General features: G+C 34.2%; 7 protein-coding genes and 1 long non-coding RNA gene across 9 annotated transcripts; 2 read left to right on the top strand and 6 right to left on the bottom strand.

Annotated features, from left to right (window-relative positions):
- The first annotated feature begins 954 nt into the window (after window positions 1-954).
- Window positions 955-3,996, top strand: LOC118344718. Its single transcript, XM_035685943.1, has one exon. The coding sequence runs from the start codon at window positions 1,305-1,307 to the stop codon at window positions 3,708-3,710; it is 2,406 nt and encodes an 801-aa protein (XP_035541836.1). The 5' UTR covers window positions 955-1,304; the 3' UTR covers window positions 3,711-3,996.
- A 752-nt stretch (window positions 3,997-4,748) lies between these two features.
- On the bottom strand, window positions 4,749-5,694 carry LOC108990395 (inactive protein RESTRICTED TEV MOVEMENT 2). Its single transcript, XM_018964344.2, has 2 exons — window positions 5,529-5,694; window positions 4,749-5,227 (listed from the first exon to the last, which is right to left on the bottom strand). Exons 1-2 carry the CDS (start codon window positions 5,683-5,685, stop codon window positions 4,875-4,877), a joined length of 510 nt encoding a protein of 169 aa, XP_018819889.1. The 5' UTR covers window positions 5,686-5,694; the 3' UTR covers window positions 4,749-4,874.
- A 3,533-nt stretch (window positions 5,695-9,227) lies between these two features.
- Window positions 9,228-10,734, bottom strand: LOC118343681. Its single transcript, XM_018964347.2, has 2 exons — window positions 10,509-10,734; window positions 9,228-9,663 (listed from the first exon to the last, which is right to left on the bottom strand). The coding sequence occupies exons 1-2, from the start codon at window positions 10,663-10,665 to the stop codon at window positions 9,332-9,334; spliced, it is 489 nt and encodes a 162-aa protein (XP_018819892.1). The 5' UTR covers window positions 10,666-10,734; the 3' UTR covers window positions 9,228-9,331.
- A 4,552-nt stretch (window positions 10,735-15,286) lies between these two features.
- On the bottom strand, window positions 15,287-16,976 carry LOC108990373. Of its 2 annotated transcripts, none has more exons than XR_001995963.2 (4): window positions 16,675-16,976; window positions 16,439-16,510; window positions 16,266-16,327; window positions 15,287-15,655 (listed from the first exon to the last, which is right to left on the bottom strand). It is a non-coding gene; the product is annotated as an uncharacterized LOC108990373 (long non-coding RNA). The 2 variants fall into 2 exon arrangements; XR_001995964.2 differs by having other exon boundaries at window positions 15,287-15,652.
- Window positions 16,977-20,817: 3,841 nt separating this feature from the next.
- On the top strand, window positions 20,818-24,015 carry LOC108990396 (low-temperature-induced cysteine proteinase-like). Its single transcript, XM_018964348.2, has 5 exons — window positions 20,818-21,480; window positions 22,333-22,568; window positions 22,673-22,813; window positions 23,002-23,454; window positions 23,592-24,015. The coding sequence occupies exons 1-5, from the start codon at window positions 20,991-20,993 to the stop codon at window positions 23,685-23,687; spliced, it is 1,416 nt and encodes a 471-aa protein (XP_018819893.1). The 5' UTR covers window positions 20,818-20,990; the 3' UTR covers window positions 23,688-24,015.
- A 2,767-nt stretch (window positions 24,016-26,782) lies between these two features.
- Window positions 26,783-28,796, bottom strand: LOC108990337. Its single transcript, XM_018964277.2, has 7 exons — window positions 28,574-28,796; window positions 28,366-28,419; window positions 28,151-28,282; window positions 27,954-28,062; window positions 27,792-27,833; window positions 27,638-27,694; window positions 26,783-27,563 (listed from the first exon to the last, which is right to left on the bottom strand). The coding sequence occupies exons 1-7, from the start codon at window positions 28,714-28,716 to the stop codon at window positions 26,961-26,963; spliced, it is 1,140 nt and encodes a 379-aa protein (XP_018819822.1). The 5' UTR covers window positions 28,717-28,796; the 3' UTR covers window positions 26,783-26,960.
- Window positions 28,797-33,968: 5,172 nt separating this feature from the next.
- Window positions 33,969-39,187, bottom strand: LOC108990348 (mannose-P-dolichol utilization defect 1 protein homolog 2-like). The gene is made up of 9 exons (XM_018964290.2): window positions 39,155-39,187; window positions 38,059-38,313; window positions 37,313-37,466; window positions 36,504-36,576; window positions 36,337-36,403; window positions 36,068-36,127; window positions 35,084-35,144; window positions 34,953-34,994; window positions 33,969-34,374 (listed from the first exon to the last, which is right to left on the bottom strand). The coding sequence occupies exons 1-9, from the start codon at window positions 39,185-39,187 to the stop codon at window positions 34,271-34,273; spliced, it is 849 nt and encodes a 282-aa protein (XP_018819835.1). The 3' UTR covers window positions 33,969-34,270.
- Window positions 39,188-44,971: 5,784 nt separating this feature from the next.
- On the bottom strand, window positions 44,972-47,037 carry LOC108990386 (F-box protein At1g47056-like). The gene has a single exon (XM_018964334.2). It carries the CDS (start codon window positions 46,826-46,828, stop codon window positions 45,236-45,238), a length of 1,593 nt encoding a protein of 530 aa, XP_018819879.1. The 5' UTR covers window positions 46,829-47,037; the 3' UTR covers window positions 44,972-45,235.
- Between the last annotated feature and the right edge of the window lie 13,911 nt (window positions 47,038-60,948).

Below are 60,948 nucleotides of genomic sequence, written 5' to 3'. Positions count from 1 at the left end.
CTCTAATCTTTTTCGTTAAATAAAACAGAAGGAAAGGACAGTAAAGATATAAAACTAAGGGTAGTGCTACAGCCCCCGCTGGGGGCTCCCGCTGGGAGCTCCCGCTGGGGCTGTAGTATTATTTAAATAATTTTTATATAGATTTTTTAATATTTTAAAAAAATAAAATAAAATAAAAATATTATTAAGAAAATATTTTTTTAATCCAAAAGTAAAAAATATATATTAAAAAATACTTTCTTAATCATGTAGTAAAATAAAAAATTGTAAAAAAATATTCTTTTATAATTTTTTATTTTACTTCATGATTAAGAAAATATTTTTTAATAATATTATATTTTTTTAAAAAAAATTTAAAATAGTCATATTACAGCCCCCGTTGGGGGCTCCCGTTGAGCTTAACATGTACTTTTTTATGTGTAAATTTTTAATTTATTTTTTATATAGATTTTTTTACACTTATAAATATTTTTAAAAAATAAAATAAATTTAAAATATCATTAAAAAACACTTCCTTAATAAGAAAGTTAAAAAAAAATCATTAAAAAACATTTCCTTAATCAGAAAGTAAAAAAAAAAAAATCATTAAAAAACACTTCCTTAATCAGAAAGTAAAAAAAAAAAATTATTAAAAAACACTTCCTTAATCAGAAAGTAAAAAACAAATCATTAAAAAACACTTCCTTAATCAGAAAGTAAAAAGAAAAATACTTTCTTAATCAAAAAATAAAATACAAATCATTAAATATTAATTTTTATTCTACTTCATAATTAAGAAAATATTTTTAAATAATATTATAATTTTTATTTTATTTTTTAAAATATTTAAAATTATTAAAAATATCTATATAAAAATAAATTTAAAAAATATATATAAAAAAATGCTACATGCCCCAGCGGAGCTCCCAGCGGGGCATGTAGCATTTTCCTAAAACTAATGACTTGACTTCTTGGTGTGCGTGTTAGCTGGCTTTATGTAACCAGGGTTAGTCTACTGCTCCGGTCTCCCCAACTTCGCGACGACCCCAAGTCTTCTCTTCACTGTCCGTCTACCTCCTACTTTGCTTCTCCATTTTTCAGTCCCAACACACACAGATTCACCAACTAGACCGACACGCTCTGATCTAGCTTCTGCTTGTCCATCTTTGTCGCTTGGCGTAAGTTCTTCGATAGAGGTTCCGAGGCGCTGAGGCAGAGTAGTAAATGGGCGAGCTTGCATTGTTTTCGTTATGTTACTAAGGGAGACTTTTGGTCAAGAAGCCATAGTCGAAGCCAAAGATTAGAAGTAAACAAAGTGACCAAAAATGTGGAGATCAGTGGTGGAGGTCATTCCGGATAGGCTCAAGAAGACATGGGAGAGGCAGAATATCAGGGGAGTTGTTCTTTTAAGCCTTTTACTGCAAACCATTTTGATTTTGGGTGCTCCGTTTAGAAAACGAACAGGAAAAAAGTGGGTCATCCTGCTCATCTGGTTATCTTACTTGTTTGCCGACTGGGCTGCCAGCTTTGCTGTCGGACTCATCTCCAACAGTCAAAACTCCAAGCCTGGTGAGAACAGTGACCTTCTTGCATTTTGGGCACCGTTCTTGCTGTTACATCTTGGTGGCCCGGACACCATAACTGCTTTTGCCCTTGAGGATAATGAGCTCTGGCTTAGGCACTTCCTTAGCCTAGTATTTCAGGTTGTCGCCACGGTTTATGTCTTCCTGCAAACACTTCCCGACAACAACCTATGGCTCGCGACTCTCCTCATGTTCTTCGCAGGCATAATCAAGTATGCTGAACGGACCCGTTCTCTGTATCTTGCAAGCTTGGGTAGGTTCCGAGAATCTATGCTTAAGGAACCAGATCCTGGGCCCAACTACGCGAAGCTCATGGAGGAATACTCTTCAAAGAAAGACGCCGGACTTCCTACAGAGATAGACTTGACAGCAGAGCCTGATAAAGAATCAAAGGTTGCCTTTTTTACTGTGAAAGAGGACAGGCTAAATGATTTTGAAGTTGTGGAATATGCTTACCATTTCTTCAAAATCTTTAAGGGACTCATTGTTGATCTCATCTTTAGCTTCCGTGAGCGCAATGAGAGCCGAGCATTTTTCCAGGCTAGAACTTCAGAAGATGCGCTTAGAGTGATAGAGGTTGAACTCAACTTCATCTATGAAGTTCTTTATACGAAGGTGGTTGTGGTGCATGATGTAAAAGGATACTTCTTCCGTGTTCTATCCTCTACTTCAATTTGGGTGGCCCTAGGGCTCTTTATTTCATTAGACAAGCCTCGCCTCAGGAAGTTTGATATTGGAGTTACCTACACACTGTTGATCGGTGCCTTGTGCTTGGAGTTACTGGCTCTATACATGCTTATTTTCTCGGATTGGACTATAGCTTCTCTCAAGAAGACCAGGAATTTTCCAATTGTTGGGACCATCTTCAAAATATATCTCAAAATTAAGAGTTCAAGGTGGGCTGAATGCAAGGAAGGTTCTGATACTATATTTTCAAAGCTGGCCACACCAATTATACTTCGTAGGTGGTCTGAATCCGTGTCAGGATTCAACTTGATAACATATTGCCTCAAGGAACGTCCAAAAACGTTCCATGAAGTCAAAGTTGAGTCCTGGTTTGGCATTACTAAGTGGATTGGTTATTTGAAAATTATATGGGAATATTGCTGGAAAAAAGTCGTTGATCATTTAGGTGCTAAGGATTTTCTCGATGAGTTGAAATATGTTGCGAGCAAGCCCTTCAAAAAAAACCTATGGCAATTTATCTTTTCGGAGCTGCTCCAGAAATCTAAAGATGCAGATGATGCAGAAAGTACAAGGAGAATATGTTCAGCTAGAGGTGCTTATGTTCTTGAAGAATATGGAAAGGTGGACATAGATAAAAAATTAATAGCAGAGTACATTGAAAACGTTAATTTTGATGAGAGCCTTCTGCTTTGGCATATTGCTACTGAACTTTGCTATGAAAAAGAAGTAAACAAAGGTGATCATCCAGCAAAACAAGGAGGCATAATTCATTCAGTGAGAAGATGGATCCATTGGCTTTGGCACAATGCTAAAGAAATCTCATGTTGTGTGAAAAAAGTAGGTGATGATGCAGCAAAAGGAAGCAAAACTGATGGTTCAGTGAAAATGGATGGCAATGCTAATGATTCAGCAGGAACAGCAACCAGTACTGCTGATGATTTAACAACAGCTGATGATCATCGTGAATTCAGCAAGCTCCTTTCAGATTATATGCTATATCTTCTAGTGATGCAACCTACTATGATGTCTGCTGTGGCAGGTATTGGGGAAATAAGATTTCGTGATACATGTGCTGAGGCAGAAAAATTCTTTAGCAGAAGGGGACTAAGACCAACCCAGGAATATAGTGCTTGTGAAAACCTCCTCGATGTGAATACAGATGTTAAACCTATTCATGTGAAGGGTGATAGAAGCAAATCTGTTCTGTTTGATGCATGTATGCTGTCCAAAGAACTGCAAAAATTGGGGGAAAAGGAGAAATGGGTGATAATGAGTAAAGTTTGGGTGGAAATGTTGTCATATGCATCAAGTCATTGCAGACCATTCACGCATGCTCAGCAAGTTAGTAAAGGTGGACAGCTTATTACCCTAGTTTGGTTACTGATGGCTCATTTTGGGCTTGGAGAACAGTTCCAAATCAATGAGGGTCATGCTAGGGCAAAGTTGATTGTGGGTAAGTAGTTCAATCCATGTTGTATCGATCTTGTCTTTACTTCGTTGTGCTTTTTCATTTTTATATCTTGAAAAGTGTTACAGGGGATGATGGGGTATGTTTTATGGGAGAGAAGTGTTATATCTATGCATAGAACTTATAAATTGATGTGGCTTGATCTAAAATATTAGATCTATTTTAAAATAAAAAGAACTTTACAATCTGATGTGTGGTGGCAAGTCATCTTAGTTTGTAAGATCACTTTCCTTAAATCTCTGTATAGACTAAGCATTTCTCTTTTAGTAACTTTTGATTTGTAAACACGAAGTTCTCGCCTTTACAGATTTTTTCATCATGCATTTTGCCGCTACACTAGGTCTCTAGTAAGGCGACATTTTCATTTCTAGCGGCGATTACAAGTACATGTTCATTTTGCCTTTAGAATTTCATTCCCAACTTGCTCTTAAAATTGGGGAACTTTTTTTGTTTTTGATAAGGGGGTCGGGGTTCAAAACCAGATTTTCCATTTGGAGAACCGGCTATATGCCATCAAGCACTTGGCCAAATTGGGAAACTTTTTGTTTGGAACTAAAAAAAAATGTATATTTTATTCTCTTAGTGGTAAAAAATAAATGTCTCTTTATGCATTTTTTTTATAAGAATTCTTCTACTTACAAGTTGGTGTAAGCTGGTGTGTATGACACAACGTTCCAAAGTGTTTATATAGCAATATTTGATCTCCAAGATTTAAAATTTAATTTTTTTTAATAAATTAATGCATTTCATGTCAATAAGGTGGAAAGTAACCCATTGGTTCAGTCAATCTCTTTGTAAATGCATAGGCATGAGTTGGTCACCCTAGAACTTCTATGTTGGTGGATTGGCTATGTCTTATAGATTTCTTTCTTTTTTTGTGCATTATTTAGTTTCAAACTACGATTTTGTTTTTGTTTTTTTTCCCTAATTTCACAAGTATGTCTCTTATTTAATAGGTATGTATCGACACGACGACGCGTGTTTCGTTTATCTATTTCGTGAGTCGGATAAACATAATTACAATATAAGAACTAAAATGATCGAAGTTGAAGATAAATTTATCAAATTTATTAAACAAGATGAATTATTTTGTTATTTGTACATTCAATATGATAAAATATTCGGTTGAGCATTGAAATGGCTATATCAGCCAAACCTTAAACACGTTGGCGAGAAGAAGAGATGGATGCAAGATAAGCAACAGCCATTCCAAGAAAAACTGCTAATGCTGCTATTGTCACCAACTTCTTCATGCTCATTTCCATCTTCCAAAGGAAACCCTCTTGGCCAAGCTGTTCCAATGCCTGCCTCAACAAAGGAACTTTCTTAGGCATTGTCAAGGAAAGAACACCACCAGAAAACTTTGCTTTTATCTTGTCTGTCTGATAACCCTTGGAAATATCGACTTCTTTAGAAAATCTTCTCCATGTATTCTCATCCTGTTCGGTTTCTCCGGTGAGTTTCAAGGTTTTCCCATGAACTGAAGCCTTCAGTTCTTTCCTTTTGAATCCTACAAAGTATCCCATGAGAGAAAAATCTTTATTTATTTTGGAAATCAGAAATTAAACAGTACCTTACAAAAGAAATACTTGGAATTTTAATTTTTTTTATCACAAAAACAACCTTTTTAAGATGAAAGATCTCGTCCCAAAAAATACTAATGTAAATTTTTTTTAAAAAAATCTAGGGTTTAAAGAATTTATAGATTTGATCCAATAATGCAAAACTAACTTTAAAAAACAATATGTTATTAGATAGCTGTATAAAAATCATGCAATAGTTATGTCTATATAATTCTTTACAAAATATACCTTGGAGATGGACTTCAAGAATGTCTCCTAAATCTTGTTTGATCTTCCCGTCTCTTGAATTATCTCGTTTGATCTTCTCGTTTCTTCGCCACTTGCAATAAGGTTCAAAATCAATGTAACAACGATTTAGGTTGCTACCTCTGTCGTTGTTGGCCATGGGATGCTGCATTTGAGACTTTTATTGAAGTTTTCACCCAATGACTAGTGTGTATATATATATGATCTTTCTTTTGAGAAGAGCATCCAAAAGGTTTGGTCTAGGCGGTCTGGTTTGCTTTTTTTAAGGTAAGAGAATCGATCTTTTTCTTGAGTTATTTGTTGTGCTTATTCTTTGAGGTCTTTTGGCAAACTCTGTTTTTTTTTTTTTTTTTAAACAGGATGTGAATACAGGTTAAACATATCCATGTGAAGGATGATAGAAAGCAAATCTGTACTGTTTGACGATGTATGCTGTCCAAAGAGCTGCAAAAATCGGAGAAAAAGGAGAAATGGGTGATAATGAGTAAAGTGTGAGTGAAAATGTTGTCATATCCATCGGCAAGTTAGTAAAGGTTCACCCAAGTTTGGTTACTGAATTTTCAAGGGAGAGGAGAGACGGTCATGTCATATATCTATGCAGAGATAACGTAAAAATGAATTTATAAATGAATATATAAAATATTAAATTTATTTTAAAATAAAAAAATCTTTATAATATGTTATTTTATATCAAGACATATGGCCTCTTTATTTTTAAAAATAAGATAAAGTAAGTTGAGATAAAAATTAAAAGTTAAATAAAATATTATTAAATTTATATATTTTTAATATTATTTTTATTTTAAAATTAAAAAATTAAATAAAATTTAATTTTATATGAGAATTTAAAAAAATTATAATAATAAAATAAGATAATATGAGAATAATTATGAAAACAAACTAAACTTTAACATTTATCTTTTAGTAAGTAATGATGATACAATTAAGAATAAAAAATAATATTTTTTGTACCGTTTAGGTAGTTTATATGGGGAGTTATTATTCGTGAGAAAAAATAAAAGATTGTAATAGTTATGCGAAAATTACTGTTTCTGTTATCTTCTTGAGGATTTGAAACTAGTGTATATGCTTTTAAGGCCACGTCACAGTGGTTTATAGAGATAAGATGAGTTGATATTAAAATTAAAAAGTTAAATAAAATATTGTTAGAATATATTTTTTAATATTATTTTTATTTTAGAATTTAAAAAATTTAATTGTGTATTTTATTTTATATTGAAAGTTGAGAAAGTTGTAATGATTAAATAAGATGCGATGAGATGAGATGTTTTTTTAAAACAAACAAAACCCTTTTGTAGTCTGATTTGTAAACATGGAATTTTTGCCTTAACAGATATTTTCATAATTTTTAATTTTGTGGCTACAATAGGTTTCTAGTAAGGCGACATTCTCATTTCTAGCGGCGATACAAGTACATGTTCTGATGTTCATTTTGCTTTTGGAATTTCATTCCCAACTTGCTCTTAAACCGTTTTTTCGGATTTTGCTTAATTAATAAAATTTTGGGGTAAAATATACAAACTACCGCTTAATTTGCAATCCTCCTAAACTACAATTACTCCTCAATCAATCAAAAGATTATAATGTATCCCTCCATAAAAATGTCATAAACTCCTAACCGTTCACTCAAGTGATAAAAGCATTGGTCTTGGTAGTATGCTCGCTTCAAAATCTAAGGTTCGAATCTCACTAGGTGCAAACAATCTCTAGGGATCATCGGATTAAGAGATTTTTCTCTTAAATTACTCGATGTGCACTCACGAGAAACTCCTTATCGAAAGTTTGTGCAACCTCAAGATTAGTCAAGATATTGTTTCAAGACTCCCAATGCCAACAAAAAAAATGCCATAAATGCCTTTTGATAAAAATTAAAAATATTAAAAATGGTGAGTTTTTTGTTTGAAACTTAAAAACATAAAAATGTATATTTTATCTTATCAGGGTTAACAAAAAAATAAATGTCTTTTTAAGGGGAAAGGGGATATTGCAATTTCTTAATAGTTTGAGGGGGTGATTGCCATAATTGATAATTTGAAGTGTAAACAAAAAAATCTCCAACTTTCCAAATTGCTGGTGTATATGACATCTTTCCAAATTGCTTATATAGTAATATTTGATCTGCAAAATTTAAAAATTTAAATTTCTCTTGCAAGTTAAATTATCATGTTATTGATTTAAGAAAAATGATATTTGTAATTGTGAAATGCGCAAGTGTCACACAATCCTTTTGAAAAAAGTGAGTAAAAATATGCCTCACATGAAAAGAAATTAATTTTTTAATAGTAAATCTCACTCTTTTTCAAAATAATTACACGACGCTTGCACACTTCACAACTGTATATAGCATTACTCATGATTTAAGAGGTTTATCCTTGACATTGATTTGTGAATAGAGTTTTTTACTTTGTTAGAATACATCAATTTGCAAATAGAGTAAAAAACAGTTGTGGAGGAAGATTGCGTCTCCTTTGGATTTGTCGATCGCCATGGGCACCCTATAGATTTGCAGGTTGGTCGCTCCCTTTGCAAATGTATAGGCTTCAGTTGACCACCCTAAGACCTCAGATGAGATGAATTGAAATTAAAGTTAAAAGTTGAGTAAAATATTATTAGTGTTAACGTCGTGTTTTGCACACATTTGAGTCAAGTTTCGATAACTCAAATCTTCAGAAATGGACTTGCAAAAGATGTTAAAGAGTGAAACTAGGAGATGGTGGCCTTGGGACGCAGAGCCTCCGATGCCAAAGTTAGTAAGCATTCTTGAAAGTTTGTAAATAAGTAAAGGAGTCTAAAGATTAGAGAGAGATATTCTTGTACCTGGGATCTGCTATTTATACTGTAAGCCTTGGGGGATAAATCATGTTTGCCCCTATGGAGTTTGCATCCTTCGTACTGTTCCCTATGTCAAAGTCATTTGATGCGGCGTGGTTTTACGACGGCTTCATTAATGTGACGTGTAACCTGGGTAGTGGTTCTATTAATACGGCGTGATTCTCCGATCTCTTTCTCCCAGACCGTATCCTTGGTGGTCCTTTTATGTCTTTCATATCAGAAGATCAAGAGTTCTCTGCACTTTATGCCTATTATGCGAGTGAATACTTGAGAGCTGGACACTAATCGATGGGCCTTCAGATCGACGAGTCACATTTCCTGTAGCACCATCCCTCCTACAGGTTACGTCTAGATGACAGGCCTTCCCATGGGCCACGTCGAAGACTGTTTGTCATGGGCTCGGCCTTTAGTCTTAATTCATTTATCTATCATTCACAGGCTCACTGGGCTTAGTAGGAGGAAAATCTCCTTACAATTAGAATATATATTTTTAATATTATTTTTGTTTTGAGATTTGAAAATGTTGTAATGATTAGATGAAATGAGTTAAGATGAGTTGTAAAAAAAAAACGAGACCTAAAACTCTGACAATGGTGGATTGGCCACACCTTATAAATCTCTTGTTTAATTTGTGGAATTTTAAGTTTCAAACTCCTTTTTAATTTTTATCCAATTTTATAAGTATATTTCTTATTTAATACATATGTGTCGACATCTATTATTGCCAATGCAGCATTTTTATAATGGCATGCATGACACATATTGAAGTAAATTTAAAATTAGAGGACAAGAACCAACCAATTCAAATATAAAACCACATGGAACAAATTTAGCAAATTTATTAAACAAGATGATGAATTATTATGATTATTATTATTATTTCAATGTGATATTCCCAGCTTGAGCATTGAAATGGCTCAATCAACCAAGCCTTAACAAGAAAGATACCCAACAGTCATCCCAAGAAAGACTGCTGCTGTGATTTTCACCAACTTCTCCTGCATTTCCATTTCCATCGTGCAAAGGAAACCCTCTGGGCCAAGCTGTTTCAATGCCTGCCTCCACAAAGGAACTTTCTTAAGCATTGTCAAGGAAAGAACACCAAGATTAAAACTTAATTTTATGTTGTCTGTCTGATAATCCTTGGAAATATCGATTTCTTTAGAAAATCTTCTGATCAATGTATACTCATCCGGTTCCATTTCTCCGGTGAGTTTCAAGGTATTCCCATCAATGTAAGCCTTCAGTTGTTCCCTTTTGAATCCTACAAAGTATCACATGAGAGAGAAAATCTTTATAAATTAAACACCTTACAAAAGTAATGATCCACATCCACATGAATGCATGCAATAGATGTAGTTTATTTTTACTTGCAACATTACTCTACCCCTACCTTGTAGTAATCATTGAGCTGACTTCAATTATTTACTAAGGAAAATGCTATCTATACTTATTTATATAACCATATGTGCTGATGTGCTAATTACTGAATATAGTGAAAATTTTAAAATTTGAAATTTGAAATTCAAATTAAAACAAAAATATGGATAAAATAAGACTATCATTCAATACGTATAATATTATGCGTGCATGTATCACTACTCCTTTACCAATGATTCATCTAGATGAGACATCTTGTCCAAAAAAAATGTTGTGTTGTAGTAGTATATAAGGTCTATAGTGTAAGGTAGGGTAATAATGTAATAGTTTATAACATTTTACTTCTAAATTTATATGGTAACTTCAAAAGATTTAAAAAGGATCTTAAAAAAAATCAAAGATTTCGACAACATTTGGAAATTGGTATCCAGTCCAAAGCGTGCTTTTGCGCTTGCTCGCCAAAGCATGAATCGATCTAGATGTAACATCAACTACAACAGTTGAGGCACGATAAGCAAATTCTCCCGACATTGGATCAAGATACTAAACTTCAAAGACTTGGTTCTATTAAATACTAATATAAATTTGAAAATATCAAGGGTTTAAAGAATTTATAGATTTGATCCAATACAAAACTAACTTCAAAAAATAATATGTTATTAGATAGCTCATGTATAAAAATCTTGCAATAGACTATAGTTGTGTTTGTATCATTCTTTACAAATATACCTTGGAGATGGATCTCAAGAATGTCTCCTAACTCTCGTTTGATCTTCCCGTCTTTTGAGTTTTCTTGTTTGATCTTCTCGCCTCTTCGCCATTTGCAATAAGGCTCAAAATCAATGTAACCGCTGTTTAGGTCGCTACATCCATCATTGTTTGCCATGAGATGTTGCCTTCTCTTTTCTTCAAGACTTTTAGTGCATAAATTTATGGAAGTCTTTACTCAATGAATAGTGTGTGTGTGTATATATATATATATAGACGAGCATCCAAAAGGTTTGGTCTAGGAGGTCTTGTTTGCCTTTTTTTAAGGTAAAAGAATCGATCTTTTTCTTGGCTCATTTCCTTGAGCTTTTTGCTGTGCTTATTCTTTAAGGTCTTTAGGCACTCTCTCTATCTTTTACTGTGGATGATCTCTTGCTTTGGCAATGGAATTTGTTCACGAATTTCTTGTTATATAAGGGCACAACAACTAAGCGATTGGCACGTGGAAAACAACAGAGGTTTCCTAATCAGAAGAGGAATACAAAGGAATCTGGTATTTCCTTCAAAATCTAAAAATAAACAAAAAATAAACACCTCCATATATCTTTCCACCATAAATCATCAGAGCTTCTCTCGGATCACATTCTCCCTTGTAATTTGCAGGATACCTAAAATAATCAGATGATAATCGTCCTGCATGTTGGGTGTTAACTCAGCCCCACATAGTATGGGCCCATGGGCATGTGACTTTAGAAGGAGGACAGAGGCCGAGCACAAAGGCAAGGAATTGGGGCAAGGAATCTAGGGTCATTCGCCAGGGTGGGAGGTCTATGACTATCATTATCCTAAGAAGGGAGCTAGGGCAAGGCACCTATATCAAATACAGCTGCGTTTGAATGTTAAATTGAGTTAAGTTGAGATGATAAAATATTGTTAAAATATTATTTTTTAATATTATTATTATTTTAAGATTTAAAAAAATTGAATTGTTTATTATATTTTGTATTGAAATTTTAAAAAGTTATAATGATGAGTTGGGATTGATTTAGAAACCAAACGAAGCTTATTGGAGGGAACTTTGTTTTGCCAAAATATAGTCGTCTAGCCAATACCCACACGATACCATACCAGGTATTGGTTCTTGCGTCGACCTGACTTAGATATTGGAGGCATCTCTAATTATGATTACTCGACTTTTTTGATAATAACCTTCTTTTACTTTTTGAGTATTTTTTATAAAATTAAATTATATGATTACATTACTTAATTAAATTTATTTATTTTTTAAATTATGCAAGAAGTTCATCTTCTAAGATTTTTTATCCAAATTCAAATAGTAAAGAGGAAAAAAATAATTGAATAATAAATAAATAAAAAATAAAGTGTAAGGATATCATTATCCTTTTAAGTAGCAATCAAAATGGCACGGGAGTGCATGCATATCATCATAAAGGTAAAGAGAAATTGTGAAATCAATCATATATCATGAGTTTTATTATTTGTAAATATGTTTTGTTAACATACTTGTCATAAGACTATTTATAATTATAAAAAAGTTAGTTATTAATATATATTTTTATCATTGTGAGACCCAGTACTTCAATGTCATATCGGAGGTGTAGCGCCCCATGTTCTAAGGCGCCGTTTTTGTTAGCTCACGATATTATGATTACAAGTTATTCCATTTTCTAATTTGAGGAGGTGTAGATATATCACATACCATATATGAATTGCTCTCACCAAATTGAATAAAAAAATAAAAAATATCTCAATTTAATTAGCTAGTCATTTGTTTTCACAACCATTCTCATTTCATCTAATCATTACAACTTTCTTAAATTTTCACACAAAACAGAATAAATAATACAACTTTTTTAAATATCAAAATAAGAATAATATTAAAAATATATATTTTAACAATATTTTATTCAACTTTTATTTCAACTCAACTCATCTCATCTGTCAAAATAGACGAGGCTTTTGGTCTCGCACGTGGAGAATATCTCTTTCCCTTACATTTTTTTTTCTTTTTTTCATTTTACGTGTTTTTACATTCTATGTTGAGTGAATTTTCACGAGAATTGAGTGATTTCTTTTTCCCACAAGGAGGCAAAAGAAAATAAAAGGGAAAAAAATAGAGAGGGAGGGACAAGGGAGAAGAAGGATTCGATTTTGAGGACTGGGATGAGGGGCGTCAATCTGAGGAGAAGAGGGATTCAATTCAGAGGGCTGGGGTGAGAGGCGTCAGTCTGAGGAGAAAAATCATGACGTGGGCAATGAATCGGGTTCAGGTATGTGGTGTGCATTTGCAGATCGGAGGTTGAGTAGATTTTTTGTTCTTTAAAACTATCTATAGTTCTTGCTAAATTGGAGACAGATGACTAATAACTCTAGGGCACCCCTTAAAAAGTAGTGTAGGGGACCCTTATCCAAGAAAAAAAAAAGAAAAAACTGTGTAATATTTTACTATGAATTTTAAAATTGAATTTTTTATATGAAGTTGCTTTTTTATTTTTTTTTATTATCGAGTGATGGATAAATGGCCTAAGATAACCTCGTTACCACCAACACCAACCATATCATGTTGACATTGATCTCAGCATTTCCAGCTAAAATATATTGTTTGTGTCGAATATAAAGAAATTTACGAATTTGAGAGTCTCAAATATGATAGAGATGGACACATGAAAAAAATTATGCACTATTTATTGTTGTCTCTATAAATATTATGAGACATGAAATTAACAATAAATGTTATAGAGTCCACTTTATGTATTAGGGTACGTTTGGGTGTTGAAAAGTGTTGAGAAGTATTGAGAATGTTTGTGAATAGTTATAAGTAGAGATTGGAGTGAGTTTGTGGGTCCCATTGAGAATATTTTGAGTTGTTTGGATGTGTGAAGTATGTTGAGTTGTTGACTTTTGAGTAAGTAGTTAAAAAATATGTGGGTCCCATAAATATTATAGTGATTTGATTTTTAATAATAAATATTATAATGATTTTATTATAGTAATTTTTTAATATTAATAAATATTGTAGTGATTTTATTTTACTTTTATATATAATAATGATAAATATTATAATGATTTTATTTTTAATTTATATATAATAATGATAAATATTATAATGATTTTATTTTTAATTTATATATAATAGTGATAAATATTATAATGATTTTATTTATATATATATAATAGTGATAAATATTATAGTAATGTTATTTTTTATTTATATATTATAGTGATTCTATTTTTAATTTATATATAATAGTGATAAATATTATAGTATTTTATTTTTTATTTATATATAATAGTGATTTTATTTTTATTTATATATTTTAGTGTTTTTATTTTTTATTTATATATAATAGAGATAAATATTATAATGATTTTATTTTTTATTTATATATTATAGTGATTTTATTTTTTATTTATATATTATAATGATTTTATTTTTTATTTATATTTAATAGTGATAAATATTATAGTAATTTTATTTTTTATTTATATATAACAGTGATATATATTTTTTATTTATATATTATAGTTATTTTATTATAGTGATTTTATTTTTTATTTATATATTATAATGATTTTATTTTTTATTTATATTTAATAGTGATAAATATTATAGTGATTTTATTTTTTATTTATATATTATAGTGATTTTATTTTTATTTATATATTATAATGATTTTATTTTTTATTTATATTTAATAGTGATAAATATTATAGTGATTTTATTTTTTATTTATATATTATAGTGATTTTATTTTTTATTTATATATTATAGAGATTTTATTTTTTATTTATATATAATAGTGATAAATATTTTTTATTTATATATTATAGTGATTTTTTATTATTTATATATTATAATGATTTTTTTATTTATATTTAATAGTGATAAATATTATAGTGATTTTATTTTTATTTATATATAATAGTGTATTTTTTATTTATATATTATAGTGATTTTATTTTTTATTTATATATTATAGTGATTTTTTATTATTTATATATTATAATGATATATTATAGTGATTTTATTTTTTATTTATATATTATAGTGATTTTATTTTTTATTTATATATTATAGTGATTTTATTTTTTATTCATATATTATAATGATTTTATTTTTTATTTATATTTAATAGTTATAAATATTATAGTGATTTTATTTTTTATTTATATATTATAGTGATTTTGTTTTTTATTTATATATTATAGTAATTTTACTTTTTATTTATATATTATAGCGATTTTATTTTTTATTTATATATAATAGTGATAAATATTTTTTATTTATATATTATAGTCATTTTATTTTTTATTTATATATTATAGTGATTTTATTTTATTTATATTTAATAGTGATAAAAATTATAGTGATTTTATTTTTTATTTATATGTAATAGTGATAAGTATTATAGAATATTTGTGAATAGTTATGAGTAGAGATTGAAGTGCGTTTGTGGGTCCCATTGAGAGTATTTTAAGTTGTTTGGCATGTGAAGTGTTTTCAAAAGTACGAGAATACTTGGAAAGTGTTGAGGAACTTTTGGTACCCAAACATAGCCTTAATCTCTTCTACGTGGAACTTGATACGAAATAAGAAATGTTTTAGTTACAAAAGGATTATATAAAAATAATCACACAAATTAATATAGTTTAATGTAGTTCGTCAGATTATAAAATTATTTTTATTGTAAAGTAGATCTAACAGATCAAATAAAATCACGTCAATTTGTAAGATTACTTTTAAATAATTTGTTTATAAATGTAGCAATACTCATACGAAATTTATAAATGAGTTCCAATAAAATAATTGTCCAGAAAAGAAACTCTGCAAGTGGGACAACAAATGAATGAATGAAAAAAAAAAAAAGCAAGTGGAAAGTAGAGATAAGGAGGGACCATGCATCTTTCCCACAAGTTGTCATGAAAACTGGAAGAAAAACGATTCGGAATCGTCAAAGTTCATAAAGAAATGGAGATCGATGAGCACTTTATGTTCCATACCATGTGACCCAGCTTTAATTTTTTCCAGTTACAGATATGACGCATTGGAGGGTGAGGAATGGAATCAAAGCCTTTGGAAGCTTGTGTATTATTTTGCATATCAGAGGTCACTCTCTGCAATCTTTGGATTTCTTAGAAATCTTCTGCTGAAATAAAATAATTACAACTTTAATCATTACAATTTTATTAAATTTTTATACAAAATAAAATAAACAATTCAACTTTTTCAAATCTTAAAACAAAAATAATATTAAAAAAATATATTATAAGAATATTTTATTTAAATTTTAACTTTAATCTCAATTCATCTCATATCGAAAACAAACTAGGTCTAAGTTATGGGCTGTCTGAGATTGTCTCGCATCTGCTGAATCTTTCCTTGATTTTACTGCTGTTGTTATGTGTTTATGTCCAGCTTAGACGTTTTACTTACAAATTGTTAGATCTTGGCTATTTCTTAAGCCAATCATTAGACTTGAAAAATCATCTACTTATCATATTTGGATGGAGATGAGTAGGACTGTTCATTTGAGCCAAATTTTTTTCCCGTCTAGAATCCGGAAAACCGAATTCCGGTTTCGAGAACCCAAGTTGCAAAATCCAAGTACACCAGGTCCGCGTACCGGGTTGTAAACCCGGAACCTTTTTTTTTTTTTAATTTTTTAAGTTTGAATGTTAACATATCAAACATACTATCAATCTCAAAAACTTGAAAGTAGAAAGACTTCTGGAATTGAAAAACTATATCTAACACACCAGCCAGAAACCCAAGAATCGGTACAGGTTCCAAAATGTTCTTGGTGCTTCCGAGTCTTTGCCTGAAACATCACAACCATAAATATGATAATCATAGTGCAGTTTCCTACTGTTTCTACTCCTTACAAAAGTATAAACAAATAATCTAAATATATTAAAGATGAGATACGCACCTGGTATACTTGCGCCAAAGAAAGGGTCTCTCTCATAAGGTAAAGTGCCCATAACAGCTTCCTTCTTTTAACCTACGTCAAAGCGGTGGTATCAAAAGCACTACAGCATTGAATCTATTCATGAGAACTGAACAACGCAACCATGAAATTGCGTGTAGAGAATACATATTGCAAGATTCAACGCAGAAGCATACAACTCTCTGTACATGCATGGTAAGATTTAGAAAAACCCAAACCTAATCATTTTCAGAGACGGAAAGATAAACTGTTGCTCTTCTGGCAATTAAACCATGTCCCACCCGCTTGAACACAATCCAGAGAGGCTCTTCCTGGATAATAGCATGCCGCAAAGCGATAAAAAAATCAAAACATTCAAACTGAAAAAATAAAAAGGTTCTGAATTTACAACCCGAATTCACCCGAGTTCCGTCTCGGATTTAAAATCCAAATTCTGGTTTGGATATACTAGGATTTCCGGAACCCGATGAACAGTCCTAGAGATGAACGAAGGGCCGTGAATGGAAGAGATTCTTATAAAAGGGTGATTATTAAGGCTGAGTTTGGAGTTCTCTACTTTTAGAATGAGTTAAAAACGCAAGGTTCGAGTCATTTTCAGTAGAGTTCAAATGTTAACTCAGTGTGGGCCCCACACATGTGCTACTTTCTTCCATTACATTGATGCAATTCCTGCATTGATGGTTGGGCCCCACCTGAAAGCTGACACTGTATTGAGATTTTGGACTACAAGTGAGTATCCATACAGGTTTGAAGATGAGATGAGAATTTTATGTTTTGTTTTAAAATTTAAAATATTATATTTTAATATTATTATTTTTTTAGAATTTGAAAAAATTAAATTGTTTATTATATTTTGTATAAAGATTTAAAAAATATATAATAATAAGATAAAATAAAATAAAAATTTTATATTTTATTTTAGTTACCAAACCTGCCCTAGAGCTATAAACTCTTTTTAGAAAGCTCCCAGATCAAAGTACCTACACGTCTGATCTGCTTTACCAAAAACATCCACAATTAAATTTTTTTTTTTTTACAGTTTGGTAATTACATGTTTGAACTTTAAAGTATTTTAAATATGTTACACTTGTTTGCTAATTATATAAAAATTATTTTTAGATGTAAAAGATATTGACCATTAAAGTTTTATTTTATAAAAAAAAAATAGAAAAATTAGGCCATATTTCTTTTGAGAAATTTTTTTGAAATTTTGTTTTGATTTGAAGTAAATTTTAAATTTCAAACCAAACATATTCAAACGGTTAAAGATAATGTGAAATTAATTTAATTTTAATTTGATTACATAATTATCAAATTAACTGATTTGATTTTCGTAATTTTCAAATCAAGACATTTGATTTTTAAAAATATTTATCTTATCCTATCTCTATATAATTTCTTTATAAATGGTTATCAATGTTTTGTATCAAGGCAATTAAGAATAGCAACGATGTAATCGTCAAAATCTATCTCCCTCATTCTCAAATATTTTAAATGAGTGATGCTAAAACGGGCTCCCCTTTTTTTTGCCCGATTGGGTGTTTTAATTTTTTTTAGTTTTTTTTCTACGTAGTGATTAAGAAAATATTATTTAATAATATTATGAATTTTTTTTAAATATTTAAAAGTGTTAAAAAATTATGTGAAAAAAGATTTTTATAGATTTTTTGTTCTTTTTTCACATTATTTTTTTAACACTTTTAAATATTTAAAAAAAATTCAAAATAATATTTTCTTAATCACTAAGTAAAAAAAAAAACTAAAAAAAATTTAAAAAACCCAATAGGACAAAAAATAATAATTTTTCATTTATTATTATATTAAAAATTCTCAAAATCTAAAACTGAAGTTAGAGTTTGAATTAAAGAAAAAAAGAACAAAATTGGAATTTATGTTTCAACTAGTGTTTGACTTTAAAACACTCCCACTTTGATAATATTTAAAAAATTATTACTTATCTTTATTAAAAAAGAAATAATATTTATAGTTATTTTTTTTTAAAAAAATTATATAAAATTAATTTTATAGTAATAAATTATATTTTTTTTTAAAATAAACACACGACAATAGTCCAACATCTGATCTAGTATTACTCTTCCTAAAAAAAAAAAAAAACAAAGGCACAAGAAAATGATCGCGCTCGAATATGAGTAATCCTTTATCGACAAATCTTATATAAATACTTTATAAAAGAAAAGTAAGTTTTATTAATAAATAATAATTTTTTTATGTTTTATTTAAATAGAATCTATCTTTTTACACTAACTTATATAAAATTGATCTATTTAAATCATGAAAGCAACGGCACCAAGCAAAGGATACATTATGATTACGTGGCAGTCCTCAGTCCAATCTCTAATGGTGGGTGAAATCATTACTTGTTCCGCCACGCGTTCTACTAAGGGTGTGACCTCGTTTTCAATGCAACATTTTCCTTCCCCCAAGTCCGTGGGTTGCTTTCTTGCTTCCGGTCTGGCGGCTGCTCTAAAGTCTAAATTACATTTCTTTTTAAATCAAAATAATTTTAGATATAAAATTGATATTTAGTTTTTTCCAGCACTGCCTTTTATTATTATTTTTTTTTATTAATGCTGTATGGAAATACAATATCAGGCTTAATATATGTATTGAGATTCTATTTTATCAGTTTTATTTTTATTTTTATTTAAAATTTAAATTATTTACTATTTTAATAATGAATATGTCAGTAGATATAATTATGTGCATAAGATTGTAAATATAGATAATATTTTCCTTTTCAATTTACTATAATTCCAATAAATTGGAATCCTGAGTTCATATTCAAAAATCTTACATTGAAATTTTATTTTTTAATTTCTTAGCAGAATTCTAAAATCTAGTAAAAAAAAAAGATTATATACTTAAAAAAAAATCGGCATTTATGACTATATATATAAATGAATAATATTAAATGCTCAATTGATAAATAAACTAGAAAAATTCAAGACCGGTAGGATGAGGTTGTTATTTTTACATCCATCAATAAAAGTTGGCTACGTAGGAGGTGCAAGAATTAAACATCTACACCTGCACGCAGACTTTCTCTTCCCCCTCCCTCTCTCCCACGCATTTCTCTTCATTCCCTTCCCCTTCCCTCGCCCACATATCACCAAAATTCTATATTCAAATTGATGACCATGTGATGTACCGAGCATAAGCAAAAATAAAATTTTCTAAATGATCCAAATATTATATTTGCCATGAAATGAAATATGAAGTCTAATGGTTGCAGAAGTTTGAGTAATGAGAGTTGGAGACCAAAAAAGCAAGTTAATTGACATTTTTGTATGCAAAAAAGAAATCCCTTCCACATTTTCTCAACAGCTAAACAAATTTCTTCCATATTTTTGCAGAAGCCAAAAAAATTCTCTCCTACATTTTCGCAACACCATACACGTACAACAAATGGATGAAAAAGAAAGAACAATAATACATCGGCGATGACAACAGATCTCTCGAATACCTTGTAGAGAGCGTATTTTATAACCCAATATTAAAGAGAAAGAGAGAGAGAGAGATGGGGGATAGACCAGGAGAGCAAAACGTGGGTGGGGAAGGGAGAGGGAGAGAGAAAGAGATCATCTGTGTGAAGGTGCAAAATGCATTTTACTGAAACATCTATGTGGCAGCTCCTGATTGGAGGGTGTAAAAGAAAACTACACACCCTACCGGAGCTTCACCCTAAATAAACTATACTTTACTCTACTTATCTATTTTATATTGACTCTAAAATCTATTTAAAAAAAGAATTCTAAAAGACTTGATCCAATCAAGTCTTAAATTACAAATCTTGCATGGATTTTTTTTTTTTTTTTTGTTTAAAGAACTCGCCATGAAAAGTATGAAAAACTCCCTTTTTTTTAATGTGATTTACTTATTTACAAAAGATATACGTTAGACTTGTATATTTGAGATTTGTCTCTAACATTTCTTATACATTATTTATACTCCTTAAACATAAAATATTCTAATTTTTTAAAAATATAATAATAGTTATTTTTTAAATCATATTTTTTTAAAAATTGAAATTGAAATTGGAATTTATTTATTTTCTTATTTTCGTATACAATAATAGTTTGTAGCCGGCACCCTCGGATTCTTTCTTTTTGGAAAATCAAAACTAGAAAATAAGAACTTGATAATATTTTTAAATTTTATTATAATTTTATTCTATTCTGGTTTCTTAAGGTTATCATTTTAATTTATTTTTTGAAATAAATATTAATTTAAAATTTTCTGAAAATTAATATGACAACATTAAATAAATGCTGCTTAGTTGTAAATTGTCAGGTGCTCATCTCAATTTAATTTGTTTTTTTCTTCCATTTCAATATAGAAATATATATTCCTAAAATAAATAAATAAGCCCACCATTCCCTCTCTAGAAATATATTAAACAGAACGGCTATTCTTTTCCATTATAAAGCTCAGCATTCCCTCTCTACGTCTCACACACGAACTCCGATTCCCTTTTCTACCGTTCACACCGTAAAGAGTGGAAGAAAGAAAAATCATGGGTTTCTGTAGATCACCTTCAACCATGGCGATCTTCCTCTTAATGATGATGATATTCACGCTGTCGACTGCCTTGGACATGTCGATCATCGCATACGACAAGAATCACGGCGTCGGGTCGAATCCGAGGACCGACGGCGAAGTGATGACGATATATGAGGCGTGGCTCGCGAAGCACGGCAAGGCTTACAACGCCGTCGGGGAGAAGGAGAAGAGGTTCGAGATCTTCAAGGACAATCTCCGGTTCATCGACGAGCACAACGCTGCAGAGAAGAACCGGACCTACAAGCTCGGCTTGAACCGGTTTGCCGATCTGACTAACGAGGAGTACCGGGCAACGTACTTGGGAGCGAAGTCCGGTTCTGAGAGGAGGCTTTCGAGGCCGAGGAGTGACCGATATGAGCCTCGTGTCGGCGATAAGTTGCCACAGTCCGTTGATTGGAGGAAAGATGGTGCCGTTGTTGGCGTCAAAGACCAAGGGAGTTGTGGTGAGTTTCTTAGAGTATTAATTAATTCTAATTAATATATATATATAGTTGTTATATCAGTTTTTCCTCAAATCAATAATTTTTATACATTTGGGCCGGAATGCTTGGTTCAATCACCAGATTCGTCCTCACAGCTAGGGATCTTTTTTTCACTCATCCATGGGTAGGATCTTTGACTTTACACGAGTTGAATTTGAATTAACACAAGAATTCAACACGCAGTGAAAACATTGAAAATGAGAAATCTATATTCACTTAAAAAGAACTTAACTTTGACTTGCGGATTTTTGGGGATTATCGCTACATTAGCTTATTTTACAGAATTAAATTTGTTATTTATTTTTATTTCATTTGCTGTCTAGGTCAAAAAATTTTAATACAAAGAAATACTAAATAAGATTGTTGTGTTAAACTAATACGGCGTGTGTGATTATTAAAACCGGTTGGATTACAGTTCTATACTTTTTTCATTAGCCTAACTACTGCTTTTTAAGCCAAGGTTGTAATGAGAGATTGTTCGGCTGGCTTTATTTTCCCTCCAATCTTCGATTATGGTTGATATTAATGTTAAATCATCAGTTGTTCGAAAAGCTTATACCTATAAGAAATTAGGAGTGAATTATTTTATTAATATTTTATGACTTTGGAAAGTAATTTGACATTATAATTGCACCAATTCTTTGATAGACTTCAGGCAATAGGGATTTTTCTAGGTACAAATCAAGCCTAAAAGCTTTTCTTGTATTAATTATAATATTGTTTTTATCCTGGATACTTCAGCTCACAGAGTTTGCATTGCTTTCAACTGATTTGTGATATGATGTGTTGTTGTTTAATCAATATGAAATGTAGGGAGTTGCTGGGCATTCTCCACGATTGCTGCTGTGGAAGGGATAAACCAGATAGTGACAGGGGATCTAATCTCACTATCAGAGCAGGAATTGGTGGACTGTGATACAACTGATAATCAAGGATGCAATGGGGGTCTAATGGACTCTGCTTTTGAGTTCATCATCAACAATGGTGGCATTGACACTGAAGAAGATTATCCTTATTATGCTGCTGATGGAAGATGCGACACTTACCGGGTCAGTGGCAATTATCTAGGGAAACAACAAACTAAGAAAGCTGAAAAAGGAAGGAAAAAATGGTTACATATATATTTTTTTAACTCATCTTTTGTAACGTGCAGAAAAATGCCAAGGTTGTTACAATTGACGATTATGAAGATGTTCCTGCAAACAACGAGAAAGCACTACAAAAGGCAGTTGCTAATCAGCCTGTGAGTGTTGCCATCGAAGCAGGGGGCAGGGAGTTTCAGCTTTATGAGTCGGTAAGATTATACCACTGTATGATAAAGATTTATCGGGCTTGGAAAGGGTCAAAAGGAGACAAACTTTGCTGGCAAAGATCTTATTTTAATGGCTTGGATATTCGCTATTCTGATCTTCTAACTTTGCTTTTGAGGCGGAAATTAGACCAAACTTTAACTAAATAACTTGTTTTGCTGCATTTGTTCAGGGTGTCTTCACGGGAAAATGTGGGACGGCACTGGACCATGGAGTTACTGCTGTTGGGTATGGCACAGAAAATGGTGTTAATTACTGGATTGTGAAAAATTCATGGGGTGCAAACTGGGGAGAGGCAGGTTATATCAAGATGGAGCGCAATCTGGTGGGCACAGCAAGTGGCAAATGTGGTATTGCAATGATGGCCTCTTACCCTATCAAGAAAGGTCAAAATCCCCCCAACCCTGGCCCATCTCCACCATCACCAATAAAGCCCCCGACTGTCTGTAACAGCTATTTCTCCTGTCCTGAGAGCAACACCTGCTGCTGTGTTTACGAGTATGCAAACTATTGTTTGGCATGGGGATGCTGCCCACTCGAGGGTGCCACCTGCTGCGATGACCATTACAGTTGCTGCCCGCATGACTATCCCATCTGTAACATCAATGCAGGGACCTGCTTGATGGTAAGAGCAACTCTACTTTGTTTTTATCTTGTTTTTTATTTTTCAGTATCTGATGCTAGTTTTCACTGGGCACCTTTACCCTCTAATTAAAATTCTCATCCTCTCCTTTTGCTCACGAATGTTCCTGCCTGCAACAGAGCAAGGACAACCCATTGGGAGTGAAGGCACTGAGGCGCACTCCTGCTAAACCTCATTGGGCCTTTGGAAGTGATGGAAAGAGGAGCAGTGTTTAAGCGGATGTTCAACCTGGAACTGTGTCAAGTTAAGGATGATGAAAGAATCATACACAGTACTTTTGATATTCTTAATTTATCCTTCTTGGTACCCAATTGTCCATCATTAAGATACCAATAGATGGATTGTCTATTTAAGATTATTTAGATACATATTATGTGTATATAGGGCTCTATTTGTTTCTGCTTGATTGAACAACCAACAGACAGATTGTTATCAGTCTTCATTCGCCTCTGTAAATTTAATTTGTCATTCAGCCATGGCTTTAATGAATTGCTTCAATGTTCCAACGCTGCTTGCAGTTTGTTTGTTTACTAGTTTCATCCATTTCTTTTTTGGTATAAGTTATAACATAGATTCTAATGCTTGATGATCTGAAGTCAGAAGAAGAGCCTTGTCATGGAAACCGGCAATGTCGTTAAAACATTTGGTACTACATTATTTCAATGCTTCAATTCTCATTTTTTTCACACAAGTTTTAAGTGTTTTTCCAGTAGTATTGGTGATTTTATATGATATTCCAGTAATGGCTGTAGTTAGAACCATGATTATAAAGTGGTCGTCTAGACAGTGGTCTTCTAAAGTCTTAACCAATCCTTAAGTTTTTGCGAAAGAATATTTTCAGTGACCCATTGATTTCCATTGCTAGGGTTATGCATTACTTTATTGGATATTTATTCAATATACAAAGAAGATTATCCTTATCATTGGATAGAGGTATGATGAGGGCGCTTCATTTTAAGGAGAAGATCAGGAGAGGAGAAACTGGCAACAAGTGGTGTGCGAAATTACGTGCACCTAATGAAAATGCGTGGCTCACACGCCGACGACGAGTAAAACTGGAAGAAATCGGTGGGTGGTGGTGGTGGTGGAACATGGTGCGGGAAGTTTTTTTTTTTTGGCATATGAAGGACTAATTTCTATTATTCCCTTGAATGTGTTCCAAACAAGATAAAAATGTTGCGAGTGTTTGTTGCTAAAGTGCTTGTTGCTTTTCACAAAGTGGAGATACTTTCATCTGATTCCCCTTTGTTTAAAGCAAAGGAATGCTAATGCTTTCCATCATGTTTCAAGTATTTCTTGGCGACAATTCATCCATTGATATCCCCACATGCTGAAAATTGAAAGAGGATTGCTATAACCATAAAAAGATTACACAAAAGTAATTTTACAAACTAACGTGATTTTATGTGATGTATTAAATCTACTTTACAATAATAATAAAAAACTTCTCAATATGAAAAATCACACAAAGACACGTCAATTTGTGTGATTACTTTTATGTAATATATTTATTGCTAAAGTATTTCTCAAACTGAAATGCTATCATCTTTAATCAAATTGGAAATAGTGTCCGAAAGTCGTAACAGCACTTCTATGTTGAGGATGAAATGAAATTGGTAAAAGTTATGACACATAATGTCTTTTGGACCTGTGAGAGGATCCATAAGAAGATGAGGTTTTGTACCATGCCTGGTCTCTTGGACATGAATAAGAGGATCATCGTTTGTTTGGATTGGTAACCCAAGGTTTTCGGGGTTGTTCTTCACTGTATTTGACTGCGGCGGATCGAGGATTGTTGGGACTTCAGTCCTGAATATATATTTTGTATCATGTGTGCTCTAATATGCTGTTTTTCATCCTAAATTTCATATTCAAGAACGAATATACTATCTCGTTCCATCGATAAAACTTAATCACCATTGATTTAACCTCGCAACTACATCCACTAAGGCCCCTAAAAGGGGTCCCCATTGTATTATCTACCAAACCCTCCAGAACAAATATCAGGACCTTCAGCAGAACTGATCTTAGCCTTGGAGGGAGGGTAGGGTTGGATATTTCAATATATTTATGGTTGATAGAAACACATCAACCACCAGAAGTTGACCTACAAACAGAACATAGTGGTCCACTTAGAAAAGAGTTGCCCTTTTCATGTATTCTTCCTGTATGACTGATAATGCTGGGTCTGTTCACCTAAACATGGGATTAGGAAAGAAAATAAAACATAATGAGTACACTTGTACCCATGTTTTGTATATATTCTATAGTTTTGTAAGTACCCAAAAATATAATTGAGAAAAATGATCATGAACCATGATACATACATGGGGGCTAATTTCACAGGGTGTACACGAGTTCTTCCACATCATGAACAGTGGATATGTAGTATGTACATTTCATTGTCTTATTCCATGATATCTCGGATTTGTCATTTTAAAAAATAAGAGTCGATCTAATAGTTGATGGATTCTGATACAGTACATTGAAATGAAAATAGGATGAGAGTATGTAGTATATGATATAAATACATCGAGATGGCTCTTAAGTCATATGTACATGACCCGCCCAATGCACAAGAATAATTCGAGTAAAATAGTTAAGAAACGAGGAAACCAAATCTATAAATAACGATGAGTCAATAGCTATAATTAGATAAATCTTTTTCCTTATTAGAAAAGTAATAGTAAAATGATAGTAGAGTTAACTGCAGGAAAATTAAAGAGACAATAATGGTAGATTAATAAAGTAAAATAAAAATAAAATAAAATGATAAGGAGGCCCAATAGAAGAATACATTGCAAAGATGATGTTCCAATATTACACAGGTAACAGATTCTTCCAAAACAAATGGAGCCACATGGATGTTGCATAACAAGAACAAGAGACTTAAAACACCACTCCAAAAGGGAATTAAAGAAAATATCAAACAGTGGAGGTTGGGGACCATGGAGTGTGTCGGGTGCGTTAGGTACTAAATGTCGCATACAACATCTTCATCTAAATTCAATTATATGTCTGTCTGCTTTTCTCTCTCTCATTTGTTTTCCAGGGACCAGAAGGGACAGACCATGGGAGTTGTCCACACCCCACCATCGATCATGCCCAAATTGCCACTCAACTTGATCCATCAAATTAGGAGATGGCATTGTCATTAGGATTGTGAAGCAATCATGATAACGAAGGCATGGGGTTTAAGCAGAATCCATGCAATGTAATTATCATTAAGTATGCATGATATTGTTTTCATTACACCAATCATGATGATTGCATTCTTTTGTCCCCTTTTTGCAGCAAATAAGACTGGATGTAATGAAAAGATGAGTTATTGCATTGCAGAACTGTTTATGCTAAGTACTTTGAAAGAAAGCTCGATCTATGAAATAATATGGGGCAAAGTGGTGATCTACCAACGAGCCTACAAAATCAGCTTTGCAGTGCCCAAACCATCTTTTTTCATGACAATAAATGCAACTTGTCCATGCTAATTAATTGGGATTTAAAGGTACTTTCTCCTTCCCTTGATGTCTAAATCCCAACTCCACTGCTAATCCATTTCCTTGCTCTGAGTTATGGTTCATGGAAATGGGTACTTTTTCTTCTTGACCACCATCCATATGACAGGAAGACTCCAGTTTTATGTTTGGTATCTGAATTCCATCATTCGTGTTGTTGATGTCGTTGAGCAGAGCTGTTTCTGGAGCTTCAATAGCGTTGAAAGATGGAACTGAAGGTAGCTTTGCTAGCAATGCTCCGAGGCTGCAAGACATGGTAGGAGAAAGAGGTGGAATTGACCAAATGTTGGGTGCTCCTGCAACGCCATTTTGTGGAGTGTTCCAGCCCAAGTTGATCGATTTTAGGGGAGAATAGTCAGGTTTTTCGTCGAACAGTCTCTTCACTCCTGTTAATTGGCGTTTGTCGTACAAGGAAAGAGTTGTTTCATGGTTTTCTATCATTGGGGCATTGGGTTTGAGGACGTATGGATGTTGGATAGGAAGGTATGGTCTTTGGATGGCGAAGACACCTGGAATGCTTTGGAGATAGCCGAAGTTCCTCTGTATGCTGATCACCAGATTGAGATCTTCCACAACCTGAAGAGATATTAGCAATTTGATATCGATCTTGGGAAAGAATTAAGAGAGAAATTATCAGCTTAGATACATACCTTATCAAACGAGCCCAGTTGAACTATGCCTTCTCTGACAGAAATGATGGCAATTGTCTGTCAAAAAATAAGATGATTTCATGAAGCTAAATGGGTTTAAACCGAGAGTAGTTCAAATGAGAATTTCTATTCATGGTCTTGTGAAGATACAAACCTGAATGCCTGAATTGAACTGAAACTCCCATGCTCTAGGTTGCTGGAAAGAGGAAGAATAATTCAAGAGAATCACAAGAAAGTCAGGTTTGAAAAAACAAGAAGGAGTAGAATTTACATTTGAACTGATATTGGTGCAGAAAATTATATATGATTGCCTTACAGGCTCAATGGTTACATTCCAGGAGGAGATAAAACTTGGATCACCATCACTTGGAGCATCTCTAAACACCCATCTGTGACTATTATCTGCTGCAACTTTCCCTATTAATCTGCAGAACAGAAACCATGCAGCTTAGTACTCATCAATTTTCTCAGTTACCAATTTTCCTTGTCCCTTAATAATGAGCTTTCACTCACCCCTCTCCAAAATTGTACACTTCATGAGACATTTTGAAGAAGACATCTGCCCCAAACCTCCCCTTTATGTAACCACTTCCATTTCTCTCACATTCAAAGAAATCACAAAACCCATCTTCCCACACAAGAATCCTGAAACCAAGAAGAAGAAAAAGCCACTTAGAAACCAGATTTGAGACATGGGTCTTCTGCAACTAACTCTAGTTGTATCTTACCAATTCCTTTTGTTTCCTTTGGAGCGATCAAGAGCACTACCTCCATATTCCAACCTACAAGAAATGAAGAAACCAATGTGATCTAGGACATTAAAAATTGCATGCCTTTGCAACATGAACTAAGCTAATCAAACTTCTAAGATAATCATGCATATATATATATATATATATGGGCTTTTAGTTATGGTTCTGTAATCAGTTTTCTCACTTCGGTGGGGGGAAATTCCGAGGCAATATCCTCCAGAAAACGGCGTACACCCATTTTGAGGAACTGGAAGAATCTGAACATGAACATAGACTCCGAAGCGTGTGCTGCAAGAGACAGTTGAGCGTAGGAAGTCCAGTCTCCATTGTCGCAAACACAAACACTGATCAGAGACAGACAGGGAAGCGAAAGAAACAAGATACTACAATTGTATCTATGTAGTCTTGGTTCCCATCGCAATTAAACGATAAAGTGAAACGACAGAACTCCCAAGGGCACGCGCACTAAACGAGAGAGAGATATACACGCTCCCGGGTTCAAGATTTCCACGAATTTTTATAATAAAAAAAATAAAAAATAAAAATAGTAAATTATCATTATTTTTGTGAAATGGTAAAAATAATTTTATAATTTAAGAGATCACGATAATAAGACACGTTAATTTATAAGATTATTTTTATATAATTACTTTATAGTCTTAGTATTTCTCTTATTCATACATATATATATATACTAGTAAGATGTTACGTGCCTGAGGCACGTATGCGCAGTTCAAAGTACTAATATATTTTATTAAAATAAAAATAAAGTACATATATCTTATTATTTTATTACTAATATATATCTTAAAAGCTATTGAAAGATAGGTTATTTGTAAATTATTATAATTCTTTCCTATTATAATGAATACGAAAAGATAAATCTACATAAATCTGTTTTCCTATTATAACGTATTTTCAAATTGGAAATTGAATCCATGATTATTATTATAATAAATCTGCTTTATTAGCATATTTAAATATATTAATAGTGGAATAGAAATCAACAGAAATCATAAAAGTAGCCATAAATTGAATGTAAATGAAAATACAATTATATCCCTGTGTTCTGTAATTATTACAAACGGATAGAAAGTTAATGAAAATCAGCATATTCCGTTAAAACAAGAAATTTCTGTTAAAATAAAAAAATTCCGTTTCATGGGCTCTTTATATATATAGAGATATATATATATATATATTAATCATCCTGACAAATGTACGTGCGTAGATTAAGGATCAGATACAATATATATATATATATATATATATATATATATAGTACGTACTTGGATTCTGATACTAGTGGAGATCGACTGGCCTTATAATTGTCGATACATACAGCAGCAAACGTCAGTAGCACCACATTTTCTGTCCATGAAGTTGCACCAGTAGTGGTCCTGAAAGATTTATTAATCTATAAATTCACCTTATAAGTTAGAGTTATTTTATAATAAAAATAATTTCATAATATGAGGTATTAGTGTATAAAATTATGTTAATTTATAAATTAATTATTTTTATAAAATATTTTTATGATTAAAATATTTGTGTTTTAATTTATTGTGCATATATATATATATAGCAGCAAACGTGAGTAGGATGCATGCACATTAACGTTTTGTTATCCTGCATGGAGTTGCAGTGGTCCTAAAAGATTGATTAATCGGTCCATCTCTTCTCAGTTCTCACTCTAAAATTGCACCAAACCCTGTCTCCATTGTCCTTAGCGCTTGTAATGCCAGGGCCCCCACCCCCCCCAAGAAGCAGCTCGCTCATATGTTTGTCTCATCCTGAAACGTTGCTATTTGTTGAAAACATCAAGTCTTTAGCAGACACATCAGCTGAAAGCTGATGCCTAAAACTCTAACGTTGCTCATGTATATATACTTTGGTTCATGGAAACCAACTAAGAGTTACTGCATGCTTTGGTCATCAAATGAATTGGAGTAATAAAGGCTGTCATGTACCATTACTTGATGGTGACGATTCCCTAGCCACTAGGGTTTTTGTCCCATCTCAGCATGCATGAATAGAGGAGAGAGAGAGAGAGAGAGAGAGAGAGAGAGAGAGAGAGAGAGAGAGTTTTAACTTTTTCCCTATATCCATTTTGTTCGCCAATTTTACATCGGTTCTTCTACCTAGCTAGCTCTTTCAAGAGTTTTAATTAAGTGTACGTTGATATGGAGCGTTGGAATATTGGAGGAGTGACTGATCTCCCCCTCCCCCACGGCCCATCGTTCCAGCTTCTCGTAGTTTTCGATCCCCATGCACCCTCGTTTCTCTTCCTCCATTTTAGTTCATTTTTCTTTGAGTTCACGAATATTTACCCTTTTTGTTATATATTGATTTGGCACTTCCCAATTACAGCCCATCGGCCATGCACCATGCTCCCCAAATTCATAATATTCCTCCCTGCCACAAGCTGCATGCAGCTCCGGCCACACCCTACTATTTTTGTAAAGGTTTGGCCTATTATTGTACATATGCATAAGGTTAACACACCATTAATGTAGAATTGCATGGGTCTCACGCGCCACTTATCCCAATAGATCAACTTATTTAGAATTAGGTCTATGAATTTCTTCACTTTTATCTCACTCAGTGATGGCAATCCAAAGTACTCGAGATGCATATATAGTTGATATGGATTACAATTTCAATATCACCTTATAATTAATTACATGGTTTATGCCTCGATCTCTTGCGACAGATTGCCTCATAAACTAGCCAACTCTTTGTCAGCACTTTATAAAACCCACTTTTGATTAATATAATATGTGAATACATGGAGAAAGGTATTTGATCATAATTTGCATGCCAACGCAGCAACAGCACTAATCGATCTCAATGTAGTGAGTTCTATCGGTTGGGCAAGGAGATCATTACAAGAAAAACATGTATTTGTGGTCATTTATTTCGACGAAAAGACTATTTGTGATCAAAACAGACTCATTTTAACTGTAAATAATCATTTCGCTAAAATTTACTAGCTGCATAAATGAGCAATTTTCTTGTAATGTCAGAGAGTGTTGCTATATAATTAAGAGCTACAAAAAGATTTTACAAAAATAAACTTACAAACCGATGTGACTTGCATAATGTGTTACGTACGTCAGATTGTAAAGCTACTTTTATTATAAAATAGATTTAATGTATCACATGAAATCACGCTAATTAATTTATAAATTTATTTTTATGAAATCTTTTTGTAATTGCAGTACTTCTATATAATTAATTAGCTAGGTTGTTTTGTAGGTTTGTTATTTAGTTTAATTCAGTCCTTTTGGTTAAAACATAAGGAGTCCAAGTCGTGGCAGCTGTTTTTCTTGCCTTCGGCCAATTCTATGGCCGAATCTGGCCTACCAAGTCATTTAGATTCTTTTTTCTTTTCCTTTTTTAATATCTTTGCAAACTCTTACATTGGTCGGGAGAACACACTCTCTATATATAATTCCGACGTAACAAGATTGCCCATTTTTTATAGAGTAGTATTATATATATTTATAATTTTACTTACAGCTATAAGATTTATTTTGTTAGGTTTTTTTTTTTAATACAAATTTTTGAATTTCAAATTTCATGATTCTCAGCATATCAATAATTGACATATAGAGAATTAAGTTTTTTATAAAAAGAAATTAAGTATATTTAGCATATATGTTGCGTGAAAGAGCAAAGACAAATTGTCTTTTAAATCACTAAAATACTTTTAGGCTAGCCTAAGCCTCCTACATCCCTTAGGATTACATCTTTTGCCTTTACCTTAGGTCTTTGTCCACCGATTAATATTATCATAAATGTGGAAGCTGCGGTCTTGAAATTGGTCAAAAAATCCCTACCTAGATTTTACATCTATAGTACTGCAACACTTAATGAAATATATTATTATAGCCCATACCCTAATTAAGTAATCATGGTACACATGGATTTTGGCTATGTACAGGTTCAACCAACTAATCCTATCCTTTCTTTATATATTTTTATGAGTAATGTTAGATATCAATCTACAAATTTCGCACGAGTCTTGTAAAAAAAAAAAAAAAAAAAGAGCTTGTCTAGTAAAAATATTATTATTTAGAATATGTACAAATTATTACTGTGTTAATATATAGATATAGTGGGAAAAAATATCTTATATTTTAGAAAAAATATCACTTTGCACTCTATTAAGAATTTTAAACTTCACAACTTAAATAAATATTAAAATTGGTGCATTGTAGCTTATTAAGATTGTGTTAAGTCACTTAATTTTCTTTTATTTCAACGGTTATAATTCAATTGAAACGCAAAGTGTCAGTTTTTTATAGTTTAAGAATGCAATGTGCAAATAAATCTTAATAATATGGTGCGTAGAATATAAAAGAAAAATTATATTTATCATCCTCATACTTTTTTATTTTTATTTTTTTTGTTTTTTATGTGAGTTTAAGTTATATCCCACTTTTGTTTTAAGAAAAAAAAAAATTATATATATATATATATATATGAGATTATACATATATATAATCTCATGTGAGATTTAGTATTCTAATATATATATATATATAATTTTCTCTCAAATTTAAGGCTAAATTTGTTGAGTCTTATAGAATGCCCAAAGATAATTCTTCTTAATTATCTTGAGAGGGAGGGGGGAACCAAGGGGGAGAGGATTTTCAAAATTATGGGTCATTATGGGTGTTTTCTATCATTTATAATCATTCATCTTCCAAGTTCTTTCGACCCCTTCTAAGAGTGTTATCATGCAATGCCTAAGCAAACAAGCGATGGTAAGGCACCTAAGCAAATGGGACATTGGATCTACTTTTTGGCTGGAAAACACACAACATGTATCAAAGCATTAAATTTTTAATTGGAAAAATAATATATACTCCACTCCAATCTCACTCCTATCCTACTGCATTAATGTGATATTGCCTTCAACCTTTTAATTTTTTTAAAAAAGTGCAATGTGATTCCTCATATGATAAGGATAAGAGTAGGTGGTGTATGAAATCTCACATTGCTTGAGAAAGAGAAGTTCTTACTCTTTACAAGGTTCCAATGAGGCTCCATTTGTAATGCTTCAATGGAACCATTTGTAATGCCCCAATGGAAGGCCCCAAACCACATGACCTATACTTCAAAATGACTAGTCAATGATACAATGGGAGCCTCATTGGAACCTTATAAAGAACAAGAACTTCTCCTTCCTAAGGAATGTAAAATCTCATACACCACCTACTCTTATCCTTATTATATGGGATATCACAATCTACCCCTTTAAATTCCCGACATCCTCGTCGGGCTAGAAAACCATCTTATATTGCAATATATTGGGGCCTTCCATTGGGACATTACATGCAGTATATTGCATAACTCTTTAATTAAGCTGCAAAGGGTATGGAGGCGAAGATGTTTAATTTCATTAGCATTATTTCCCCTTTTTATTTGTTGGTTTTCCAGAGTGCTTCCCACCAGAAGGCTCTACCCTTAGCAGCTGATCCTGATAAGTATGCGTGCAGCAGCACTGAGAAAAAGGAAATTTGGGCTAAGGGAACAAGACGTGATGTACAAGTACCTTAAGAGGAAAAACATTGCTCTTGATGTAGTAGTAAACCTTTCCAAAAAGGGAATCCTGATGAGGGTTTACAATAAGCTATCGAATGTTTATTCCTCAAATAGAACTGTAGTTTCTTCATTTGCTTATGCATTCATGTATCCTCTAATAAGAAACTGTCCCACTTGGAACATTCCCTGAACCCTTGAATTAAGCTACGACTGTAAAGAAAGATGAGACACACCTAAAGAACTTTAAAACTTGTGTGTTGATCGCTTGGCGGAAGCACCTGTTGAGGCTTTTGTTATGGTGGGAAAGCTACCCATGACGTGTCAGGTTCTACTTTATTTTCTTCTCTGCCTTGGTACGAGGCTTTCGGTACATAATCATCTGAATCAGGATGGTAACACTGGTAGTAATACTAATTACAGCACCCAAAAGAACTGCGAAAGAATTAAGGATAGCAATAGGTAGAAATTATGCACCAAATACATGCAAGCTGGCACCAACAGCTTAAATGATACAAAGAAACCATGGAGTGTACATAGTGTTCATATTTGAACAAGAAACGTCTCCTTGCTCGAAAATTCATACCAATTGTTTCCTTTCGGCATCTTTCAAGAAACCAAGGATGCTAAAAGACAATTCTTTCTTGCAGAAAATTGCATTTTAATAGAGCAGCAGAAAAATAACAAAAACTTAAGAGGGACCTCATTTGAGAGAGATAATATGCGGAAATGTGCAACAAGTCATTAGACTAACTTATTGAAATGCTAAAACCAAAAGGTGCAGAAAACTAAAATTCTTTTTCTTGTTTATAACACTTTCAAGTTTATTAAATCCTTTCAGTAAAATTGACATTCTACGTACATGACGCCTCAAATGAACCACAAAACTCAAATTTGAAAAGAAGTGAATTCAAACTTGAAAAACCTTCTACTTTCTGGAACAACACAGAAAGGAACACAAATTACTAATTGTGTGGGAAGGAGGAGTAATCAAGAATATAAAACAAGGATACCACTTCTTGGTGTTCTTTCCTGGATGCTTGTAAAAACTCTCACTACAAAACAAAAAATTAAGTTTCATAACATCACTACATGCATCTATCAGAAGCTAACAGGTCTAGTTCAATTAAAGCTATAGACTTACCCATGGAACCAGCAAAATTCATTAAACATGTTAAGAAACTGAGCTCCCCTGTGCTTTTGTTCTGCTCAGAGAATGGTTGTTCACCAAAATATGAATAAAGAGGCAAAACATACTTGTAAATACTCAAAAGGTTGCATTAGTATGCTCGCAAACAGAATCAAAAGAAATCTCAGCATTGCCTCTTTGGAAAGTGATCGAATCATTCTTAAATTGACTAACCTACACTCAGATAAGCCCATTTTATTTAATCTCTCTTCACTTAGACACAAACTGCCTTTCTCTGGATAAGTAATAGGTGAAATGGTGATTTATGGTAAAAAAGTTTAAGATTTACCTACACAGCCACTTCATTTATGTGCATCGAGTAAAAACTTGCTTACCAACCACAAGATAAACAAATATTCAAACGAAGTATACACAGCAGACAAAAGACTGCATTAGTTTGCTGGCAAAGTGATCGAATCATCCTTAATCTATTTTATTTAATCTCTCCACTCAGATACAAACTTCATTTTTCAGGACAAGTAGTGTATGGTGATATATGGGCAAAGATTTTAAGATTTAGATACACAGCTACTTCATCTATGTGGATGGAGTAAAGCTTAGCCTCCACAACCACAACAAGATTAACTAATATTCAAACCCAAGTATACATAACAGCCTCTTATGATGGTATCTGTTTTATTATCAGTAGACAACATTAACAGGGCATTTAACAGCATATAGGTAATTTCTGGTTTTGGAGATACTGTAAAGCACAGTTCACATGTAAGACATATTGGTATATTTATTAAGAACTAAAGAAGGAATGGAAAATTGGGTTCTAGAACAGAGTGGCCCTGTATTTTCGACAAGTATTTAGCACCAGAATTTATAGAATCCTTTCAATATGAAAGTAAGAAATGAAAATAAATCATATTAGAGCTCAACTACCAATAACATCCAATTGAACAGCATAATAGGGGCCCTCATTAGTTCACTTACAGAAAAGTTCTTCCATATTTGTGGGATCTTGGCGAAGAAAAAAATTGCAAGCTGAAATGCCTGCAACAACAGGTCATTCCCAAATTAGAAAAATTCATACATACCGTGAGAAAAAAAGTTCTAAAAAGGACTAAAATTTGAAATATATATGTACTCGCAAATACGTATCCCTATAAAGGTGATGACAAAAAATGCTATGATAAAAAATAAGTGAGAAACTCCAATAATATATGTTCAAATGCTGACAGTAAAGTAAAGATGCTACTCACATAGAGGACCTCAAAGAGAACAGGATCAATTTGACCAGCTAGAATAGTTGGTGCTACAGCACAATATCTAGAAAACCATCATTAAGGAAGAGGTTGAACATATTTTCACTCTCACAAAATGAAAATTTGAGACAAATTAAATACTTTACAGCAAGCAAGAAGGATACAGTAATGCCCTGACCCATGTTTTAGTACCCAAAGGTTGAGAATAATAGTAAATCGTGGCAATTAATATTATAGCTGCAAAAGATAGGAAGTTTGTTAGATCTTTTAATAATGAGACATCAGCTTTTGATATTGCGAAGTTATCTCATCCCAGAGGCAATACCTCGTCCAGGGCGTCCAATAGAGCCAGCCAACAGATAATGATCAGGGTTCAACAGATGCTTAATTTAAGATGTAGGAAAACAAACCTTACAAACTGATCTTATCTCTCATGGACTATTTATTCTAATGCATTCACTCCAACCATGAGACAAAAGGACTAGCATAAATCATTTTGGTGAGAAAACATAAGACAAGATATAGAATCAAACTACAAGCCATGAATAAGAATAATACTCTTTAGCATCAAACATGGAGCAACACTTGGATCTAATAAATAAAAATATTTCAGGTTACTTAATTTTATGTCAATTGTTCTCCGAGTCAAAAATTTAGCTCCGATTTATAATTTACAATATATGCAACTCATCCTTATTCTCGAACATGATTTTCCATCTCTCCCCCCACCCCCACAAGGCCCCACGCAGGACCGTTCTTTTTCCAAATAACAGGCAACAAAACCGCTGTAGTGATTTAACCAACACAGACCAATTATATACACCGGTACAGAACATATACATTTCTACACTCGATCAGGAGGCAAGCACAGTTCATTACAAATCCAAGTACGAATTTTTTATTTTGTTTTGCACACCCACGTCACTAGAAAGCTTTACATTGACAAAAAAAATATAAGAATCCGAGAACAGACCTTGAATTAAAATAAATGTCAACTCCCCATAAGCTGAAAAGGGAAGTCCTTTGTGAAGACAATATGCCAAAGAAATGGTGTAGCCGACTACGTCAAGCTCAAAGGCCACAACACTAAGGCCTCTGACACTTCTATGTTTCAAAATTTTTATTATCTGCAGATTCAGTACAAAGCACCATATGACTGATGGTGTCCAATCAACCAAAAGCAATAATATAATGAGCTGCAAAGGGATTGAATCAAGTTACTGGGCTGCATGTAAGGGGATAACAAAATTCATAAAATAATGATGTAGTTCACACATTCTCTTTCAAAATCCAAGGATTCTTATTCCATAACTCAAGAAGAGATTAAAATCAATAGCTTTTGAAAGAGATATATACTTTCCACAGATGGTGTCTGAATATAAAAATGAATATCAATGTTTTCAGTCGAATATTCTCGAATCCATGTCACGTATGGAAGAAAGAAAAAGGAAACCCATAAGTTATAGCTCTGGAATCCATCGACAGTTCTACTGAGTGTAACAATCACAAAACGGGCCCCCAAATATCCAGTCTTTTCAAAAAGCGCCATGCAACATCTCATGCACCCACTTACAAAAAAAGAGGGCAGCTAGTAACTCACCCAGAGTTCAACCCAAAACTCCTATGTCAACACATTTAACTCTGCAACGATAAGTAGCTCGAAGAAACAAGCACGATCAAAGGACATGATTTGAAAAAACAAAATAAAAGGGAACGTACCTGGGGGAGCTTGACGATGGTGGAAGTGGCAACAATGCAATAGCCGAGGAGCTTGGAAATGAGAGGCAGCAAGCAGTCTTTGTCTGGGACTTTAACGTGGCGGAGAGATCCCACAGCACAGCTGAAATCCATCCCAAGAGATTCTAGTATCCCTCTCTCTCTCAGCTTCTGCCAAGGAATTAAAGACCTCGAGGAAAAGAAAGAGACTACCTTTAAGAGCTGAGCTGATCTCTCTCTTATACTCAGCTTGTCCGGCTCGGTTTAGAAGAAAGAAGTGTCTCGTCTGTCTCGTGTAGACGTTATAATTTTTTAAAATTTTTATATAAAATATAATAAATAATTTAATTTTTTAAAATTTTAAAATTTTAAAATAATAATAATATTAAAAAATAATATTTTATTCAACTTTTAATTTTTATCTAAATTTATTTCATCCCAATTTACTATTCAAACCACACCATAATATGAACGTCCAGTTTCATTTTACATTAATCTTTTTTTTTTTTTTAAATGTGCGAACTTCACTTTAATATTATAAATATTATTTCTTTTATTTATTTATTTATTTAAATAGTTGGGGATAGTAGAGGCTTAGCTTCAAGGAGCCCCTAAAAAAGATTGTTGTACGTATATTTTAGAGAAATTCTAGTCTGATTCATACATTTATGTTTTGATTTATACATTTATGAGGGTGCCGTCCCTAAGGCTAGGACTCAACTAGTCCCACCAATAAGATCAATTAGTTTTTTTAAAAAAAAAAAATTAAAGCAAAAGGAAAGGAAAATGAATAAGTTGGTATTTTTCTCTTCATCGTTCATTAATTAATCAAAGTTTATATAGCACATAGGATTATCTTCAAGTAATGGGTCTTTTTCATTTGAAATGGAGAGTGCCCATTAAAAAAAGAAAAAAAAAACTAATAAACATTTTGATTATTGCACATCACGTCGACAAGTGAACTAAGAGAAATGATATTTGCATTTTTTAAATATGTAAGTTTCGCATATTTTTTTTAAAAAAAAGTAGATAAATCTAAAATTCATATGGAAAAAAATGATTTTCTAATTATGGACCTTACTTTTTTTCAAATGAATACGCGAAACTTGGACACCCTAAGACTATCTACCATTACTTAATAACTAAAGAATAAGGTGTAGCTATATCAATTGAAATTGGGAATTAAGAATTTAAGACTAATTAGTAAACAGTCCAAGAATAAGAACATCTTATGGTTAAATGACATGTTACAAAATAGTATATACTTGGTCAATTTTAATACCATAACATCCTATAATTCTATAATATTAGAGTGGGGCTACTATGCCGTCCCACTCTTATCGTTGGACGTACCGTTTAGTGATTTTTTTTTTCATATTTTTTTAATATATTTAAATATTTTTAAAAAAAATACATCAATACACTTAAAATTAATTTCTTAATCACTTCTTTAAAAAATAAAAATTTTGACCAACGATCAAATAGAACGGTCAAAATGGAAAAGCAAACTAGTTTTATTCATAAGATTATCATATCATTCACAACCTCTGGAAAAGATGCCCACAAAGTGTGACGGTAACAACGCATACTAATCTAGATTGTAGAGTCGTCCACCGTATGTGGTCCAATTCTATCCAACCAATTACAAAACTTGCAGCCCATAACATTTAGCAACATGCCTAGGCCGTCCTACCTTCGTTTTTCTTGTTTCTTAAGAGGCAATGCATCTTCTCAAGCCCCCAAACCAACCATATTGGCCTAGAAACAAGTGGTGCAAGCATCTAGGCACCAGGGAAGGTTTGTCAATTTGTTCTGTCCTTTACCAACAAGTTAAGCATCTCCCAACAAGAAAGTCTTGACCATGTGGTTTTGATATTCTTTATTGACAATAATCTGATTTTTTATGTATCTAAACTGTTCTGTTATCCGGAAACCTTTGTAAATCGAGCATATCAACTTTGCTTAGTTTGGGTACTGAGATGATCTTGATTTGATTTGTAAATATTAGTATTTTGTAGGTCCTATTGAAATATGTTTGAATGCATGAAGTTGAAAAATGTGTTTGAATGTATGAAGTTGGTTGGGATATGTTTAACTTTTTATGTGAAATTAAAAAAATAATAAATCTCATCAATAATTAGTTTGAGATAAATTGAGATGAGTTTAACACTCAAATATAACCTTATTTTTTCTGTCTCAAGTAGATTCCAAGAGTTGTTACAAAACCAAATCATCAAAAGCAACGAATTTTGGATGTTGCAATTTCTCCAAACGAATTAATTATACACGCACAAAAACTAGAAACATTTAGGCCACATTTGGTACAGAAAATATATCCCTGAAGAGAATAACTTCTAATCGGTACATCTATTTAAGGGCTGAAATCAGCCACCAATGTACACCTGCCACGTAGCCCATTCATTAAACCCAGCATGTGTCCTCACCACACCCAAACCAGATCTCTCTCCCACCCTCGTCTCTCTTTCACCAAAGCCAAATCCCTCACCTCCCCTCACCCTCGTCTCTATCTATCTTCGAATAATAAAAAAATATTCAGATAAAAGAGTTGAAAGAAAATTCTCGTCCAGGCAGTTATACTCCCAATACTCGAACTTCATCAATCGTTTGTTTTGTCTTTGTCTGGCTATGGACCTTTTCTGCAAGTTCTCACCCACCAACCTCATATTTGGAAATGGAATAGTCTTGCAGTTGGTGGTCGGCACGTGGAGCCTTTGCTCTACTTCGGGTTGTCTAAAATAGGGACCCTTTTGTGGTTTGCAGAAGGGGGCATGAGGAGAACGTGAGACGGTGTTGCTGCCAAGGTTGATGGTGGCTCACGGAGAAACAGAAAATGAGCATGGATGGTGCGCCAACGTTTTTCGCAACAACACAAAGACGTGGGCACGACGTCATACATGGGCATGGAAATCGATGCTTGGTATCTTTCCGTCGGATGCTCTATTTTGAAAAACCAAAAACAGGGTTGGCCGAGGTACCTTTGGTTGCGCTCAGTGAGGCTTGCATGGTGGTTCCTCGTGGCGTGGTTTTGGAGGTTGGTGGAGGAGACTTTAGCAGTAATGGTGCATGGAGGTTGGTGGTAGCCGCGGAAGAGGCTCACGATTTATTCAAGGAGGTTGGTGGTTGCTCTGTTTTGAAAAACCAAAAACAGGGTTGGCCGAGGTTCCTTTGGTTGCGCACAGTGAGGCTTGCATGGTGGTTCCTCGTGGCGTGGTTTTGGAGGTTGGTGGAGGAGACTTTAGCAGTAATGGTGCAAGGAGGTTGGTGGTTGCCGCGGAAGAGGCTCACGATTTGTTCAAGATGGTGCAAGGCAAAACCATGCATGGAGATGGTGGTCTCGCGAAGTTGTGTTTCTACATGCAGGTGCCTAGTCTGAGTTGTTCGTAGTGCATCAACGTGTAGGTTGTGGGTGGCATCGGACTACGTGGTGGCTGTGGCTACTGCATCGAACTGGTTGGCGTCGGAATGGGTGGCTGCGCGGGCTGGCTGGTGGTGGCGATTGGTGGAGAAATGCTGGTGGTTAAGCCACAGCAGGTGGGGAAGGCCAATGTTGCGTTGGGCTGCTGGTATCCTACCTCCTGGAGTGAAAAATGAAAATATGTTTAGGGTATTTTGGAAAAAAATCTGGTGGAGGGTCCTCATAGTGATTTTTACTAAATTTCTGATGTGGCAGTCCCCTATTGGATGCTGGTTTCATCCTCAAAACAGACAATACCTCTCCAAAGCAGAACTGATCCCTGAAATAGAATGGAAGAGATATTTCACAATTTGATTGGGGCTTTGTGACAAAAATAGCCATTCCATGATGAACAGCCCTTAAAAAATGAGGGAAAATAACAATTCCAGAGATATTGGTATGTAAATTCTTGGTGAAGAAACCTCTATTTTTAAAAATTGATCTTCAAGACCTCAACCATTTTGAATTATCAGCTTCCCCACGAAACCCATGGGAGTGGTCTAATGACTCCTGATTGTGGCCATGGACATGGCCTATAGGGATGGTACAATTACCCTCGGAACGGGTTTCCAGGTGTGGAACCACCGCCGTGACTATGTGTGGTGCCCTTTGTTAAGGGATAAAATGAGTATTCCTAATGAGAATGGGGAGGAATAAAGAATCTCCATTCTGCATAGATAGATCAAATCATGGCCATGTTTGAAAGGGTGTGTTCTGTGCACTCCAAAAAATAAAAATATATTGAAATGCCTATGTCCAAACTTACGAGGAAATTCTACGCTAGGAAGAAATGTTATGGGACATAATATTGTAGATCTTACCACATAAAATGATAAATATAGATAACATGCATCCAACTAATTCCCTAGAGGTATATCTTACAAAGAAAACATATCTTAAAGCTGCAAATCAAGCCTTAAAATAACAACAGTTACCTTTTCTCACCAGTCATCACATTCAATAATTCAAGGCCATTGTAACTTGTTTTGGCTTCCTGATAATTTAGTCTGCAATAGTCTCGGAAGTAGCACAAGCCCCACTATTGGTTACCATTCCTATATATAACTTCACATTACTTATATATATATATATATATATATATATATATATAATATATGGACATGCCTGAAAGAAGGGGTGTGTTTGTGGAGAGGGAGTACCAAAGGCAAAATTAAGGCATAACCTTGCCTATGAGATATAAGCTTAGCCAAATCTGAATGCCCCGGAAACATCACTATTGTTGGCATCAGCATCAATATCACTGCTGCAATCAAGAACAACCATGTAAGTAACTCTTAAGTTGCATTTATGGGTCACTACTCCACATATGTTAGCTGTGCAAACATAATACTAAGACCAAAATTTTTATCAGTTACTGATACATTATGTCATATTCCAATGTATTATCTGCACGAGAAAAGGCCAGCAGCACCAATGACAACTTTTTTGGTTTTTTGATAAGTGAAATAATAAAACATATTTAATCAATTTTTATTCCAATATACTTAGACACCCAAAAATATAGATTAGAACGGTAACATACTGGCAAAGATTACATGTTGAGTACACAAGGACCAAACATACACACACAAAGTTTATTATACCTTTATATTTGTCTTCTTTTTTGGATGAAATAAGCACCATGAGCAGGCCAATGAATCCTGTCATTATAAACTGGGGAACTCCCATCAAATGCACCCTAGATTGACAATGCAGCCTTAAAGAAGTTGACACTAGAGGTCATGCCCTAGCATCCATGATGACTGAAACCATTTTACTCCAAGACTACCAATAATCAGCTGGCTCACTGCTCCTCCCTTAGCAAACTTCTTATAACAATGCAATCATGGACACCTGTTGGGCAACACCGTTACACCATAACAAGTGTGTAGGCTACCAGGTATTTTCGTACTTACATCAGCAAAAAAGCAATTCTCTTGCGTCATATGCCAGAAGTATCATGAGCTTCACGCCAAACCTGTTAGTGAGAAAGATCAAGCCCCCCCAGCAAGGGTCCTCACCCTCAAGAAATAATTGTCTGAAATATGTAAGTATTAGAGAGAGAGAGAGAGAGAGAGAGAGAGGGGGGGGAGTAGATATTAACCGTATAGTACACAACTAATAACATTAAATACCACTTTCTGAAGATTTTCCTAACCATCAGACAATAACCATAGAAACAGAAACAGTTTAGAGCTTGAATTTAGGCTAATCAACCTAGAATGTTCAATAAAAGGCCAAACTGATCGCTACTAAAGACGGAAAAAGCGGTAAAGGTTGATTTCCCATATCCAAGTAGACGCATAGAGTCACCAGAAGTTATCAATATCTTAGAGGATGCGCATGCATGCGAGCTTGAGAGAGGGATTTTCCCAATTCATGAAACCATGAGAAAAAGTTAGGGTTCCCTTCACTTCACTAGACAAATGTTGCTACTGAAAACAGATAAGTTCAAGGATAGGAGGTTGGTGAATCAATATTTTGCAGATCAAAATGCAAGACCAACACTAACGCAGTATGAATTTGCCCTGCCGGGTTGATATATTGTCATTAAAGACAATTATCTAATTCAGTTTACAAGGATCTCCATTAGTAACCTCATCCAACCCTATCTACTGCACCGGTTACATTTCCTTAGGCAGCATCTAAATATCATTGCTTTTCACCAAAGGATGACAGAAAATTTAATTTGCAAAACCAGAAACCACAATTAATCTCCAGACCCAAGCAGAACATATATCAAATACAACACAATAATCCAGTAACTAAGTAGTCGTCACAGAATATGAATAACTTGTAAACCTATTCCAGCATCCCAAGGATGCAGAACAAGGATTGCAGACCAGAGATATAACCCCGTTTGATACAAGGAAGGAGTATTAGCTGCAGTGAAGAAAAATTGATGTGCGATTGGAATCAAATATGCAGTATTTACTTGCATTCCCTTAAATGTGGAAATTATTGCGCTTTCATCATTCCCCCCCTGAATATTTATTTTTAACTAAAATAAGAAATCAAAACCTCACAACCTTTTAAGTCATAATCTCATTCCCACCTCAGCCTAAGGTCACTCATGAAATCCTCAGATACCAACATAAGAACTTAATAGTTAACATATCTAATGCCTTTCCAATCATATGCATCAAGTGAACTAGCGAATAGCAAAGGCTTTAGACAATTTCCTGTAAGAAAAATTTTAGAAATAAGCCCCACACCCTGCAAACCATTTAAAAACATATGATTTTACTTTTTTACCCTCATTTTTCAGATTGAATTCATATTTCATATTGAATTGAATAATGAAATATAAGGATAAAAAAATAAAATCATATATTTTTAAATAGTGTGTAGGGGTGTGGGGCTTCTTGTAGCATAACTCTTCTTGTAATTAAAACCAACAAAAGAAAAGCAACACTTGATTATCAAAATATGTGCCGTGTCTGTGAACAGAAATGACGGGGGGTTTCAATCATTCAATAAAACAGAGTCAAAGAGTGAGTTACCAAATGAGCAGAAATGGTATGAGTGTGAAATTACAACTTGCAACAACAAAGATTCAAGTCTAAAGGCAATGAACAGCATACGGAATCAAATTAAATACATTTAGAAAAAAGAGGCAGAACTGGATAATACAACACAAAGCAATGTAAACGAAGCAAGAGCAAGCATGCTATTTGAGTTGGAACTTCTGCTGGAAATGCTTATCTAACTACCCCGGGAACTGCTGTTACCACTTGACCACCTCTTCAAAATGCTAACCATCCCTAGTTTCGACTTCCACGAACTTGATCGAGCAGTACTGCTCGATGGAACAGCCGCCTCCATCTGGTTATGCACAGGAGGAGGATGGGGAATTTCAACAACGTTTTCTTGTGCTCCACCGTCACTCGCACTCGCATCCTGATGCTCGGCCGCACCATTATCTAAATTCACCGCAAGTGGTTCTCTAGTTGCCCTCAACCATTCCGCGCCCTCGGGTGTTACTCCTCTACACTTCTTAAGCTTCACTTTCACCAAATTCGGGCAACCGCCCGCAAGAGCTTCCAAACCTTGATCCGAAACGGGGCAACTTTTTATACAGAGCTTCTTTAATGCTAGGCATTTCGCACCAATGCAAGAAATCTCTGCGTCGCCAACGGTATCGCTTCCACATAAAGCTAAGCGCTCTAGATTCTTGCAATTCGATGCTAAAGATTCCAAACTCAGTTTTGTAGGATTCACACCGATGAGAACCAGCTCCTGAAGATTAGGACAACCTTTCGCGACAGCAATTAAGCCCTCGTCGCCTATCCTATTCGCCTTCCATCCGTCAATGTGAAGCTTCCGCAAGAGCCTACAACGCTCTGCGAGCAATACGAGCCCCATGTTCGTGCACTCCGGGGTCTTGACAAGATGCAGAATTTCCAGATCCAAACAACTAGAGATCCCCACGAGGCCGAGATCGGTGACCTGAAGACGTTCGAGATGCACTTCGACTAAGCTAGTGACACGATTCGCTATCACTGGGAGAAGCTTATCCCAATCGCCAGAGCACTTGATCAGCTTCAAGGTTCTTAAATTCTTTGCGCCAATAATAACTGGACCGAAACACTGTCCGTTGTAGAGCTCCTTCAGGCAAATCGTTTTGAGAGCTGAAGCGGCTACGCCGGGTCCAATCGGCTCGGCCGCGGCCCCATCGGTGATGCCACGCAGGCGCTTCACGGATAACTCTTCGAGAGCCGAGCAATTATTGAGCACCGCGTTCATTCCCTTGGCTCCGAAGGTGCAAGATCCACAGGAGAGCTTCTTCAAACCCTTGCAATTCTTCGCGAATGCCTCCATGCCAGCATCGGTCAAACCGCGACAAGAACGAAGCTTGAGGCGCGTGAGATTGCGACATTTAAGTGAGATGAGTATGAGCCCCTCGTCGCCGATGCTCTCGGATTTACGATCAGATTTCAAGGCGAGTTTAGTGACGGCATCAAATCGAGAGAAGATAGAAGGGATCAAAGGGAGGAGATCCGACGGGGCGTTGAGTGAGAGACGGTGACGGCTCTGTCCCTCGATCCGGAGCCAGCTGCGACAGACGAGAGAGCAGCGTTTGCGGTCACCGGAGCCGAGGGACTGGAAAATGCAAGCCAGACACTCGTCTGGCAATTTGGAGATGTAATCTGGCTCTCCATTGATCGTTCCCTGCTGTTCTTCCGCGTATTCAATTTGCATCGGGTAGATCAGGGCCTTTGATTTGGTCTTTGATAGCTGGCTCTGATTGCTTTCGCGACGGCCAGAACTTGCAGCCGTCGAGGTTGACTGGCCCATCCAGGGCTCCCAGAAGAAAAACAAAAGGTCGGGCTACGCAGCCTCAGCGTTAGACACCGCCATGACGAAGCTTGAAGTCGGAGCCACTCATCTCTCGGCTTGGCCTTCTTCCTTACACGAGTTCTGAAACGGATCCGAAATCAGATTTCATTTGGGTTTTGTTGAGTTCTTTCGTCCTTACCCTCACAGGCTATTAAGTATTACCAATTTACCATGAGCTTCGCACGTTTCTTCCCCGATTTTTATTGGACACAACACGTGTAGGTCCCAAAAATCACAAAATCTTCAACCATCCATGGGATACACGTGGAAGTCATTATGTTTGGTTTCATTTTTTTTTTTTTAAAAGAGTTTTACGAATTTTTTTAGAAATGTTATTTAATAGGAAATATTTTATTCTTCACGTTAAATAATGGAGAAAATATTAATAAATATTTTTTTTAGGAAAATTTATATTTGTCTCAATATTTTTTAAAAAAATAAATAAATCTAAAATTCACATAAAAAAATTATTATTTTAATGATGGATGATTTTTTTTTTTAAATGTGTTGAATTTATAAAACAGTATCTAGTATTATTCAAAATATAAATTATTTAATATTAATCAACTGAAGATTCTCATTTTATACCAATACCATGAAAATTAATTAATTATAAAAGAGTTGTAAAATAATTATAAAATTAATATCTTTATTTTAGAAAGTTTATTATCTATTATTTGGTTTTTTTTTTTAAATATCTCTTCTTATCAACTACTATTCATTATCACATACTTCATATCTTATATATAAAAAAAAACTATCAAATATAAAATATAAAGATAAATAATGACTAATATATAACAAAAACCTCTCCCAAAAATGCAAAATCTTCTACCGTCCATGGATACACGTGGATCAACTAAAGCCAAAAGTCATCAATATAAGTGAGAACATGTTATGCTATTAAATAAAATGAATTCATAAATAATTATTAAGTTATTTCAAAACTAAATTTGTGATATTTTCATATTATCATTAAAAATCAATGGTTTTATATAAAATTAATGACACAATATTTTATAATAAAATGAAGAACACTATATTTATCTTAATTTTCAAATTAGAGTGATGCTAAATATAATTTTAAAATATATAAGTTCCTTTTTTTTAAAAAAAAAATAGAACCATCCTTACAAAAATAATATAATAATTTATATTTTACTTGACGATTTGCCCCATATACGTTGATGGATAATATTAGTACGACAATGACTTTAAAAAAGTGAGAGGTCAAAAGAAAAGGGCGGAAAGGACTTTAGGAGGGGCATCATATATCACGTTGTAGGCCATAATGCAACGTGCAATTTTTCAAAGAAAATGGTTTTATCACGGAATGAACGTGAGATGAACGCCCCTTTTCTATCATTTCCAATTATAATCTTTTCCACCACAAAAAGGAAAAAAAAATGATTTTGTGAAATAATTTAAATTAAGATATTTTATTAAGTTATGGAGAATGAAAGAGAAAAAATTGAATACAAATATTATAAAGTTTAAAAATTGATTGGATATAATTTTTTAATATAATTTTTGTTTTGAAATTTGAAAAAGTTGTATTATTTTTTATATTTTATTTAAAAATTTTAAAAAAATTGTAATGATTAGATATTGATTAGATGAAAAAGTTAGAAATTTAAAATTGAAAAATATCTTGAATTTGAGTTATATTTAGAAAAGAAATATATAAGAATATATGAGACATTCTCAATATCCAAATTAGCCTTAAGAGGTTTTTTATTCAAAACAAAAAACAAAACTAGCCTTAAGAGATAATAAAGAACAACTATACATTTATGGGTCAAAATAAATACATATTTGACCTTTGGAAACTTTTTTGGTCATAGTTTATGTTCAAAAAAATCTAGTTTTAATAGAGATTCGATTCAAAATTTTTAGATTGGTTTAGTTTTACAAATCTTTCAAAATATCTAATTTTATCTCATTTCATCTCAATATCTAAATAATTAAGACTGTTCATCTAGATTCTGACTTGAAAATCCGAGTATACCCAGATAGAAATCCGAATTTTAAACCCCGATGAAATTCTTGTTTTTTAAAACCCAGATTTCAAAACCCTTTTTTCTTCCTTGTTACAATCATATGATTGTACAAGAAGTGACTAACCCATCACAATGCTTTGACAAGCAGCGTAGATCGATCGATGCAGCTAAGATTCAAATCTTATTACAAGCGTATAAGCTGTAGACATTATCGATTAATTATTATTTATAAACAATAGAGGTATATATATTTAATAATTTAATTGCAGAAAGTCTTTGGAAAATGAAGTTTAAATATTTAGTATATATGAAATGGTGCAAACTCATGAAAATCAATAAATTAATTTTGTCCAACATCAAAGCAGCTTTCGAGGATAACTAGTCTGCCCATCTTTATATTTTGTTTAATTTGTTTGGTTGTTTTTAATTTTATACTGCAAAAAAATAACATAACCAACAAAATTATGTGTGGGCACATGAATAAAAAAAATTATAAATATCAAGTGGAAGTTACACGAGATAAACTCAATTGTTATTAATATATATATATATATATATATATATATTATTGGAACTGATATGGTGCACAAACTTATTTCACAGAGGCCCTGCCTATAATTTGTGAAATATGGGATATAAAGAAAATCCATGAATCAAAACATTCAAACTTAACCAAACAAATCGTGTACCGGGTTGTATTTGGATCGGGTGTATCAAGATTTTGCAACACTGGTTCCGGACTAAAACCCGAAACCAGAATCCGGTTAACCGAGTTCCAGACTTGGCCAAAAAAAAAAAAAAATAATCCGATTTAAATGAACAATCCTACAAATAATATTTAAATATAAATATTTTTTAATTTTTAATTTTTAAATTTTTAACTTTTTCATTTAATTATTACATAATCATTATAAATTTCTCAAACTTTCAAACATAACACAAAAAATAATTCAATTTCTTTAAATCTCAAAACAAAAATTAAATTAAAAGAATTATATTCCCCCTTTTAACTTTATAATTTTTTTATTTAAATTTTTCTCTCTCATTTCCTAAAATTCTAAAAAAAATTTAACTTAAATTATTTCAATACTATTAATAAATTATCTCATTACTATTCACATATTTATCATATTAACCAAACATGACTATTTTTTTAATCTCAGGAATCTTTAATTTTTTCAAATATTGGCTCATATTACTTTTGGGGGAATCAACGATTTTTTTTTTTTTTTTTTGGTGCAGGGGAGGATATTTTGGGCTTTTAAAATTTTTTGGGGTTAAAAGTTATTTCAAAAGTCTCTAATAATAAGAATATTAAAAAAATAATATTTTATTCAACTTTTAACTTTCATATTAACTCAACTCATCTCATTTCAACACATTATTCAAATCTCAAGAAAAGTTTTTGATCAAAATAATATTTTGTGTAATTTTCTAAGGACATTCGCCGCCCCGCCCCCGGTGCTCTATCAGTGCTTGTATATCTTAAAAATAATAATTTGGATTTTTAAATATTAAGATGAGTATGTTTGGATGTTTAAAATATCTCACAATTTTAAGAATAGTAATAAAATTATTTGAGTGAATATGTTTTATTAGAGTTTTGAAAATGAGATAGAAAATGTTGAATAAAAATAATATAAAATTAAAAAAATATTTTAATATAGTTTTTTATTTTGTTTTAAAATTTGTAAAAATTATATTGATTTTTGTGTTTTGTTTTTAAGTTTAAAAAAATTGTTTTGATTTTTGTGTTTAAATAATGATCAGGCATTCATTAGATAAAAATTTTAAAAATTTAAAATTGAAAGTGTCTTGTATTTATGTGATGTAGGGGAATTAAATTATGAGAAGTTTTAAAAACTCTGAGAATAATACATTTCATTCAAGTGAAACCTTAAAATAATTAAACAAAAATAAAATAATTAAACAAAAATATGCAACATGGTGCAATCTAGTGCAAGCTTATCTTAGGGTTCAATTTGATAATCGAACGTAATTAAGGAGTAAAATCTGTCAGTGTTTTTGTATTTTTTTCAAAATTAATAATTCTTAGTAATTTACATATGAAAAATGTATTTAAATTTCCAAAATTTATAATACTTCTGATGGCAGGTGGGATGTCAAAGCTATCTACCGTAAAGAAGAGGTCAAGTGTTGATTTGAAATCGATTCATTGGCAATTTCCTTAGTGGTTATTAGTTGGATCAAGCTCAGGATGGGAGATTTAAGTTGAATGTTTAGATGGAATTTCTCTTAAAATTCCACATATTTTGAATTCAATTTGTTTTACTAGTTTAAATTTGTAGAATAATCTATGATTTAATGAGCAGATATATTTTGTTTGAACCCTGACTCTATTAGAGGTGTAACCGGTCCGGTCCGGTCCGGTTTTGGACAAAATTTAGGACCGAACCGGTATGTACCGATTTTTCATTTTTTAAAACCGATTACGCCCCGGTTACCCTCCTAAACCGGTACATCCAATTTTACAGGTTTCCGGTCCAGTCCAGTTCGGTTTTTCGATTTTTTTAAAATGTAAAAAATATATAATAAAATATTACTTCTTATGATAAAATATTATTAATAATTTAATATATATATATATATTATGTTTAAAGCATATGATCAATTAAATTCATTTTTAAAATTAAATTTTTATTTTATAAAGTATAATAACATTATCTTATATTTAATTATATTAATAACATATAATCAAACAAATTACAAATGTTCATATTTAAGATTAACATTTTATGTTATAATTTATAAATTATAATATGAAATTATTTCATATATGATATATAATTATATATTATATATAAAAATTTAATATATTATTATATATTATATATAAAACTTATATATATAAATATTTTGTATAATATATAAAATTAATTTATATTTTTTTTTTCCAACTGGTCCGGTCCGGTCTGATTTCCCAGTTTAAATTTACACCTCTAGACTCTATATAGATACTTCTTATTTTTTTGTTCTAGTTGGTATTTTCTCTTACGTAATATGTATATAATTTTTTAGTGGAAAATACTTGGTTTATATAGAGATCTTATGAAAGCAAATTTGTAAGATATTTGTTAATGATTTAGCATTTGCCTTCTCTCTCATGATAATTCTTAGTATATAGGTATTGTTTAAATTGTGAGTTGAGATTAAAGTTAAAAATTAAATAAAATATTGTTAGAATATTATTTTTTAATATTATTAGTTTTGAGATTTGAAAAAGTTGATCTTTTCATTATATTTTATATGAGAATTTGAGAAAATTGTAATAATAAGATGAGATGAGATGAAACACTTCTTATATAATCTTTATACCCCAATCCCTATATTAAAATTAATTATAAAAACATTTTGTTCAATAAATGTATATTTCTTTATGTCAAACCTCAATTATGTCAAGCATTAGAGCTTTAGAGTAGGGGTGGGCAACAGGGGCCCCCTCGTCCTTGTCTGCGCCGCCTCCGTGAGGCTGGGCAAATTACCCCATTCGTCGATGCAGAGTGCGAGGGGACCCTACCCGCATCTGAGACTTCAAACGAAGGCGAGGGCAGGATGGGGTGGAACTCCGCCCCACTCCGCCTGTTAGTAATATAAATATATATATTACTTATATATATTACTTATATATATTATCTATAATACATATTATATAAAAAAAAAAATACCCAGGTACAAAATTTTTTAATACCCCTACCCCTAATCAAAACGAACCCCTAATCAAAACGACCCCCGTCATAGATTATGGGTTAATATCCGGTCGAAGACCCCCTAGTCCATTCTTCTCTTCTTCCTCGTGATTTATCTCTCTCTCTCTCTCTCTCTCTCTAATTCTCAATTCTTTTCTCCAATTCGTCGTTTGCCTCACCAGTCACCACCGTCATCTTGAGTCGTCATCGTAGATTGCCATTGTCGTCTCTTGTAAGCCTCAGTGCCGGGTGAATGTAAGTAGGGCTCAATGGCTCACTCTCGAATCTCTTTGTGAATTTTTTTATTATTATTTGTGGATGGAGATTGGAGGATGGGATTAAAGGAGAATGAGATTATGAATTGTGGAGGATTTGATTGTACATGTGGTTTTGTGAATTGCTTGATTGTGCTCAATTTGCTATGAATTGCTTTGGAGACCGGAGGGAAGGGGGGTGGACGGTTGGAGGTCCACTCCCGCACCCCCGTCAATGGAAGGGGTACCCCGCCCTGCAAGGGCGGAGCTCGGGGGGAAAATCTCAACCCCCACTCATGCGGAGGCTAAGGGCAGGATAGGAGTGGCCTCGCCCTGTAGGGGCGGATAGCACCCCTACTTTAGAGAATGTTTGGGGAATGAGATAGGATGATAAATATATAAATAATAGTGAAATGATTTATGAATAGTAGTAAAATGATTTGGGTTAAGATGTTTTATTAAGTTTTGAGAAAGGATAAAAAAAAATTTGAATAAAAAAATTATAAAATTAAAATATTATTAGAATATAATTTTTAATTTTGAAATTAGAAAATGTTAAATTGTTTTTTATATTTTATTTGAAAATTTGATAAAGTTACAATAATGAGGTAATAATTATAAGAAAAAGTTGAAGATTTGAAATTGAAAAATATTTATATTTGAGTGCTATTTGGAAATAAAAATATAAAAAATTTTAAAATAAGATAATATGAGATGGACTATGTTTCCTGAACAATTCCTTAATCTTTTTATTTTCTTTTTAATCACCATTGGATTGCAAAGACCACCAAAGGCCCATGGAAAATTGAAGGCCGCCATGCTAAGATAGAAGCGCAAGAGAGTATATGACAGAGACAAGGAATTGACAAGACATAAAGTAGGAAGGAGAGGACATAAAGTTGAGTTAGAGGATATATAAAGTGGGAGGGGAAAGAACGTAAAATTGGGGGCGATGGGACATAAAGCAATTACGATGGCTAGAAGAGGAAAGAGAGGCACCAAATAGAGGAATTGACTTCATTTAAAGGTATTAGGAGAAGGGAAGAGAGAGAGAGAGCTCCAAATTCTTTCTTAGAAAGAACTTTATGGGAGCAATTGTAAAGTGTTTTGCAAGGATAGAGAGTTTGTATCAAATTCAACTTATAGTGAATTTTACACTCAAGGCTCATGAATGTAAGTTTTAGTGCCGAACCATATAAATATTGGTCTTCTTTATTTCCTGCAACTTATTATTAAATAGGCCATGGATGAAAACTTCAAATACACCACTTTCAAGAACAACCATGTTGTTGAGGCCAAAAAAATGCATCAACATACTGTATTAATGAAGATATGCCTTCAATGAAAATAAAGCTTGAAAAGAGAAAAACTTATCTTTCTAAGATATCATTTGTTTCTCATTCGCCCCCACTTTAGAACATAAGTTGTAACTTACTTGTTGATGTCATATTTCACAGTCTGAGCAACTCTGCAGTGGGCAATTCGTTCCTACGAATATAGGGAAATGAGGGCTCGGGGTGGTGAGGGACACCTACGATGCCTAAGTTAGCTGGGATTCTCAATCTGCTATTTTAGGGGCTCAAATGAAAGTGCTTAGAGAGTTTTCTACCCCCCTCGTATACCTGGTGGGGGTGGTCCCCTGGAAAGCCGATCGTGGTGATGTCGCTCCGTACTTAGGTTGTGCCCTCTTTCAACGTTCTGCCATGTGACAGGCCATCCATGCCTGATCGTGGCGATTGCTGACAGTCCAGAGTTCATGTCGTGGCATGTTCGCCTATGTCTTTCATTAAATGCAACGTGACCTCGGTTTGGCGCGCTCACCTTCCAGGTTTATCTAGCCATCGGTGCCCAGAGACCATGATTGTCCTTGACCCTATGCATATGAGTTGTAGGCTTATAGAGGCGTCAGGCCTTCTGACTCAGGTCTACGTACCGCGTGTGCTACTTTGTTACTTCTTTTTGGGATTTATGGATTGATCTCGCCCTTCTTGGCCTGGCCCAACCCATCCTATTCTTTCATATCGATTTTCTTCTACCAGGCAGTCCTTAAACCCATCAATGCCTCGTAGATTGGGCCCATGTGGTTTGGCTCGACACTAGGAACGACCTCTCTCACATTACCATTTTATTAAGATGAGACAGATAGGTAATACTAACCTCTAAAAAATTGAAATAAATTGTAAAAATAGTAACAACTCAGGAATAAAGTCACAACTTTAATAATTTAATGCCCCTCATACAAACTTTGATTTATCATTATTATTATATATATATATTTTTTATATCAATACAAATTTTGATTTGAAAAGGTAAAATATAGTTTTACCATAAAGCCAATGAATTAAAGAAGGTAGTGTATCTCTGACAAAACTGGCCAACAAAACTCTTTCACAAGAAAACCACGATTTCGAATTTCCTCAAAAGTAAGTTACACATTAATAAATATCTTTCAACACTAACTCCACCACCCACCAATTGTCGAAGCTTTGGAAACTTGAGATTTGAACTTCAACATCATTCACCCACCCACAATCTTATCTTTTCCTTCCTTCTACTTTCACCCAACCTTAGATTATTTCATTAGAGATTAATTCAGACCATCTATCATATATCATAGAAGAGAAGCGTTACATCTACAAATTTTTTTTTTATAAAAATAAACTCACAAACCTACAAACTGATATGATTTCTTATGATATGTCAGATCTACTTTTCAATAAACAATCTAACACACCGCATCAAAATATATCAGTTTGTGAGTTTACTTTTATAGAATTTATTTGTGGTTAAAAAATTTCGTATGGTAAAAACCTTGGTAAATAGTAGTCATGATGATCATATTGATTATTCAAAACGTCTATCTCAAATCATTGCGGTGCCTTGATATGATTTCAATTTGCTATATATCCTATTCTTTGAAGTAAGTGAATCTATTTCAATTTTAGGCACTTAAGTTTATTTTTACTCTACGTTCTTGGGTTTTGGTTAGTAATCACTCATGTTTACTCGCTAACGTAGCCAAATCTCATCCTTCAAATCCAAAATCTAGCGGGAAAATTTATGTAGTTCCAGAAACTGTTGCTAATGCACTTCCAATTTCCAGGTAATTGAATCTAAAGCTGTTGTTCTTTTTCTTTTTCTTTTTTTTTTTAGTTTTTCCTCTTTTTTTTGGGTTTCTTTTTAACCAAAGTTTATGATGCTCTGATTCTAGGCAAAGGAGGGTGTTTGGAACGGTCCGCAATGGAAACATAGCAAAACTGCAACACAAAACCAGAAACATATATTAGTGTCTAACTTATTTATATATTTGGTTATATATGTTAGTTGGAGGGCCAATTTTAGTTAAGGGCCCATTCTGTGTTAAAAGCTTAATATGAAAGAAGCCCAGTATAAAAGGCTCTTTGTTAACCGAAGGAAATTAGAGAGTCCAAGGCCCAGAAAAGTCACACACACACCACACGCCACCTTTTATGGGAAGATAGAGATTTCATGCAGATACGTGATCAATTCAGTTACTGGGTAATGATCCACACTGATAAACTCTGCACCAGAGAGGCATCATGTTGGAGTCTATATATACCAGGTAACCCTTGATAGTAAGGGATCGATCTCTCTTTTGAATTTTGAATTGTTTGTTACACTTACTAACTTAAGCATCAGAGTTTTTCCAGGCATATCATGCCGAAACTTCTTGTCATCACGCAGGTGAACGATTGCAGACTGGAAGTGAGACACATCCTTTACAGTAGCGTTGTCTGTGGGATTCAATTCTCTTTACGTGGTTCTCACATGCCAACTATAACATGTTCCTTAGCAAACCGAGCAATGGATACGTTGCCAACATCCGTGGAGGCACGATTAGCAACAGCTGAAGAAAAATTGAAGGAGGCCTTGGAAGCCATGGAGATCCTGAAGAAGGAGAACGACAATTTGCGACGAAAGAATGTTGAATCTAGCAATACCACCATACCCGCTCACAGTGAGCAAGGTGAGGGGAGGTACCTTGCAATATGGAGTCAAACCTAGGACGAACAGAGAAGAAAAAAATGCATGACGAATTGAAAGAGCTGGCAAGAAAGTATGAGGAGATGGCGAAGAGGATGGGGGATCTTCCTCGGTGGAATGCTTGCTAAACCAAACAGATCTGCCATATAGCAAACGAATCATGGTTGCGCCCCTTTCGCCAAAGTTCAAGGTACCCCAAGTAGACATGTATGATGGGTCCAAAGATCCAGTAGACCATCTGGAGAACTTCAAGGCCCACATCACGCTCCACGGGTTTCCAGGCGAGATTGCATGTCGGGCTTTCCCTTTGACGCTAAGGGGAACAATAAGAGGATGGTTCGGGATCCTCAGACCAAGGTCAATAGACAGTTTCGAAGAATTGACTAAACAGTTCCTAACCCAGTTTATGCCTAGCAGGAGGCACCGGCGCCCAGCCGCCTACCTGCTAACGATCAAGCAGAAAGAAGATGAAGACCTAAAGACCTACCTTACCTACTTCAACAAAGAACGTTTGACAACAGAAGACAGGATGAAAAGATCACCCTTACCACCCTCCTAGATGGGATATGGCCACGGAGTCCCCTTATGGCAAAACTAGCCAGAAAGACTCCTTCCACCCTCAAGGAGTTAATGGATAGAGCAGATGATTTTGTTAATGTTGGAGATACTCTGCAGGCCTTGGAGGATCGTGGATCCTCGTAAGGTGGACAGCAAGACTGAACGTAGGAACGGGCAGGTCGACAGAAAAACCGGTGCAAGTCGACAGGAGAAGAAACAAGAAAAGCGGCTAGACTACGATCCTAGGCTGATACATAACAATTTCGAGAAAGACAGGGAGGAATGGCAACAGCTCAAGATAGGCAATCGCTACTGCAAATACCACCAGACTAGGTTCCACTGGATCAAAGACTGCAAGACTATGAAGAAGAGAGTAACTAAGCTAGCAAGAGCGGGAGAATTGGAACGAATGATTGCAGAACGTTCAAAGCCTAGAGGGCGCTAGGAAACCAGACAAGAAACCAGAAGGAGTAGTAGTCCTGAGCAACGGCACCCAGCAAGTGGCTGCCAAAACGATGGGAACAGGGCGCCCATAGGAGAAATTCAGACAATAGCAGGGGGCTTTGCAGGAGGTGGCGTATCTACATCTAGCCGGAAGGCGTATGCACGAAAGACAAGATATGAAGAGGTATATGTAGCAGATAGAGCTCCCAAGCAGCAAAAGCTTGGTGGTGGTCGGATGGTAATATCTTCTGGGGAGGCAGAATAGGAAGGAGTATTGTACCTGCACGATGATGCTTTGGTGATCACCCTTGGGATAGCCAACTATACGACCAAACGAGTACTAATCGACAATGGAAGTTCGGCCGATATACCATTTTGGGAGGCATTCGTCAAAATGGGTATCGACGCAGGTAAACTAAGACCCTCCCTAACACCATTGAAGGGTTTCTCCGGAGACACGATCCAGCCCTTTGGAGCTATCACCCTTCCGGTGATCGCCTAGTTTGGAGCACAAACGGCGACCACCATGACCGATTTCTTGGTAGTGAAAGCTCCTTCTTCTTACAATGCCATATTGGGGAGACCGACACTTAACCATTTCAAGGCAGTGACGTCCACATATCACCTTAAGATAAAGTTCCCAACCGATAACGGGGTAGGGGAGTCGTAAGGCGAGCAAGCTTTGGCATGAGAGTGCTATGTGCAAGAATTAAGAAAGGGTCGAAATGAGATTTGTGTTATAGCAGAATATAACGAGGCACCGGCACTCCCTCTTCCTCCATCTTTGGCGGTGACTTTTGAAAAGGATGTGGAAGTCAGGGACGAACAGAATCAGCAACATGTCGAAGTCAACGAACCGTTGGAGCTCGTGACGTTACATTCAGACCGTCCTGGAACTACTACACACATCCGGACACAAGTTCTGCAAGCAGATAAAGAAGCCCTGAAGCAGTTGTTGATCGAACATAGGGGAGTCTTTGCATGGAGCCACTAGGAAATGCCTGGCATAGATAACGACATCATTGAACACCACTTGGGCGTGGATCTCAAGCACAAGGCAGTACGCCAGAAAAGAAGGTCGTTCAGCATAGAGAAGTATGCTGCCATTAATGAAGAGGTAGAGAGTTCGCTCGCCGCTGGTTTCATCAAGGAAGCTCATTATCCATAATGGTTGTCCAACGCGGTCTTGGTAAAAAAGGTGAATGGAAAGTAGATAATGTGCATAGACTTCACCGATTTGAATAATGCTTGCCTAAAAGATAGTTTCCCTTTACCACACATCGACGTTATTGTAGATGCAACGACAGGGCACCATATGTTAAGCTTCATAAATGCTTACTTAGAATACAACAAAATACGGATGCACACATTAGATGAGGAGAAAACTTCTTTCATAACAGATCGTGGGCTGTATTGCTACCAGGTCATGCCATTTGGATTGAAAAATGCAGGGGTGACCTACCAAAGGCTGGTCAATTGAATGTTTAAAGAGCATATTGGAAAGTCGATGGAGGATTACGTGAACGACCTTTTGATAAAAAGTAAGGAGCCCGCCCAGCACCTTGACGACTTGCAAGTGGCGTTTGGGATTTTACGCCATTACAAGATAAGGCTAAACCCTACAAAATGTGATTTTGGGGTCGAGTCAGGGAATTTTTTTGGACTCATCATATCTAAAAAAGGATTTAAGGCTTCTCTAGAGAAGATAGAAGCCATACTCAACATGAAGCCGCGAAGAAATATGAACGAAACCCAGTGGTTGGCGGGCAAAGTAGCCACCTTGGGTCAATTTATAGCCCGGTCAATAGACAAATGTCTCTCCTGTTTCAGAGTACTATGCAAGATGCATCCCTGGAATGAAGAGTGTGATGAAGCTTTCAAAAAATCGAAGTAGCACCTGGCCAGTCCACGACTCCTAAGGTAGCTAGAGAAAGGCGATGTGCTTTATGCATACTTAGCAGTTTCCCCATATGTTGTGTCTGTTGTCCTAGTAAAAGAGGATGGGACTACCCAGCATCCCGTGTACTACATAAGTCGGGCTCTCAGAGGAGCAGAAGTAAGGTACCCTCGGATTGAGATGCTAACCTTTGCCTTGATAACGGCGCCCAGGAAACTCCGCCAATACTTTCAAGCCCACACAATAAGAGTGCTTACGAAAGCCCCGTTAGCAAAAACCCTAAGGAAACCAGACAGCACATGAAGGCTAATAGGATGGTCGATGGAACTGAGTGAGTTTGACTTAGAATACGGGCCAAGAAAGGTGGCAAGGTTCCTGCTCATCGATGGAGTCCTTTATAAAAGGGGTTTCTCCACCCCATTACTACGATGCATTTCCACACAAGAGGCACAATATGTCTTGGCATAAATACACAAATGAATAAGTGGAAACTATTCAGGTGGAAGAACTTTGGCAAGAAAGGCAGTAAGAGCAGGATACTACTGGCCCAACGCATTAAGGGATGCTCGAGAATTCAGTAAAAGGTGCATCGAATGCCAGGTGTATGCCTTGATACCACATGCCCCTCCAGAGGAGTTAACATCTATGACAGCGCCCTGGCCTTTTGCCCAATGGGGCATGGATCTGGTTGGACCTTTCCCACCAAGAAAAGGCGGAGTAAAATTCATAATCATGGTCGTGGATTACTTCACAAAGTGGGCAGAGGCAAAACCACTGGCGTCCTTAACAAGTAAGACCGTGACAAAGTTCCTGTGGAAAAATATTGTTTGCAAATTTGGGAACCCGCAGAGTATAGTGACAGACAACGAGCGTCAGTTTGACTTCAACCATTTCAAAGAATGGTGTATGGAGTTGAAAATTAAGGTAAAGTACTCCTCTCCAAGCCACCAGCAAGCGAACGGACAAGCAGAAGCAATAAACAAGGCATTGCTCTCGATCCTAAAGAAAAGGGTCACAAAAAAAAATGGGAGAATGGGTGAAAGAGCTGCCAGGGGTGCTTTGGATGTACAAAACATTGGTAAAGACTCCAACGGGGGAATCCCCATTCACGTTGGCGTATGGTTGCGAGGCGATAGCCCCAGTTGAAGTAGGGCTTCCAAGCTACAAAACCAGTTACTTCTCGGCTGTCCAAAATGATAAAAAGATGGAGGAG

This window comes from Juglans regia, chromosome 15, assembly GCF_001411555.2.
Source record: "Juglans regia cultivar Chandler chromosome 15, Walnut 2.0, whole genome shotgun sequence".
Taxonomy (NCBI): domain Eukaryota; kingdom Viridiplantae; phylum Streptophyta; class Magnoliopsida; order Fagales; family Juglandaceae; genus Juglans; species Juglans regia.
The sequence above is the reverse complement of the archived record's forward strand: the minus strand, read 5'-3'. Positions and strand labels throughout refer to the sequence as shown.

Coding starts and splice junctions, on each gene's coding strand:
- LOC118343681 (XM_018964347.2), bottom strand. CDS start 10,665: ATGGCAAACAATGATGGATGTAGCGACCTAAACAGCGGTTACATTGAT. Junction 9,664..10,508: donor TCTTGAGATCCATCTCCAAG/GTATATTTGTAA, acceptor GATACTTTGTAG/GATTCAAAAGGGAACAACTG.
- LOC108990395 (XM_018964344.2), bottom strand. CDS start 5,685: ATGGCCAACAACGACAGAGGTAGCAACCTAAATCGTTGTTACATTGAT. Junction 5,228..5,528: donor TCTTGAAGTCCATCTCCAAG/GTATATTTTGTA, acceptor GATACTTTGTAG/GATTCAAAAGGAAAGAACTG.
- LOC108990348 (XM_018964290.2), bottom strand. CDS start 39,187: ATGGTAGATAGTCTTAGGGTGTCCAAGTTTCGC. Junction 36,404..36,503: donor ACATGGGTCAGGGCATTACT/GTATCCTTCTTG, acceptor ATGGTTTTCTAG/ATATTGTGCTGTAGCACCAA. Junction 36,128..36,336: donor TTCTCTTTGAGGTCCTCTAT/GTGAGTAGCATC, acceptor CTGTTGTTGCAG/GCATTTCAGCTTGCAATTTT.
- LOC118344718 (XM_035685943.1), top strand. CDS start 1,305: ATGTGGAGATCAGTGGTGGAGGTCATTCCGGATAGGCTCAAGAAGACA.
- LOC108990396 (XM_018964348.2), top strand. CDS start 20,991: ATGGGTTTCTGTAGATCACCTTCAACCATGGCGATCTTCCTCTTAATG. Junction 22,569..22,672: donor GAAGATGCGACACTTACCGG/GTCAGTGGCAAT, acceptor TGTAACGTGCAG/AAAAATGCCAAGGTTGTTAC. Junction 22,814..23,001: donor AGTTTCAGCTTTATGAGTCG/GTAAGATTATAC, acceptor GCATTTGTTCAG/GGTGTCTTCACGGGAAAATG.
- LOC108990337 (XM_018964277.2), bottom strand. CDS start 28,716: ATGGAGACTGGACTTCCTACGCTCAACTGTCTCTTGCAGCACACGCTT. Junction 28,420..28,573: donor CGGAATTTCCCCCCACCGAA/GTGAGAAAACTG, acceptor CATTTCTTGTAG/GTTGGAATATGGAGGTAGTG. Junction 28,063..28,150: donor GTGTACAATTTTGGAGAGGG/GTGAGTGAAAGC, acceptor TCTGTTCTGCAG/ATTAATAGGGAAAGTTGCAG.
- LOC108990386 (XM_018964334.2), bottom strand. CDS start 46,828: ATGGGCCAGTCAACCTCGACGGCTGCAAGTTCTGGCCGTCGCGAAAGC.